Source organism: Gopherus flavomarginatus, chromosome 8 (genome assembly GCF_025201925.1).
Source record: "Gopherus flavomarginatus isolate rGopFla2 chromosome 8, rGopFla2.mat.asm, whole genome shotgun sequence".
Taxonomy (NCBI): domain Eukaryota; kingdom Metazoa; phylum Chordata; order Testudines; family Testudinidae; genus Gopherus; species Gopherus flavomarginatus.
In genome coordinates, this window is record NC_066624.1 from 111,563,407 (window position 1) to 111,634,512 (window position 71,106).

The 71,106-nt window shown below is 47.8% G+C and overlaps 1 protein-coding gene across 2 annotated transcripts; it reads left to right on the forward strand.

Annotated features, from left to right (window-relative positions):
• The first annotated feature begins 1,447 nt into the window (after window positions 1-1,447).
• On the forward strand, window positions 1,448-56,891 carry IL1RAP (interleukin 1 receptor accessory protein). 2 transcript variants are annotated; one of them, XM_050964813.1, is made up of 12 exons: window positions 1,448-1,524; window positions 3,271-3,571; window positions 21,186-21,253; window positions 32,447-32,732; window positions 33,508-33,700; window positions 37,038-37,203; window positions 38,275-38,346; window positions 40,632-40,761; window positions 44,091-44,239; window positions 48,080-48,229; window positions 48,889-49,032; window positions 55,077-56,891. In XM_050964813.1, the coding sequence occupies exons 2-12, from the start codon at window positions 3,453-3,455 to the stop codon at window positions 55,442-55,444; spliced, it is 1,845 nt and encodes a 614-aa protein (XP_050820770.1). In that variant the 5' UTR covers window positions 1,448-1,524; window positions 3,271-3,452; the 3' UTR covers window positions 55,445-56,891. The 2 variants fall into 2 exon arrangements, with proteins under 2 accessions (XP_050820770.1, XP_050820771.1); XM_050964814.1 differs by lacking the exons at window positions 48,080-48,229; window positions 48,889-49,032; window positions 55,077-56,891 and adding an exon at window positions 46,781-47,144.
• Window positions 56,892-71,106: the final 14,215 nt, after the last annotated feature.

Below are 71,106 nucleotides of genomic sequence, written 5' to 3' on the forward strand. Positions count from 1 at the left end.
GTGTAAAAGGCCAGATGTGCTCATATTGCTTAGATATTTGCATACTTGCCATTTATTAATCCATGGGCTGCTGTGAGTGAAGCTGAGGATGAGATGAAGAGGTTAGGGATGGCTCTGTTTTTATGGGACGGGTGGCACAGTGGTGGATGAAGCAGTGACCTCCACTGCCCACATGTCAATGCTTCTGTTCATCTGCTGCTGCCAGGGCTGCAGAGGGCAAGATGCACTCTAGAGCAATTATGTTGGGGAAGTTCTCTGGCCTGTGTTCTGCAGGAGGTCAGACTAGATGGTCCCTCCTGGCCTTGGAATCCATGAAATGGCAAAAGCAAGTAACTAACTTGCCTAGATCTTTATTATAATCCTGACCTTTTCTTCCTGATCTTTTCTTCAAGCGTCAGCTCTGGGAGAAGAGTCACCACAATCCTGGCTTCCCTTCTCCCTCCGGTTCTGTTGCTGCAGTGAGAGACTGAGTCCCTAGCATGGCTCTACAGCCTCCTAGCAAGCATGTCTGTCCATCCTTTGTCCCCTCAAGGTGCTCTTCTGCCTCCAGAAGGCTTGTCTGTCCCTCAACCCACCTGGCCCAGGGGCCCAGCTTGAGATGCCTGGCAGATCTGTGACGCCTTCCTTATTTGCATTCATTTTAAGGCAGTTTAAAAGAATTGCGAGGACAGATTTTTTGCAGGGTGTTTTCAACAAGATACTTACACCTAGTTCCAGCCCGACTTCTCCAGCTCTGTCACTCCAGGTGGTTGAAGGGGTGTGTATGAGACAAGCAGGGGGCTAGGGATGAAGGGCCAGAGAACACAGCAGTCCCTCCCCCTCGCCATCCCTGATGCCTCAGCGGTGTTCTTCCCAACCTCCAGCTGTGTGAATGCAAGACCATTGGGAGGGGCAGAATCCCCTCCCTGCTGCAGAACAGCTGGAGCATCTGGAAGAGAAAAAGTCTCCTGCTTTTATTTATTTAGATATATATATATTGGGACATCGGGAAAGAAAGAATCCCCTCGCCTCCCCCACGCTGGTCCACCTGTAAGGACAGAATCTCCCTTCTTCTGCTGCACATCTGCCACATCTGGAAGGGCAGAGCGACGCCTCTGGCGCTGCACATCTGGAAGGGAATGATCCTCCCCGACCCCTCTCCCCTTTGCACATCTGGCAAGGCAGAATTTCCCTTCTCGGGCTGTTCCATCTGGAAGGGAACATTCCCTGCACCCCTCCTCCCCTTTCCCGGCACATCTGGCAGGCAAGATCTCCGCCCCTGCCTCCCCGCGCACAGCTGGAGCGCTCCTGGCGCAAGCCAGTCTCCCGGCTGCCGGGAAAGCTCCGCCTCGCCGAGAGGAAGGAAACCCTCCTTCGTTTGCATAATAAGACGTCACTGGAGGGTCGGGCCAATCAGCCCCACGGTGGGCGGAGTCTGGGCGGGGCGCTGGGCGGCTGGGAAGGCGCCGTAAGGAAAAGGAAAGAAGCGGCGGCGCTCGTGGTGCGCTGGGTGCGGGACCCTCCGCCTGCGCGGCCCCGGGGCAGGTGAGTGAGCCGGGCCGGGGGCTGCGGGCGGGCTGGCGCTGGGGGGGTCCCTCAGCGCCAGCTGTATGGTCCAGATGTGGGAGCCCGCAGCACCAGATGGGGGTCCCATCTGAGGGGTCCCGCAGCGGCAGATGGGGGGTCCCAGATGGGGGGTGCTGCAGCGCCAGAGGGGGTCCTAGATGTGGGGCCCCGCAGCACCGGATGGGGGTCCCAGATGAGGGGTCCCGCAGCGCCAGATGGGAGGTCCCAGATGGGGGGTGCTGCAGCGCCAGATGGGGTCCCAGATGTGGGGCCCCGCAGCGCCAGATGTGGGGGTCCCAGATGGGGGGTGCTGCAGCGCCTGATGTGGGGGTCCCAGATGGGGGGCCCCGCAGCGCCAGATGGGAGGTCCCAGATGGGAGGCCCCGCAGCGCCAGGTGTGGAGGTCCCAGATGTGGGGTCCTGCAGCGCCTGATGTGGGGGTCCCAGATGGGGGGTGCTGCAGCGCCTGATGTGGGGGTCCCAGATGGAGGGCCCCGCAGCGCCAGATGGGAGGTCCCAGATGGGGGGCCCCGCAGCGCCAGGTGTGGAGGTCCCAGATGTGGGGTCCTGCAGCGCCTGATGTGGGGGTCCCAGATGTGGGGTCCCGCAGCACCAGATGGGAGGTCCCAGATGGGGGGTGCTGCAGTGCCAGATGGGGTCCTAGATGTGGGATCCCTCAGCGCCAGATGTGGAGGCGCACGCAGCAGCAGCAGTGGGTCCGGGGCTCCGGATCGATTCCTCCTTGCTCAGCTGGGCATCGTGGGCGGCTGCGGGGGCTCGTCTCCCCTCCCGATCCTCTCCGGGGCTGGAGTCGGGGAGCCCCCGCCCGTGGCACCCCGGCTGCGAGCCCCAGGGAAGGCGGGCTGGGTTACTTCTCGCCATGGGCTGGTCGCTGGCGTGTAAACGGCCCCTGAGCGCTGCTGGCTGCCCGGCCGTGGGCGGTCGCTCAGCTGCGCTGCGGGACTGCAGGCCTGTGTCCCACGCGATTTCGCCAACTTTCAGCCCTCTGCAGAAAACTTTGCAAACACGGAATGTGCGGGGGTTGGATTTTGTTGTTGTTAAATCTTAACAGTTTTTTATTTTAAAAAAATCCTACAGAGTCTCGTTTTCTTTGTGTTCTAGCTCTGCCAGAGATGTAGCCATAGGTAAATCACTTAATCCCCGCCCCTCCCGCCTGGTGCCTCAGTTTCCCCGTCCATAAAATGGGGAAATTAATTCGACCTGGTGAAAAAAGGGACAAAGTAAATCACAAACACGGACAAATTCACACACATACAAAGTCCCTTTATCTGAAAATTTTCAACTGACTCTAATATGTGAGCAGGAGGGAGCAGAAAGGTTAAAAAGGCTTAATTCATTTATGTTTATAATGTGTTTTGAGATCCTTAGATGAAAGGCATTGTAAGTCATCACTGTTATCATGAAATGGAGAGCCAGGTAAATAATGAGCTATTTAATTTAATTTACTTTTTTTAGCACAATAAATTTAAATACACCAGCTTTTCAGATCCCCAAGATCACTTAGAATAGTAGAAATTAGGTGGAAAGGAAAGATGCACTAAACCGCTCAAGATACATTTGATAGAGGATGCACCCAGTATTAAAATGTTCGTAGTGAAAAGAGCCACAAAAGCAAACCTCAGCTGCTTCAGCAGCAGCACCAGGGTTCTCTCTATATTATCAGAAATGCAAACTGGTTTACTTTAATTCTCTCCTTTGAACTAGGGTGTATGCAGGGAAGTTGGACATGTTGATTCCTTGCCATGCGTCCAGTGGCACGGAGTGTAACTTTAATTTTCATCTACATTTCAAGCAGAAGAGTCTTCAACAACTGCACTCTTCTGCTGTGCATGGGGAGAAGAAGAGGGTGAGGGTGGGTCATACTGAAGACACAACATGAAAATAGAATGCAAAGGACATATCCCAGCATGCAATGTTCCCTCCTGTTTGGCAATACAGAGAACGATCTGAAACTGATTAGACGCTGGCAGCAGCCGGACCCTTTTCGCCATGTGTGCTTGTGGAGGTCAGCCGCTTTTAAATACAAAGCATTCTATAGCAGTATTTACGGAGAAAATGATGAAGTCTGGCTTGTTTTGTTGGAGCAGGGAGAAAGACAAAGCATGGGGACTACATCTTGTAAGCCCTGCAGTTCTGTGACCTATGTGGGGTTCATTTTTATCTGTTCCACGTGGGTTGATTAATAAACACCCCCAGGGACTGTCTGTCACTATGTGTTTGTACAGTGTCTAGAAGAAAGGGTCTCTGATTTTGAGGTCTGTAGGTGCTAAAACAAAACAAACGCATACACACTTCTGTGGTCTTCCTGCTGGCCACTCTTTTGTGGTTCAGCCAGTAATGATGCACTGGCAAAATGTTTTAAACGTTCTTTCCTATTTTAAATAATTGGCTTTATTTTCATTTATTTTTGTCATTGCACCAACTGCTTCTTTTATTTCTGAGATCCCAGCACGCACCTGATCAGATGTAATTAGAGCCGTTAATTTTCCTGACAGTCTGTGTTTAACTCTACTGCCTTCTTTGTGGTCACCAGCTGGTCCCTGAGCAGAACTCCCTGAACTTAGATTTACACACACAGAAGGCTTGCAGCCTGAGGTCCAATATAATTTGTTAACTGTACTATAGACAGTACAAAGAGCCATTTATAACAGGCCGAAGCACCATTAATGGGATGTGGAGAACATGGTGTTGAGGCAGAAACAAGGGGCTAGGGGAACATGGGCAGGAGAAAGGAGAGACCTTGGACAAACTGAGGCGCAGCCTAGGGATGAGAGGGGTTTAGGGAACGTTGTGGTAAAGGTTTGAATTGGAGGAGCCTGCAGTGATGGGAGCTGGAAGGTGCATGAGGTGCAGAGGCAGGTAGGACTGGATGCATGAGGGGGAATGGAGAATGTAGAAGTGAGGGGAATCTGTGGACTTGCCTAAGGGTGAAGAGGGGAGACAAGGGGGTGATAGGCCACTAAGAGGCCTAGTGGGGGCCTGGGGATAAAGAGGAACCTAGGGGGCTGGAGAGACACTGAGGCCAAGGAGTGCCCAGGCGAGCTGTAGGACCAGGGGAGGCTCAGCAGGCCAGGGATTGTCTCTTTTTGAAGTGCACATCCTAGAAGGTGGAGAAGAGAGAGAGGAGATTTTTGTCTGAGCTGTACTCCTCAGGGCTGACTTTGCAAGGCACTGTGGGTTTCCGACTAGGAGCCATGCAGTCAGCTCCTGCTGAAATCCAAAGGAGGCCCCAGTGCTGGCTTCTATTCCTGCCCATCTCTTATCATCCCCTTGAATTTTATTTCAGTCTTTGATAAGCAGAGGACACTGCCGGCTGTCAAACAGTCTCTCCTTTTAACAGGATTCTGGGGTGGCACAGGCAGGATTTGCCCTGCAGAATGCTTACTACAGCTGGTGATGTGTGAGAAGGAAAGAACCCAGCTTGTCTCGTAGAGCCCAAGCTGAGTTTTCAGGGCTGATAGTTAGAAAAGCTGCAACCTGTGTGTGGATGTGTGTAAAATATGCCAGCCAACTGCTTCAGCCATGCTGGTCTTCCATTGACTCTTACAGTCAAGGTGAATTGAAATGCTTTAAAAAATAAAAATATATATGCCTAAAAATACAAATGGCTCCATGCTAACAGTGAGCTCAGACACTTGCAGCATTGAAGATCTGAGTTCACGACTTCCTTGAGGTATCTTTCTCCCAGCACAGCTGGTGGTTTTCACTGCCACGAAAGCAGAGCGGAGAACTGCATCCTTGGACAATACTGCTTATTTTGTTGACTTGGTCGCACCCTGTGGCTCACAGCCAGTGTTCCTTCCAGCAGTGCAGTCTCAGCAAGGTAGACCAGATGCGGGGGCAGAAGGAAAGAATAGAGAGTTGTCATGTTTGCCATGCATAAACTGACCTCTCTGTTCCTGCCAGTTCCAGGCCACCTTGGAATCTGGAAATTACTTGGAGGCAGAGCTCAGGCAAGTCCTTTTCCAACTGTGGAGCTGCCTGGCCTGTAACCCCAGGCCACTTCTCTACAAGCTGCCATCAGCTGAATGTAGCATCCTGAAATTAGGCTTCTGCTAGATTGACACCAAATATCCTCTTAATCTGGGCCTGAATGTAGGCTTTTTTTCCCAAAACATAAGGCTAATTTAATGTTTCTCTGGAAAAAGTCCATAACATTGCAGCATTCACAGCAGGGAAAAAATTGGAGCTGGAGAGACACGAAATTGAAGTGTCAGTTTTTGTTGTGTGACTGAGAAAGGCAGAAATACAGGAAAAATAATGAAAAAGCAAACTGGCTTTTTGAAGAGTCTTCAGTTTTAGTAATCTAAGGTGTTGTCAGGACTGCAAGGACACTTTGTTAAAAAAGAAATGTTTAATCTGTTCCCATCTCTTTAATTTAGATGCACAGTGTTTTCTTAAACTTTCTGGATCCTTGTATTAGACAAATCAAAAAGCAAGACAGATGATTTTTGTCATATTCCTTGATTCTGCCTGCATTTATGCATGTGAGTAACTCTATGCATGTGAATAGTTCAATGGGACCATTCTTGTATATAATTTACTCATGTGCATGAGTGATGGCAGGACACTGGCCTTCATGCGTAGAGCTAACTGAATGTCACATTATTAATTATTATTATTAGGACTGTCAAGCGATTAAAAAATTAATTGAGATTAATCATGTATTAATCGCACTCAATAATAGAATACCATTTATTTAAATATTTTTGGATGTGTTCTGTTTTTTAAATGTATTGATTTCAGTTACAACACAGAATACAAAGTGTACAGTGCTCACTTTATATTTATTTTTGATTACAAATATTTTCACAGTAAAAAACAAAAGAACTAGTATTTGTCAGTTTATCTAATACAAGTACTGTAGTGCAATCTCTTTACCATGAAAGTTGAACTTACAAATGTAGAATTATGTACAAAAAAACTGCATTCAAAAAATAAAACATTGTAAAACTTTAGAGCCTACAGGTCCACTCAGTCCTATTTCAGCCAGTCACTCAGACAACCAAGTTTGTTTACATTTGCAGGAGGTAATGCTGCCTGCGTCTTGTTTACAATGTCACCTGAAAGTGAGAACAGGTGTTTGCATGGCAGGCACTGTTGTAGCTGGCGTCACAAGATATTTATGTGCCAGATGCACTAAAGATTCATATGTTCCTTCATGCTTCAATCACCATTCCAGAGGACATGCATCCATGCTGATAGTGGGTTCTGCTTGATAACAGTCCAAAGCAGAGAGGACCAATGCACGTTCATGTTCATCATCTGAGTCAGATGCGACCAGCAGAAAGTTCATTTTCTGTTTTTTGGTGGTTCGGGTTCTGTAGTTTCCGCATCGGAGTGTTGCTCTTTTAAGACTTCTGAAAGCATGCACCACACCTCGTCCCTCTCAGAGTTTGGAAGGCACTTTAGATTCTTAAACCTGGGGTCGAGTGCTGTAGCTATCCTTAGAAATCTCACATTGGTACCTTCTTTGGGTTTTGTCAAATCTGCTGTGAAAGTGTTCGTAAAACAAACGTGCTGAGTCATCATCCGAGACTGGCAGAATGTGGGTAAAACAGAGCAGGAGACATACAATTCTCCTCCAAGGAGGTCAGTAACAAATTTAATTAACACACTATTTTTTTAACGAGCATCATTAGTATGGAAGCATCTCCTCTGGAATGGTGGCCGAATCATAAAGGGGCACACAAATGTTTAGTATATCTGACACGTAAATACTTTACAACATCGGCTACAAAAGTGCCGTGTGAACGCCTGCTCTCACTTTCAGGTGACATTGTAAATAAGAAGTGGGCAGCATTATCTCACATAAATGTAAACAAACTTGTTTGTCTTAGCGATTGGCTGAACAAGCAGTAGGACTGAGTGGGCTTGTAGGCCCTAAAGTTTTACATTCTTTGTTTTTGAGTGCAGTTATGTAACAAAAAAAATCTACATTTGTAAATTACACTTTCACAATAAAGCGATTGCGCTACAGTACTTGTATGAAGTGAATTGAAAAATATTTCTTTTATCATTTTTATCGTGCAAATATTTGTGATAAAAAATTATAATGTAAAGTGAGCACTGTACACCTTGTATTCTGTGGTATAATAGAAATCAATATATTTGAAAATGTAGAAAAACATCCAAAATATGTAATAAATTTCAATTGGTATCCTATTGTTTAACAGTGCCATTAATCACAATTAATTTTTTTGAGTTAATCATGTGAGTTAACCATGGCTAATCGACAGCCCTAATTATTATTATTATTATTGTTATTTATTTGTGCCCAGGGGCCTTAGACATGGCCCATTGTGCTAGGTGCTGTACAAACACAGAACAAAAAGACACTACTTGCCCCAAACGGCTTCCTGCCTAAGACAAGAGACAACAGCTGGATGTAGACGGATGCGAGAATACCAGGAAACAATGAGACAGTATTGATCAGCATGATGCACGTAACCTTATCTAGCTATATATTTATACCAGGGTTATTAAGAAGCACGCTACATTTTTCCTCAGAGGGATTTTATGTTTGTTTTGCCTTTTCCTTTTTGTTTACCCTTGTAGTTTTACCTTTGGTACTAGGTATAAACAATGACCTAATTGCTATTAATTCCACCAGAGGGGAATCAGATTTTTGAACAGGTAAAAATCATTCCCATCTGTTAGGTTAACACTAGTGGTTTAAGGTGTTACATTGTGATTTGGAACGAGGCCAAATGTTCTGTTGCTTGATTTAAGATGCTCATGGTGATATTTAATCTGGCTTTTTTAATCATTTAAGAAACAAAGAGGAATATAGTTAGATTTACAAAATGCATTTGGGCACATACTCAACATCCTTTTTAATAAACCTAGCAGCTCAATCTTGCTCATGCTGAAGTCAGTCATTATTTAGCTACTGACGTCTATGAGAACAGGAAAAAGCCCTTATTCCGGCAAAGGTTTTACTGAAAGACGTCTATTTTTTCCCAGCAATAAATTGCGTTTCTATTGCATCCATCTGCTGGGGCTTCCCATTTGCCCAGCAACCTGCCAGGGACAGTTTGTTCTAAGGAGAGTTGCTAAATAATTGTTGTTATTTAATCAGGATTTAAACCCATGTTTTCAGTGGTGGGTAACTGGTGCATTCATCTATAACCCCACCACTGCCTACAGAGCTAAGGGAATTAATCAAATATTTTGCACCTGCATGGTATTTAATAGCCTCACATCTCTAAGCACATTAAAAACATTGATTAAGATTCATGCTTCCCCTGTGAGGTAGGAAGGTATTATTGTACTCCTTAGCTAGGTGGGGAAAGTGTAGCATGGAAAGCTTATGGTCCAAATTCTCATAAGCATCCGCTAATTTAGGGCATCTCAGTTTTGGGGGCCCAGATCCTCAAAGGTATGTAGACACCTGACTCCCATTGCCCAGTCTGAGTCACCATGGTCCTGATTATCAGAAGGGTTGACTACCATAGGTGCTCTATACCTCTGAAAGTCAGGACTTAGGTGTCTCACGTTGGTCAAGCAAAACTGGAGGAACCCTAAGTTAGAAAGCTTTTCCTAAGAGACATAGTCAAGGGCAGAGCAAATCACGTGCAGAGCTGGGAGCAGAATCCTACCTCCTAGTCCCCTGCTTTAATTAGTACCACATTGCAAAAGGTAGGCACAGTGCAAAACCAAAGAAAACCCCAACCAAACGAAAAGAATCCTGCCGCAGCCCACTTAAATTTGTCAGTGATTGCAGATAAAAAGCCCTGAGCTGCGCAGAAATCTTTTACCCCTAAGTCTAGGGCTTTGGAAACAAATTTTAAATGCAGATAAATGATTTATTTTCCTCCTAAATATTTTGCATAACTCGGTCAGGCTGGCAAAGAGGTGGAGGTTGGTGCACGCTGAGTAAGCACACGCTCTTGCACAAAGTCTGTCTCTTGGCTCTTGAAACACTTAGCTTAGCCACCCTTGCTTGTAACAGTTCAGCTAGAGGCAGGCGCCGGCAGGCGGGGTGGAACAGTGGCGTGGGGAATACTTTGGGGGTCTGTCTGACACTCTGCCGCCTTCAGACAAATAACATCCTCCTGCCAGCTATAACACCAAGAAGAGGATGTTGGACAGGGACGTGCTCTGCGACTGTGGGGCCTATTTCTGCCCCTCCCTTCCACCACGCATACTCCTACCAGAATGATGGGCTGTGCTGAGCCCAGGACCTTTACTCAATGTCTGAAGGGGACATTGATGGTCTGAGCTGGTCCTGTTCTCCCCTGCTGGTTCCCAGAAAATGCCCACCTAGCCCTTCCCTGCCCACCGACCTGCATCGATTCCGGGCGGGTGTCTTCAGAGAGGTGTGCACCCTGCCAGCTGCAGCTTCCCTGCTGGAGTCCTCTACGCTGTGTCTGAGAAGCCGCAGAGCATGTCGGGCGGGGGTGAGCACCGCCTTAGTGAGAGAGGCCAGGGTGTGGGCAGCTAGTCCGGGTGGCTGGGAGGGGTAGCCAAGGTGTGGGGAGAACAGTGCCAATGGGCAGCCCTTCAAGATCATGGCTCAGTGTGAGTGGGGACCCCGAGGCCCGTTCTGGGGAGGGTAGGAGCTCAGCCCAGCCATATTCATCTTTCCCTGTCCTCCAGTGAGAACCTCTCCCCCTTCCTTGAGCTCTGTGTCAGAGGAGGAGCCTGGAGCTTCAGCTGGAGCCAGAGTCCCTATGGAATTCAGTAACCACATGCAGCCGACAGGGCCGGGCAGACCTGGGCTGGGAGCGCTGACTATGGGACTGTCGGCTGTTTGGGGCAGGGACTAGCTTTTTGTGGGGAGTGTGAAGCACCCAGGACAGAGGTGCCTTGATCCCTGCCTGGGGTGCCTAGGCATCCCGGCAGAGCAAATAGTCATCAGTAAGAGTATGGGATGGGAGACTGGATCCACACAGAGGGGCTGGGAATACCTAGCTCACCGAATCCAGCAACCCTGCCACTTGGCAAACACAGTGCGTCCATCCTTACTGGACTCCCTGTGTTACAGAGAGTCCAAGTGGTGGTTGCCAAAGGGGGTGAGCATGTTGCTCCAGGGCCGCTGTCCTCCTCCTCTCTCGCTTTGTACTGAGATTGCTACAGCTCAACGCTAGTGAATCATGCTGTGCAACTGGCCATGGTTTTTCAGGCTCACCGCTTAGCTCAGGGCCATAACAACATACAGCAGTGAAATTCAAAGGAGCCCTTTCCATATCCACTGGGTGCGCTGAACGGGTGTTTGCTGGGGCGAAAGGAGAAGTGCCAATCGTAATTTTTGGTGTGTGCATAGATCTTTCTAAAGGAATTCAGTGGCTGAGCAGTAAGGAAGCTGCAGGGCTTGGTTGTGTGTGATGCAGATTTTACAGTAATAAAGCACCCACTTCCTGGCAGCTGAGACTTGAAAACCCCAGGAATGAGACACTTGGAACTCGCAGACGGGGAGGGTGGGTTTAGCCTGAAGTTGGTTGTCTGCCTTGTCCCTGCGCCTTGCAGCCTCTGGAAATGTCAGCAATGCATACATTACCTTTTGTTTGTCCTTCAGCTCGGGGGATAAATCCATTGACCTCCTGAAATCAATCATTCTCCCTGACATACCACGAGAGACTGGTTCTGCTAGAAGGCTGCTCGCTAGATGCTTTCCATGGTATTTTAGAGTCACTTTGTTTCAAGGTACATTTAATACTGCTAGTGAAGGGTGCTGCATGGACAGCCCTGAGGGCTGGAGTTGTGTCCTCTGGGCAGGTAAGCACAGGCACGGCCAGGACAGGTTTCCCATGCTCAGTGGTGAGCTGGGGATACCTTGGGGCCATCTGGAATCCCCCTTGTTAAAATCCTCCCTATCAATTTAGGGAGCTCATCCCTGACCCCCTCCCGCCAGCGACCATCTGTCTTCAGGGCTCTTAAAAATTCTTCTCAAGAGCAGATTTGTTTTGCTGTCATAATCCATCCATTCAGCAGATTTACCTGGCCACCATCACCATGGTATCTGACAGCCTCACAATCTGTGTGGTATTTGAGCTCCCAACACCTATATAAGGTAGCACAGTTCTATTATCCCCATTCTGCAGATGAGGAACTGGCACACCGAGAGGCTAAGTGACTTATTGAAGGTCCCACAGGAAGTCTGTGCTGGAGAAAATAGAATGCAGATCCTAACCCTTCAGCCCTCCTTAGTGCATTAGATTGCACCACGTATCAGGTCTCTCCTTCACTCACCGCTTCCCATTAACACAGCTCAGTGCCCTTAGTGTGTTTTTTCAGGAATAAAGTATAAACCTAGTCAGCAAAAATCCCGCCCTCTGATGAGTTTGTTTCCCCATTGGTGTCTCCTCTTTCCCTTGTTACGATTATGAGCAGGTGGTTTTGTTTAAATGGGGGAGCGGGAGGGGAATGAAAAGATTGCACTGTCCCATGCTTGGGCCCCTCAGCAGTTTGCTTGGCCCTACCCCCTTGCATGGGCTTTGACAGAGGCTAACTGGGACACTGCTTTGCAGGGACCCCTTGTTAAAATACTAGCAGCATGTCACTGTCCCAGCTGCCTTACCAGTGCTCCTCGGCCCCTCACCTACGCTGCATTTGAATTGGCTGCCAAGAGGTTAATGGGTCTTTTTGAGCTATTTATTTTCACTCTCGCTGAATTGCAAGTGGCTATAGGGATTTTAAGAAAAATCAATATATAAATAACATCAAATCTGCCTTCTAGCAGAGACATAGGGCCCAATCCAAAACCCACCCAAGCCAATGGGAATCTTCAGATGGAAGTTGGGACAGACCCCAAGTGTGGAAAAGCTCAGTCCTAAAAGGAGGAATGTGTGAAACAAAGGATTATAACAGATGCAGCTTCAACAATAGCCATTGCTGTCTTGTGTCTGCTATAAGATAAGGAAATTGTAGACACACTCCGAAGAAAAATGGATACTTGGTTTACAAAAAAGTCAGCATTGCTTCTCAGCTAAGGTCTCAAACACTTGGGTTTTGTCTACACGGGAATTTTAGTCAGTGAGGCAGTTATGCTGCTGGTGCTGCAAATCCCTGGATGGTTTATACCAGTGCAGCTTTCATCAGGGTGCACTGAACTAGTGGAAATCATGCTGCATGAGTGTAAACTGTCTTTGCTAGGGACTGATACTGGTGTAGCTCCACTGTTGGCTCCCACCCCAGTGGAGAAGACGCCTGAGCTATTGAAAATGGTCTGTGTAGGCCTGGTTGCGGAGCTGGAGATGTAGCAACATGCGTGGGGTTTGGTGGTGATTGCACAGCAGAGGATGGGGAAAAAATGACACTTCATGGTTCTTGAAATGGGACATTGTGACACGGGAACTTTTCTTCACTGATGTCTGGACGAGTGACTTGCTGGGTCAAAGGGTGGGCAGAGAATTGGAGAGATTTGTGAGGTGTTAACATAGGGAGTAGACAGGTTTCTGTCCCACCAGAATGTATGAGATTTTAAAAAAGAATTCCTCCCCCAAATCAGGAAGAAAAAATTAATTATTGATTTTTATGCTATATTTTCATGAACTGACAAACTGAAAAAAAATTCAGTTCAGGTCAATCAAAATGTTTTGTTCTGATAATTTCAAAATGTTCCAATTCAATTTATAAGAACGGCCATATTGGGTCGGATCCAGTGGTCCATCTAGCCCAGTGTCCGGTGCCAGATGCTTCCAAAGGAGCGAACAGAACAGGGCAATTATCAAGTGATCCATCCCCTGTCATCCAGTTCCAGTATCTGGCAGTCAGAGGCTTAAGGACACCGAGAGCATGGTGTTCATCCCTGACCACCTTGGCTAAAGCCACTGATGGACCTATCCTCCATGCCCATGGATTTTGATCTTTTTTTTTCCCTATTTTTAATCTGTTTTTTAATATTAAGTGAAACTTTGCAACAAAAAGTCATTTTGAACCAGAAAACCAAAACTTTCATGTGGAAAAATATCAAAATGTCCTGTTTATGACAATTTTAAAACACTTTTTTTTCCAACTGTATTGAGTTGGCAAATTCCTCAGAATTAGCTCTTTCCTACAGACAGTTCTGGTTTTGACAAATCAGTATTTTTGGCTGGGAGAAAAAAGTTTTGTTGAAAAATTCTCAGCTGGCTGTAGTCAGCATGTGAGGGGATTGCTGCTGACAGACCCAGGTCATTGGGGCATGCTGGGAATGGAATATCGATTCTTGTAGTGCAGTCTGCAAAAGTCTGAAAGGTGCCAAGGCCAAGGAGGGAGATGCAGTGAGGCAGATAAGATGTAGCTAGGAATAAAGGGATGAAATTAAAAAAAACCTCTGAGGACACTTCCTGAGACTGTGATCTATAAGGAGTATGAAATAGTCTAGGAGAGGAAGTAATGGTGACACTCTCGGCTGGCAAAAGCCCCAGAAATGCAATAGCCAGGAGCATTTCTTCACTGGCAGCACCGATGAGCTAGATCTTTTCTAGTTTTCTAGAACTCCTCTGGTTCCCTGACAGTCAGATTGATGTACTGGATTCCACCAAAGCTAATGGGACCTCTGCTGGTGAGGGAGCAATCTCACTCCTGGGTCCTCAAATAGCCTCGGAGCTTCAAGCTGCATTGGTTGCAGTTGTCTTGTTTCCCCCACATCCTTTAGACGTAAATTTATTTTCCAGTATGGGCTAGATATCTGAGGGGTGTCAAAACCGCCGTTTGACCATCGCACTGCTGTTCCAAACAGAACAATCATGTCTCGTGTCGTGGAGGGTCTGAGCCACTGGCTCTCTGGTGCACCGCTGGAAGTTTTTCATTTCATTGCTTTTCAGATGTAAAGAACAGAATGCCATGGCTGGATGCCTGGACACTGAAATGCTCCCACAAATGGCTGCTTGATAGCTGATGTGTGCATGTAATTTCAAAACTTGCCCATGAAATGAAGTTCCCCCATGTTCAGTACAGTCAAAACGTTTCACTCTGATTTTGACATTTAAAATAAAATAGAATGGGAAATGAAAGAATTTTCAAGACAAAAATTCCTGGCCACTTCTAGTATTTATCCTCCCATCGGCTCTGTGTAGCAGTGCTATTATTCCCATTGTACAGAGGGAAACTGAAGCACGGATGTTAAGTGACTCACCTGGGGTCACACAGGAAGTCTGTGGCAAAGCAGGGAAATGAACCTGTCTTCCAAATCCTATGCTAGTTCTCTAAGCACTGTACCATCCTTTCAGTGGTGATAGGCAATTGTTTTGGGCCTTCATCAGGGCCTTTTATTCTTAACGTGTCGCTAGATCATCCTGTCTCGCTGCTTCTTCTGTGTCACTGGTGACATGGGGCCAGATTCTGGGCTTAATTCATGCCAGATGTAACTCCACTGGCTGTAGTATAGTCCCAGCAGGGGTGGATTTGACCTTCAGGTGAGATGCATGTGTTTTTCTAAGGGCTGAATTCGGCCAGCATGACTGCCTCTGAGATTAGGGTACTCTGTGTGTAGTGGACTGGCCGGTGTATTCAGTATTGGACTGTTGTGGTTATTCCCCCTATTGCCTTCTTAAAAGCTTCCTGCAAAGGGAGACTTTAATGAGCATACAGCTTCCCAGAGAGGGAACGCTGGGGTCTGAAAACCCACAGCGCCTGCTCTTGCTCATGCTCTCAGCACAGTCCAGTGTGACATTAGGCTGCTCTGAAGAGCTCTCGGTGGAAGGTGCAAACGCACCACACTAATGGTTTGCTTCCTGGGAGGTGTGTGCAGAAATTCTAACAAAAGGCAGTGTCATTCAATGCCAGAATCGCCTCTGGAAGAGTGATCTGGTCCGAAAGAAACCACAGTAAGTCCCAGCTAAATGGAGCCCAGATAGTTTATGCTGCAGTTATTCCCTTCATTGTTCGATTTACTCCTGCAGATATTGAAAAGCAAGAATATGTCCTTAAGGGCTGAAGGGCCTTTTCCCAGCTTCCGTTAGTGCATTTATCTTTTCCTTTGCAGCTGCCTTTGTTGGCTGTCTCTTTTCCCCCTCTCTGGTTTTCTTAGTTTCTTTGCTTTAACTATATTCTTTTTTTGTATCCCTTGAATGCCAGGATAAAAAAATCTTAACTAAGCATCCAGCCATAGAATTGTAGGACTGGAAGAGACCTCGAGAGGTCTCTAGTCCAGTCTCCTGCACTCATGGCAGGACTGAGTATTATCTAGACCATCCCTGACAGGTGTTTGTCCAAACTGCTCTTAAAAATCTTCTGTGATGGAGATTCCACAACCTCCCTAGGCAATTTATTCCAGGGCTTAAAATTTTTCCTAATGTCCAATCTAAGCCATCCTTGTTGTAATTTAAGCCCATTGCTTCTTGTCAGTCTTCAACCCTTGTCCAGTGCAAGGTGTGAGCCAGGTTCTCCAGAGGAGCTGAGCTCTGAGTGGGTGTGTTATCTGTAAATGATAAGAGAGACCTCCTCTGATGAGGTGAAAAAAGGAATCCTTTCCTCCTACCACACAGCACTGTGCAGAGGCTGTGCCGGCCACTGGAAGCCATCCATTGAGGAAGGAATCTATGGAGTGCTGGGTCTCTGGCCCTACTGCCCCTTCAGCCTACCCCATTGCCGGGAGCCCTGGCGAGAACATGGCATACACCCCTGGGTGCACCCCTCCAGAATTCTAGTTCCTCTGCAGCAAGTCAATTGCTACGGAGACCTGAGAACCCAAGGGAGAAAGGGTAGTTTTGTCCTACCGGCAAACGAATGGAGCACAAGGTGGAGCTGTGAGAGCGCCTAGCCTGAATCTATCACCTGTTTAGCTGAATCCTCTAGCCCAGTGCTTCCCTGGAGCCCTTCCAGGTACATCTAGGCAGTACAAGACAGAGCAAGCTGTGCTCCTTGTTGTCAGTCTCAGCAGGACGGCCAGAGACTGAACTAGCTTCTCACCCCAAGAGGTCAGCTCCTTTCTGGCCTGGCTTGAGGTGCACTGATGGGGGCGGATAGCCGATGGCGTGGGAGACCCAGGCTTAGTTCCCTGCTCCACCTCGCAGGGGTGCCAGGAGGATGAACGTATGAGGGTCTCAGATCCCATGGTGGCGAGGGCCCAGATAAGTACCATAGCGAGATATGTGCATCCCAGAAGCTTGTGCGGTGCTGCTCACTGTCTTCCTCCAGGGCTGCTTTCCCCAAGGACCGAATTCACAGGGGAGAAATGAAAGCCGATAAAGGGATGAAACCAATTTCTCACCAAACTTGGCACACCGGCTCAATCCACCTTGCTAGCTTTTCCCCGGCTGCAGCCCTTCTCTTGGGCTGAGAGTATTAACCTCCCATCAAAGGCAGTGGGAGCTGAGAGTGCTCAGAGCTACTCAGCGCCTTGCAGGATTGATCCTGGAGAGAATTGCAGGGAGAAAGCAACATGCACAGTGCACACCCTGCTCCTGCCATCTGGAGACTATTTACCCCCCTGAAGTGTCCCATTAACTTTAATGGCCCTCTCAGCCGGAGCACTTAGTGGGAAGTCTTTGAGGGGAGCGTTCGTTCCATGTGCAGTAACGTGGCTTCTCTGCGAAAAGTAAAAACCCGTCAGGTCTTTAGAGGGGCTCAAGGACAGAGGCAGCGTAGTGGAAAATACAGCATTGTTGTCCTTTAGAATGGGCGCAGGTTCTTTGGACAGAAAAGGCTGTAGTTACTTCTGACGGTATTTTTTGCCCTGGTGTTGGATACTTTGTAAAACAGTGAGCGATTCTGGGTGTTGCATGAGAACTCCAGGTAACAATGCGTGTACAGAGAGCGGAGTAGCATCCTCCTGAATTTGCAAAACTCCCATTACCTTTAGTGGGGCAAGTTCCGGCAGTAAGTGTTGGCTTAGACTGGGCATTAGGGGCCTGTGTCATTGTTCCTAGGGGTCTGGCTCTTAATTCTGAGTGTGTCCGGCAAAGAGAGGCTCCCCTCCGTCACCCGGTGCATTCCATTGTACTCGTTCAGTGGCAGAGCAGCAGATGAATCCCAGTCCAGGAATGGAGAAGTTGCTGTAATCTGACATGCTCTGTGTCTGTGTCCAGTGATAAGATCTCTGGAGAGCCTGCAATGAAGCAAAAATAAATCAAACTGTTACGCTGCTCCAGCTAACGCAACTGGGAGGAAGTTGCAGAAACACTGGATTTCTTTCAAAAAAAAAAAAATCATTGGGGCAAGTTTGTGGAGCCCTTAGGGAATCACCTTAATCTTGGGAGTCGAGACCCATTGGCTTTAATGGAATTGTTGGGGGGAGCAAGTCCTCATCTGAACAGCTAAAGGATGCAAAAAAGAGCCCATTGAGATGATGGCTGAATGTCATGTCACGGTGGGTGAGGGTATAGCAGCCCAGCTGATGGCAGTGGGCCAAACTCAGCCCTGGGGTAAGCAGGAGACACTCCCCTAAAGCCACTGATTGCGCCTGCTTCCACCAAGGCTGACTTTGTCCTGTTTTGTGTAAATGGGGAGTGAGTGGATTCCATGAAAAGCAGGGAAGAGGGCTCATTTGTGGATTTATTTTGGTGAGGGAACAGGGAAGACTTTGCTGCTCACAGAGTGGACTCTGCAGACGCAAGAGAACACACAAGATGCTGTGGTGTTTCTCATCGTCAGATCTGACAACAGCCGGGCAGTGCGAGAACTTTGCCCCCACTTCTGATTAAATGTATCACCCATCCCAGCTCCAGCCCTCTGTGCTGTCAGCTGTCTGTTCCCAGCTGAGCAGTCACGACCTCTCTCTTTCCTCCGTCTGACCAGCCTAAAAGAAGACAAATAAAGAGTTATTTTATTGTCCGTGAGGGAGGCTGGCAGGCAGCATGTTTCTTTTTTAGCTCTGGAACTGTTCTGAATGACTCAGGCAGGTATTTACCGGCCAGCAGTAATGCAGGATTAGGCTATCGGATGGCATTTCACTTTGGATGACAGAAATGCCACGAGAAGACCAGGTCTCTTCATTTTTATTGAGGCCTGGTAATTGGCTCCCAAAGGAAGAAAACAGCTCATGAAAAAGAAACACAAATGCCTAGATTGTCATGTTTCTACTGATCTCTAATACTCAGACTCTAGGGACAATCCTGGAACCTGCCAGCAAGAATTGGTTCCCTGCATGTTTACAGACAGCCAACGAGAGATGAGAGTAGGACCTCATTTGTCATGTCCTCACAATGCCTCCCAGGACTGGCTAGGGACTATCAGTGGGACCCTCGTGCTCTGTAACTCTAGAGCTAAGCACATTCAGTGCAAACCTGCCTTATAGTGAAAGGCAGAGAAGCTCAAAGGTGAAGAGGTGATTGATCTTAGTGCTACATGGGAAACCTTCTGAGAGTAGAAGGCTCTTCAGCGGATGAAGGCAGAACAAAATCCGATGGCTGGAAGTTGGAGCTAGTTAATTTCAGGCTTAAGATAAGGTGCATGTTTCTTTAACAGTGCGGGTAATTAGCTCTTGGGACAATCTACTTAGGGATGTGGTGGAGTCTCCATCACTTGGAGTCTTTAACTGAAGATTGAATGTTTTTTTCTAAAATAAACATGCTCTAGCTCAATCACAAGATATGAGCTAGATGCAGAAATTACTGGGTGAAATTCTCTGGCTTGTGTTCTACAGGAGGTCAGCTAGATGATCACAGTGGCCCTTTCTGGCCTTGCAATCTATGGATATTTGCAGTTTTTTCTTCCTTATCTCCTTCCTCATCCCTTCTGTGAGCAAAATGTGTCCGATCCTACCTTCCCAGCCTCACTTCCCGAGACCCAGAAGACCACCCCTCTCCCAGGGGGCAATAACTTTACACTCCTTGCCCCATCATCCTGCCTATTCCTTGCTAGCCTGCTTCCTGGTGTGACTGGCGCCCACCAACCTCCCTCCACTTAATCCAAAGTCGGGTGGGGTTTGGGGAGAAGCAGCAGGCTGGGAAAGCAGGGTGCTTTGGGGAAGCTTACTGGGAAGAAGGAGGGAGCATTCCTCGGGCAGATGAGGGCGCTTGATGGGAGAAGGGATGGGCGTGGAGTCATCCCTCCAAGAGCCCCGATCTTAACACACACGAAAGTGGCTGCATAAGGGCTCATTGTTTAGATGAGGGTCCCTGTAGGCTCCTGTGGTTGTTCGTTAAGCGCTGTATAGAAGGCAGCGAAAGGCTGTGCTATTGCATCGCTTTAGTCTCCGTCATTAGCCAGTGGAGCAGTGCCCTTTGCCACTACAATCATGGCTAGGCAGCTTTGCATTCGCAGCCCAGCAGCGGCCTGCTGCCCTTTGCTTGGGGCTGCAGAGAAGCGCAGGATTCTTCCCTGTTTCCCTCTGCTGCTAGGAGAGGCTGGCCCAGCTGGGGGAAGCATCATGACAAATAATCTCAAGTGCAGGTGCCGGAAGCTGGACCCTTAAACCCATGGCCTGGTTTGCAGAGTTGTTAAGTGCACACAGCTCCCACTGGTGGCTGAACTTTTGCTGCCTTAAGGGCTCTGCGTTCCTAGAGGTTGCTCCCACTGACACACACGGCTAAGTCCAGAGTCTTTGATCAGCTTTGCCTTAGCCACTTCAATTGTCTGCCTGCCTTCACGATCTCCTGGCGCCTGGGAATGTCAAATGAAGGTTTCAGTCCCACTAATTACAGCATCTAGTAAATGTCAGCTTTCACAACCTGCAGTTTCTGTTCGGCATGCTCAGAAGGCCTGGGGCTGCAGGGAACTTTGCTTTTCAGTGACCAAGAGGCTTTGTGAGAGCAGAATGCCAAATGTCAGACATATGTGTTGGCTCATATTCCTGTGCCCTGAATCTGTAATGAATTGGACCAGATAGAGCACAGACTGGGAATCAAGAAACCTGGGTTCTAGACCTAGTTGTGGAGATGAGCTGATTTAAATCATCTCCTGGAGTGACTGGACTGAGGGGTTCGGTACTGGGATCTGGAGCCTTGAACTATTTATAGGTCATCGGTTCAAATCTGGATTTGACTGAAAGCTATTGCAATCACAATATGACCTAAATCTCATTCCTAAGCGACCTGCCCACTAGATCTGGGTGAACTATTTGCATTCAGCGATTTGTTTGTCAAATTTAGCCTTTCCACCTTTGCAAATTATCGGCAAACAGACTTTGCAACGGTCAGATTGTAAAATGCCTTCATTACTCAGAATCATTAGATTAATGCCTTGTGCAATGCATCAGTGGTTAGACTGCAGGGTGCTTGCTGTGACAATTGCTTTGAATGCACCGAGTGATTGGTCACCTACTGGCAGTCCACAGGGGTCCAGCACTGTTTCTTTGGAGCCAAAACTAGGGTGACCAGATGTCCCGATTTTATAGGGACAGTCCTGATTTTGGGGTCTTTTTCTTAGCTAGGCTCCTATTACCCCCTACTCCCTGTCCCAATTTTTCACATTTGCTGTCTGGTCACCCTAGCCAAAGCTCAAGAGTTCTCTTGCTTCCCATGCTGTGTGCTTGCAGTTGGCAGATGCCCATGGTATCTGTGCTTAGACGCTGCCTCTGAATGTTACACTGAGCGAAATGGTTGAACTTGAAACCTGACTTCCACTTTCTAACTAGACTTTTGGGCTTAGGCGCCTCATGCTCCCATGGTGTCTCTATGCAAACTTTTTAAAAAGCCTTAAAATCAAATTCAGAGGTGCTGGAAGGTTCCAGAACAAGGACAAAACTTCCCATCTATGAGTCAAGAGTTTAGTAATAACTGGAACTTCTTTGTGTGTGTTTGTATTGACAGGATGAAGCTGTGCTGCCTCCTGCTGGTTACTTTATGGCTGTGCATGGCCACCCTCAGCAGCAGCTCAGGTAAGAGAGTTGTCAAATTTTGTTTTAGGAAATGGCTGGCAGTGTCTTAGGTTCCACTCTTCCAACTCAGGACAGGAAGCACAAACTCATCTCTGGGCCTTTGAACTCAGCAGGGATGGATTTATTGCTTAAAAATAGTTTTGTTTTGTTTTTATTCCTGGATGCAAACACTCTGGTCAGTAACGTTATCCCATTTTACAGCTGGTAAAACAGAGACTCAGTATGGGGGGGAATGACTTGCCTGAGTCAGGCGGGGCTGGAAACTAAACCCGAGAATCTTTCCTTCCTGTTTTCTCTGGAACATGAGATTCTGGCCCTTGAATTCTGACTCATGTTCTCAGTCATGGCTGCTGAGAGTGGAACTTCGTGAATGGGCCAAGCTCGCATGCCAGCCTCATTGAGTCACGTTCCTAGCAGGAAATATGCTGTAATCCTCATGGGCCGTCTGGCTCGCATTCAGCTGGGCTGCTCATGAAGAGGGGGATTGTATCTGTATCGGCCCTACGCTTCCTATCTGGGGTGAAGGAGAGGTGTTGGAAGGAAAACGGAAGGGGGGGGACAAGCTCTAGCTTTATTAGGGAAAACACATTAAAGAATGAACATTGCAGGCGGCCAGTGGAGGTTCGGTATGTCCCTTGTGGGCATCGGCCTCGTTGCACCATTTACCGAGCCTGCACTTGGATAACCCCCCGGAGTCCCTACATGGGGCCCCATCCCTTGCTCATTGGAGCTGTCCTGGCTCTGCCGGGTCCCGAGAGCTCCATGCCCCTGGTGGGTGGGAAAGCGGGTTGGATTCACCCTTCCGTGCATTTCTCCCGTGGAATCAAAACTGCCCTGTCTGCAGGGTAGACAATCTCCCCTTCCTTTTCGGGCAGGGTGCTGCTCTCTGGCAGCACGCCAGAAAGTGTTACCGGAGTATTTCACGCCGTTGCTCGCTGCAGTGATGGATCTGGGAAGCCCAAGCCAGTGAGCAAAACCAATTCCCCGCAGTGCCGTGATTTGTAGCTCCTGGCCTATTGCCTCTGCAGGTGTTGCTGGGTTCGTTCAGGCTTGTGCTAAAATGAGGACATGAGAAGCAGGTGCTACGAGGTGGAGTTGTATGATCTACTGATTAGACTAAGGTGCCAAAAGGACTCCTCATTCTTTTTGCGGATACAGACTAACATGTCTACCGCTCTGAAACCTGATTAGATTATGGGGCTGGGAGCCAGGACTGCTGGGTTCTGTGCCCAGCTCTGCCCTTGGCTTGCTTTGTACCCTTAGGCAGGACACAAAGAAGTGTCCACCGATTTTAGTGTTTTAGCTGTTGGGTGCCCTCCGTGGGACCCCAGGCCTACTATGAAAAGGGTTGAGAATCCATAGCTCCCCTGGGCTCTGCCTTAAAAGGGAGTTAACCGCTGTCAGGAAGGGACGCACTTTAGTATCCATGGGTGGCAGCACGATATACTGTGGGCCACATTCTGGTCTCAGTTCATTGGTGTCAATCCAGATTACCTTTTTTGAGGCCAGTGAAGCTACTCAGATTGACACTGGTTTAAGGGCCATCATAACCCATTCTGCACTGCAAAATACTGGCTGTTTTGTGTTTGAATACCACACTCCCTTATTTGCTCCTGATCATCGTTTTATAGATGACTCTGATTTTACTGCAAGTTCCATTTGTATCACTTACCTGACCAGGCTGCCTTCGTATTCTTCACGGTCTTTCAACTTTGGTGAAGGGTAGAGGATTGGGAGAAAATCATCGGCAGAATTACTGTTGTGGGGAACTGAAAAGGACTGGTTAAGAGCCTGTAATGCTGCCAGCAGAGATGGGAAAGCCTCGTCCTGAGCTCTGATTATTTAAAGGATCTGTCTAGAGTTGAGGAATAAATGCTGTCCAAAAAGTAACTCTTCACTGCCATTCAGCATCATGCATATATAGAAAATCATGTTCCTTTCCTTACCTATCCAAACAGGCCGGGTGATCGAGTGGAATGAGCAACAGCAGTGCAAGCCAGGGATGCTTGGGGCCAAGTTCTGTGCAGATTTACACCCCATGCCGTCCCTAAAGGGAGTTGTAAGTCAGTACGAAATCAGTGTAAATTGTTAGGCCTTTCTATGGATGAGGGAGGATTTGATAGTTGCTTTCAGCTACCTGAAAAGGGGTTCCAAAGACGATGGATCTAGACTGTTCTCAGTGGTACAAGGTGACAGAACAAGGAGCAATGGTCTCAAGTTGCAGTAGGGGAGGTTTAGGTTGCATATTAGGAAAAACTTTTTCACTAGGAGGGTGGCGAAGCACTGGAATGGGTTACCTAGGGAGGTGATGGAATCTCCCTCCTTTGAGGTTTTTAAGGTCAGTCTCAACAAAGCCCTGGCTGGGATGAGTCAGTTGGGAATTGGTCCTGCTTTGAGCAGGGAGTTGGACTAGATACCTCCTGAGGTCCCTTCCAGCCCTGATATTCTCCGATTCTATGTTTCTATTCCAGATTCTGCTTTCAGGGCCTGACCTGGCTCCCTCTGAAATTAGTTGCACAACTCCAGTTGACTTCAGTGGTGCGGAGTTGAGACTTTCAGCATACTGGTGTAAATCCACTGTAACTCATCTGCCCACAGTGGAACAGAGACCAGAAGCAGGCCCTCTGGGTCAAATCATCCCCGGTGTAATCTCCCACCAGGGATCAATTTAGCCTAATGGTGGGCAACCTTCGGCCCACGGGCTGCACACGGCCCATCAGGGTAATCCGCTGGCAGGCTGCCAGATGGTTTGTTTACATTTGCACGGCTGCCCGCAGCTCCCACTGGCCACGGTTTGCCGTTCCTGGCCAATGGGAGCTGTGGGAAGCGGTGCAGGCTGCAGGTTGCCCACCACTGATTTAGCCTGTCTCCCACTTGTTCCGATGGGTGTGTAGTTACTTATGGCCAGGGATAATTTGAGGATTAATAAATTACTGTCTGTGAAACACTTTGAAGAGGCAAAGCTTTGTATCCATTCTTGGGAAGTATTGCTACACAGCTGTTATTCGAATGATGGGATTCCAATGACTGTATTTCTCCTATGAGTGGTGACAGCCCCAGAACCCAGAGCTTGCGTATTTTAGGGTGTAAAGTAACAAGAAAAGTAGATGGAAATGTCTGTGTTTTTTTTTAAATGAACAACCGCCCCTCTCATGCCCTCTGCCCCCACCCCATCTTCTAATATTTCCTGCCTCACCCCCCCTCGTCCATTCCCCTGGCTGCTCAGGTATGTTTTTATGACCTGCTGCACCATTTTTAAGCACAGTCCTGGAGCTGCTTTCATCTCCAAGGTTTATTTTCAATGCTTTGAAGATAGGTTGTTCCCCACCCAACTTTTTAAGTGAAGTTATACTGGGGAAAGATGCCTGATCCACAGCTGTGGAGGGAACTGGGAGGTTTGGCTGCAAAGCAGGTAGAGCAGTTAGCCACCCCTATGTTGTACTTACCAATGTGCATTAACCCCTAGCTGCTGAGATTCCTTCTGCAGACAAGAGAGGAGTTCAGTCTCTATGTCCAAGCAGGCAGCAGCTCTCAGAAGGGAGGAGCCCATTTCACTTAGGTCACAGATATGAGGTCAGTTGGTCACTTTCAGTCTCTCCTCACATGAATCAGATTTGAACTGGTGGCTTCTTTGATCCAAGCTCCATATCATATTATCTGAGTCACCTAATCTCTTCCCCTCGGTTTAGTTTTGTGTAATAAGCCAAAATTCGAAGCCAGAGGGGCCGGGGTGATGCTTTGAGACCAGCCAGCAAAGTCCATGTCTCACATCTTGTTTGGGTGTTTCATTTCTGTTCGACTCAGCTGTTGATTGAAAACCTGTTAGACGCACTTTGAGGTCCCTTCGAGGTGTAACTGGATTTTGGCGGCCAGGGGCAGCAGTTGCAGTCGCCTTGTCAAAAGGTATAAGCTAAGCAGGGCTGCGCTTGCATGAGAGGTCCATGGAAACCCGAGCATGCTGCAAGGAGCAGCCAGTGCTGCTGCCTGGTGTCACGGGCACTGGGCTGTGTGAGACGGGAGCTTACAGAGAAGCTGTGGGAAAATGAGGGTCCTGAGATCAACAGATACCAGGTCAAGGGAAGGAGCCCCCTAGACTTTGGATCCACCCATTGCTCGTCCTGTGCAGGGAAAGGGTATCCTGGATTGTAGTCACGTTTGCTCTGCTCTTCCCCCTCCCCCGATGACTCTTCTGTTGTGTGAATAGATAGACCACGTGAGGGTGTGGTGTGGAGGTTTGCTGGGGAGCATCTCCCCTGTGCCATTTCCCAGTACGTAGTAGGCATGGCAGTGGAACGGTCTTGGGCTGGAACGTGTGTACAAAGTTAGAATCACAAGACAGAGTCGGTATGAAGGGAACAGGTAATTGCCCAGTTCCTGCTCTCTGCGTGAACGTACTCACATTTGGCTGCTGGCGCACACTTTTGTATTCAGTCTGCCTTCTTCTCTCCCTCTGGAATTGTGACACCAGCCACTGCAGTCTTGGCTTGGAGCGGAGGGTGGGGGATTTTCTGGTCATTACTATGTTCTACTTAGTTGCCTTTCATGACCAACTTTTCTTGTCTCGTTGACACTGATTCTTTGTCAAGCCGAATGTGAGCCTGGCTCTCTCCTCCTCGCTCAGGGCATTGCTGAGTCAAATCAGCTCTGCTGAAGATGGTAAGGCAGCGGCAGCTAAAGATGGCAGGAAGCTGCTAAGATGATAGTAGGCCAGTGGTTTTCAACCTCTTTTCATTTGCAGACCCCTGAAAAATTTCGAATGAAGGTGCAGACCCATTTTGGAAGTCTTAGCTGTAATCTGTGGACCCCTGGGAGTCCGCAGATCACGGGTTGAAAACCACTGTAATAGAGCATTGCTCGCTGTTGCTTCTGAGATGGGTGTGCTGGAGGAAAGCGCAGATAAAATTGGATGAAGCTCGCTCTGGTGTCTCCTAGGGCAAAGCATCAGGCGCTTAAATCATAGAATATCAGGGTTGGCAGGGACCTCAGGTGGTCATCTAGTCCCACCCCCTGCTCAAAGCAGGACCGATCTCCAACTAAATCGGTACACTTGTCTGCGTATCCACTAAGAAACAACCATTACTGGCTCGCAGCCTGCTGTTATCGCGCAATCAAACACTTTGCAGGGAGGGCAGCTTTCCAAGGATTCAAGACAATTAAAAAGGATGCTTCTATTTGGCAATGGCATAGTAGCAGATGCCAGCAGGGTAGATGGTTTGCTGCATAAGCAGCTCTTTGTAATGTTATCTCCAAGATTTTAACTAGTGATGGCCAAACTGGGGATGGGGTTGGTTTGGCAGAATTTCATTGGTCAGAAGTTTTGAAAAACAAAAAACTGAAAGGAACTGGCAAGGGCTTAGAAGTGGGTCCTAATTCTTTTGAACCATGAAAGTTTGAGGAAGGTGCGATAAAGAGTTCTGGATTTGGCATATCTGTAACTTAACCTGCTTTAAGTCCTTTCCTTTACAATAATTTACAAAAGAATGTACCCACTTAGTACATCTATTATAGCTCTGAGCACTTTATAAAAGAGGTCAGCATTATTATCCCCATTTTACAAATGGGGAAACTGAGGCACCGAGTGAGGCAATGATTTGCCCAGGGTCACCGAGCCGGCCAGTGCCAGAGCCATGGATAGAACCCAGGTTCCCAGAGTCTCAGTGCTGTGCCCTAGCTACTTACCGTGTATATCTGATGAAATTTGGGCACGTGTGCGTGCGCGGGTGCTTCTGTTGGTGTGTTGTGCGCGTGTGTGTGGAGGAGATGGTCTGTGTGTCCGCAGGGGGCGTTCCTAATGGGGGAGTGGGGAGCATTGTGAACAAACTGCAATGTTCCAGAATGTTTATTTTCTACTTTCTGGAGGTCGCGCAACACCGTTATTTTCCCTCCTTCCCAGCACTTTCCTTTGTGCAGAGAGGAAACCCCCGGCTTCGCTCAGCTTCTGAGCAAGGTCCCGGCTCCCTGCTAAGCCTCCTCACCCAGGATACAGCTAGGCTGAGCAAGGGGGCAGGTTTTTAAAGCAAGAAAACAAAGATGGTGATGATAAAAAAATCTGCCTGCGTGCGAGGTCGGTGCTGTAACACCCACAGCCCGGGCCATTCAGTGTTAACTCCTCGCCCCCGTATGAGCTGCTTTTCCCCGTGCATCAGAGAAGAACTGTAGAAGGAGGGACTCCTCCCTTCTCATCCTTCTCTCAAGGAACATTGAACTCATGCAGTGGCCTTAGAATGACCTTTGTCTCTGCTCTCCAGCCTCCTGGGTTGGAGATGGATCGTTGGCTCCTGACACACCGGCTGGAACAACTTTGCCCACCTCCTTGCACCTCACTTGCTCCCCGTCCCTTTCCCAGGCAGGGTTGTAAACCAGCCTCTTCCCTGTGGCCTGCAGCCTCTGAACAGCTAGTTCTGCACATTGGTGTTTACTGATGCTGGCTTTCCATGCCTTGTCCCATCCCACTTTTCCTTCCCCCTTCGGCACGCATTGTTCCTCTTGCTGACACATTGCAACAGTCGGTGGTTTAGGGCGTCGGACTGGGACTCAGGAGATCTGGTCTAATTCCAGTCTCTGTCATGAACGCGCTGCGTGACCTTTGGTAAGTCGCGCAGTCTCTCGGGACCTGGGTTCCGCCAGCTGTATAATGGGTATAACAACATGTATCTCATCAACCCTTTCTCAATTCAGATTTTAACTTTTCAGGTCCAGAACTGTGTTTTCCTGTGTGTTTGTACAGCACCAGGTGCAACAGGGCTTCAGTCTCGAGATGGCAGCAGTACAAATTAATGCTAATAATAGTGATACTTGCATGCATTATTTTAAAATTAAATTGTATTGGCATCTCCAGGGTGAGTATCCGTGGACTGTAATAGAATTTCATCAGCTCTCTCTGCTAGGCATCTTTAATGCTCCCTTTGCTACCATATCTGGGAGTCTGTCTACACAGCAAAGAAAGACCCGTGGCTGGCCAGTGCCAGCTGAGTTGGGCTTGGGTTGCAGGGCTGTTTCATTGCTGTGTAGACTCCCACCCTGCAGGGTCCTCCAGCCCAAGCCCAGAAGTCTACACAAGTCCCTCAAGCCACAGAGCGAATGCTGATTCCACCTTGCTTACCTCTGACAGGTCTAATTTGTGCAGGGGACATTTCAGAGACAGGAAACTGTCTGTGCCTGGATTGTGAAAGCCAGAGCCCAAGATGGTGTAAGCCCCGGCAGCTCCATTAACTTCAGTGGAGCTATGCCAGCTGAGGATTGCACCCTGACTTCTGGACGCTTCTCTTGCACCGAGCCCCGAAGCCCTCCTTGGTGTCATTGTTCTGCTTTGTAGTAAGGCTGGACCTGAGCTATCCCATCAGTATTTAGAATGAAATCCTTTGTGTTGTGGAAGAATATTTGCCGGACTTGAACTGTGCAGGGAAGAACGAAATGCCCTTGTCACCTGTTGAGCCTGACATCGCCAGCTGAAGTGTTATGGGCTTGCTGGCATCGGCAGCAAATACGTTTCTGAACTTCTAATGAAGCCTAACGAAGTGGGGATGGGGAGGGGTGCAGCAGGTTGCTGGCACACAAAACACTGCTGAATGCAAACACATCAAGATCAGTTTCCAGCCCAGATTAAATCTCCCACATCCTGGGCAAATGATACAACCAGCTCTCTCCACAGCAGGATCTGCGTTGTTCTGCGACAGCAGTGGGCTAGTCATAGCAGCAAAGGGCGTTATCAGCATTGGTAAAAGAGCCACTGAACAGCTGAAGAGGAAGAAATTTCTTCTGTGTGTGTGACAGATCACGTCACTCGTCCTCCTAGACAAACCCAATCTCTCAGGCACAAGGCACCCACTGTGGTAAATCTAAATGCGCATCAGCCTGTGGGTGATGGCCGCCTGGCTGCATCCTTTCACAGCAGCCTGAGCCAGGTAGGAAGGGGTAGAGGGGAGCCCGTCTCATGCCCTGAAAGGTTTATATGTCAGATGCAATGCTTGTTTCTGCTGTCCAAGTTGAGATTGACGGTCCTAGGCTTTCCTTCGTGTGCTCTTGGGGCTGGGGAGCAGTCAGCCTCTCCATGTTCCCATGTAATCTAAAGCCAGCCCCCTGCTTTGTGGTGTACGGTGTAGCCGTTCTTTATCAGCATGGCTGCCGGCTGCGTTTTGAGTTCACGCACTGCGGTTTGCAGCCCGCCACCTTCTCCAAGTTGGGATTCCTAAGCATGTCTTGACTCCTGAATCCGTGCAATGGACTCAGCAATTGCTGGCCATTCCTTTTGTGACAGCCTTACTAAACGGTCAGGAAAATTTACCCAGCCCAGGTAACACCTCTCCTTGCCCACTGGTTACCAGAGTGATTGACAATCACGGAAAACCACAATTCTCTTTTATGTGACCATCGACCAACACCCCCCCGCCCACCACACCGTGGGCAGTGCTGACTTGGGAGCTTTTCCAAAGTACAAAGGATTGTTCAGGATTGCAGAGTTCATTGGCCTTGAGCCCAGAACATCAGTGTTGCCATTTTTACGTAGGTTTCTCTTCCCCTCTGGCCCTGCCATTTGAAGAAATAAAGACAACTGACACTTACCCAGCCCAAGGGGACATAGTGAAGTCAGTGGCACATGGAGTGCAGGTGAGAACGAACCCCAGGGAGCCCTCATGTACGGTCCCCTGATCTAATCCCAAGACATCACTCCCTGTTCACAGAGGAAGGACAGCACTTCCTTCTCTTAATGCAGGGGTTCTCAGACTTCTGTACCGGTGACCTTTTCACATAGCAAGCCTCGGAGTGGACCCCCCTTATACATTAAAAATACCTTTTTATCAATTTAACACCATTATAAATGCTGGAGGCAAAGCTGGGTTTGGGGTGGAGGCTGACAGCTCTCGACCCCCCATGTAATAACCTTGCGACCCCCTGAGGGGTCCTGACCCCCATTTTGAGAACCCCTGCCTTAACGGGAAGCAGAGGAAGGGATGAGGCTGTAGGCTTTCTTTGTGAAAATAAATACCCCTAAAGCAAATAGCAGTAAAGTTTCATCAGGCCTGTAAGCAGGCAGTCGCTGACTGAGCGTTCTGCTTTGCTAACAACTCTGAAGTCCTGAACTTGTATAAATCAAGTAGCCTGGACCTCATGCTTAGCAATGTGTTGGTTACAGTTGGCCTTGTCCTTGATGTATGTGTCCCATTTGGCTTTGACCGTGATGCTGGTTAGCCAGTGTTTTGGACTTACAGGATGAGGGGTTCAGTAGCACTCAGCATTGGCCTGACTCTGTTTCCAGGGAAGGCCCATAGGAGTTTTACCGCTGGCTTCACTAGGAGCAGAGTTAGGCCAATGCTGTGTGCTTCTGAAAACACCAGCCAGAGAGTTTTAAGGGAAATAATTTTTACAAATCTAGTTTCACTTTTCACTCTTTATGCCGTTTGCTATCCGCTCAGCATGGCTTCCTGTTGACAGTCCATTTCACCAGGTTTCTCCTGCTGGTTTGGGTGTCTCATGTTCCAAGGGAATACACGTTCAGTTTTCATTGACATTTTTAGACTCACAGGAAAAACATTTCTATTCAGATTTGGTCAGATTCTTTAATTCTTACATTTAAGTAGCACTTAGTTATGCAAGCTCGTGTTGCCCAGCGCAAGGGTAGTGAAGTCTTTCCCATTAGGTTTTGTTGGCCCCACTCTTCACCTTCTTTGTTTTTCAATGTCAATTTTGGGCCAAAATACTTTCCACTGTCCCTTTGAGGAGGAGGATGTGCCAGAAGGGCCTGATCCTTGGAAGGCAATGGGAGACAGCAAGATTGGCCCAAAGGAAATAGGTCTGAGGACTCTGTTTTCTGTCTAGAAATGCTCCTCCAATCTCTGCACATGTGAGAGGCTCTGTGGTAAATCCCCTCCCATGTGCACTGTCATGGTATGACGGCACTGCTGCATCTGACTCGGTTTTCTGTGTGATTCACTCTGGTTTTCTGGCATGAGAAGGAGGCTTGCCACTACCTGACACCTCCCACGAGCCACAGCCTCGTTTCCCGTGTGTGTGCAGGGCCTGCCGCTGAGGTAGGATGTGTTGTCACACCACTAGCCTCTCTCGGCTCACAGAGGAGAATTAGGAAACACAGCGGTTAGCCAGCACAGTGGCTTTGGGATTCACTTGCATTCCGTGTCCATTTTATTAAGGAGCTTCCATGCTGAGGCAAAGGCGGGGAAAAGAGATGTCTGTTAAAGAACAGCAAAGAATCCTGTGGCACCTTATAGACTAACAGACGTTTTGGAGCATGAGCTTTCGTGGGCGAATACCCACTTTGTCAGATGCATCTGAGGAAGTGGGTATTCACCCACAAAAGCTCATGCTCCAAAACGTCTGTTAGTCTATAAGGTGCCACAGGATTCTTTGCTGCCTTTACAGATCCAGACTAACACGGCTACCCCTCTGATACTTGTTAAAGAACAATTGACCTTTTGCTTGTTCTTTGTCTTTATTCCTTTGTTATTGCTGAAGATGAATGTGGGTTTGCTCTGCAGCTTTCTTCCTCCCAGCCCAGCTTCTGCCTCTGTCAGACCCTGCAGTGAGCCCTTCTTGATTCTGCTGTATGACGCGTGTGGCCATGGGAATGCATCTCAGCGCTCTGTGCCTTTTCCCATGCTGCTTCCTAGGTCTGGAGCACCCTCCCCAAAGAAGTACACTACGCCTCCTTCCATGCCAGGTCTTCCCGCTGTACCACCAGCAACCTTGCCTGGCCCCCATGTTTCCTTGCCTACGCTATAATAGAAACAAGTCCCTGTGTAGTTGGTGGCACAGTGCCATTGAATTCTCCAGCAACAGCCCTTAAGTCCTGTGGCACCGTTAACTGATTCTACCACCAGGAAATACCCTCTGTTCCCAACCCCTGCTGCCCCACACAAACGCACACACAGCTGTGGCATAAAGTTCATCAAGGAGGCATTTTCAGGTAAGGTTTCTCTCCAGGCTGTCCGGGAAGCCTGGCTCTACCCACTCATGTCCTGTGAGGTTGCCCTGGCAGGGACGCAGATCTTGGGGAACTGTAGGAAGAACAGCAAGAAGAAGCCAGGTTTCCAGGTGCCTAGTATTCTGAAGGCAACATCCCCAGCTCCGTCGCCCATGACACCACTAGACGTGTTGATTTCAGTGGGAATAGGAGCACGCACAGCAGTTCTTTTCTGCCCACAGGAAAGCTAAGGCATCTCTTCCTTCTGGCCCTAGAGCGCTGTGATGACTGGGGAGTGGATACCATGAAACAAACCCAGGTCTATGACGGGGAACCAGCTAGGATCAAATGCCCGCTCTTCGAGGCCTTCTTAAAATACAACTACAGTACAGCTCATTCGGCCGGCTTAACCCTGATCTGGTACTGGATTGGACAGGACTGGGACCTGGAGGAGCCAATCAACTTCCGTCTCCCGGACAATCGGATCAGTAAGGAAAAAGACACCCTTTGGTTCCGGCCTGCCCTTCTTAATGACACTGGGAATTATACCTGCATGCTCAGGTAAGCAGCACAGTAGGGCGGTGGGCGTCAGACTTTAGGGCATGCAAATGCCTTTTATATAACAGAAACATTGTGTTGCCAGCTTAATATCTTACTGTCGGATGACAGCCACTTACAGAAGAATTAATGGTGAAAGAATGTGACAGTTACAAGAATTCTCAGTGCCAAGCCAATTTATATTATAATAATGCTTAGCACCTTGCAGACATTAATGCACATACCTCTCCGTGCTAACTGTGAGTGTCCGTGGAGAGAATACTGGCAAAATCCAGAAGCCTTCTCCAGTAAGGCACAATCTCTGTATAGAAGTGGAGATAGCTTCAGAGGCAGGATAATATGTCGACTGGATGCTGATTTGCCAAAGTTTCCTGACACCTCAAAAAAGTTCCAGGGAATTAAAAACAGCTCCGGGTGCAGGAGAAAATGAGTGTAGCATCCCCAAAGCAACAAAGAAGAGATCTCAGTCTGTCTTCCTCTTTCATGTCTTAGCCCCGTTGTTTTCATGACGTTGGTAAAGGATGGTGCAGTACATGAGTTGTATTTGCATGGAGAAAACAGTCTTCAGGCTTTCCTAATGCACTGTGCTGCTGCTGTGTCTGTCTCAGTGTGTCTGTCTGGAGTTTTCCTACGTGCAAATACGACAATTCAGGCTGGATCTATCTCATCAGAGTCGTCATTTCTATGACCCAAACTGTCACTTTTATTTTTATTTCATTCATAATGCCACGTGAATAAACTAGACCAAGCTAATCGCGTTTCCCTCCTCTGTGCTTAGAAACACAACCTATTGCAGCAAGGTCGCGTTTCCCCTGGAGGTTGTTCAGAAAGACCAAACTTCTTGCGTCAGCCAATCAATAAATCCCACCGAAGAGCTGTTCTATTTGGAGCATACTAACGAGAAGATCATTTGTCCAGATATTGATGGCTTTTATCCTCCCAGCGTAACACCAACTGTCAACTGGTACAGGGTAAGAAAGGGAGTAGTGGGGCTGTAGCCTGGGCCAGGCAGTGGGGTGCAGTGCTTCTCACCTGAAAGAGCCAACTGTGCAGCCCTTGCCATATAAGAACCAGGAGGCCAAATTCTACCCCCAAACTCCCTGATGCAGCTCCACTGACATTACTGGAGCTACTGCCACAATCTCGCTTCCTTTGAAGTCAGCAATAAAATGTCCCTTGCTAGCACTGACGCAGGATTGGGGCCTAGATTAATCAGACTGGGACTTTTCAGCTCGGAAAAGAGATGACTAAGGGGGGATATGATAGAGGTCTATAAAATCATGACTGGTGTGGAGAAAGTAAATAAGGAAGTGTTATTTACTCCTTCTCATAACACAAGAACTAGGGGTCACCAAATGAAATTAATAGGCAGCAGGTTTAAAACAAACAAAAGGAGGTATTTCTTCACACAACGGACAGTCAACCTGTGGAACTCCTTGCCAGGGGATGTTGTGAAAGCCAAGACTATTACACAGTTCAAGAAAAAACTAGATAAATTCATAGAGGGTAGGTCCATCAATAGCTATTAGCCAGAATGGGCAGGGATGATGATCCTAGCCTCTGTTTGCGAGGAGCTGGGAAAGAGTGACGGGATGGATTACTTGGTGATCACCTGTTCTGTTCACTCCCTCTGGGGCACCTGGCATTGGCCACTGTCAGCAAACAGGATACTGGGCTGGATGGACTTTTGGTCTGACCCAGTCTGGCCATTCTTGTGTTCTAACAAGGAAGAGTTTAGCCACAGGGTGGCCTTCTGGAGGGGGCAGGAGACTGGAACTCAGGAAATCTTGGTTCAGTTCCTGAGCTGTTGAATGACCTTGGGCAGGTCACATGCCCATTCTGTGCCTCAAGGTTTCCCCGTCTATAAAACAGGGCTAGCCATACTGACCTCCTTTGTAAAGCACCTGGACATCAATGGCCAAATTATTACTATTAGGTGAAGAGGTTGGAAAGTGATGAGTGATTTTTGGGGGCCCGACTGGAGGCACCACCTGAAAATTAGGCCTTATCTGGTGTCTGCAGTTGGGTGCTCCTCGCTTTTGAAAATCTTGATATCTCCTTTGAGGTTTTCGAGATTCCGCGTGCCGTGGCTAGCGACAGGCACAGCAGTGTCCAGCTCTGCCTGGCAGGGCTAGATGACACAGTGGTAAGAATGTTAGGGGCTGGGCTACACTTTTCTGCATGCTAAGCCAGGGGGGAGAGAATCCCTTGGGTAGTCTCAGTGGACATGCAGCCACACAGGGCTGGGAGGCTAAATGTTTTGTACAGTGATTTGAGATTCTTAGATGGAAGGTGCTGCAGGTGTGCAGCTAGCTGCTCACTAACGACATTTGGGAATTAGTGTATCTGGTCTAACTAAAACCCTTCCTTCTGGGCCAAGAGGAATAGCTTCATTTTGGTGGTTTAAATGACTAATTTGTATCATCTATTGATGTTCAAATATTGACAATCAATTAGCAGAATGAAACAAAGAGCCCCACTTAAATCATTTTGCAGACAGCAAGCTGTAAAAGCCATTTTGCCTAGTAAAAGCCATTAACAATGGTATATTACCTCCGTCTTCAACTGTCACATTAAGGTAAATCTGAGTTGGAAACGCACCATTTAGAAATAATCACTTGGAAAATGTACAAATCTTTGGCTTTTATGACAGTTAAGTTATCATCAGCATATTTAGAGGATATAAACCTTTCTGAAAATGGGCTTGTAACTTGGCACATGGGACAGGTTTCCTGCTTTTTCTGACAAAGAGGAAGGCTCATTAAGGTTCCTATACTGTGGATTTCTTTTGGTGAGTTGCTCATTTTGAGTCAAATCCTCAGTTGACATCAATCAGTGTAGTCCCATTGAGAGCAAAAGTGCTATGGCAGCTGCAGATGTGTCCTTGCAGCTTGGTGTCAGTTTGTGAATAGAGTTAAGTTTAGTTCTTGTCCTTTTTTTCACTTCCATATCTTTCTTTCTTCTGGGACCCTCACGCTTCCAGCATCTCAGCATCGCTCAGAGCTCTGTCTCTTATAGAACCTGATAAGTCAGAGATGGAATAAACCTACTAGGATCATCTACGCCATCGTCTATTCAAGATTATTCCTTGCAGTACCTGCTCTCACTGTCATAGAGAGAAAGAGAAAAAATCCAACACACGAAGGGGAGCAGTGGAGACAAAATTTTATTGAGGCAGTTTTGTTGGTATCCAGATACTCCTGCAATTAAAAGCATTGGAAGTGCAAAGGTGGTTCCGGTTTTACTTGTCAGCGTGTTCCATCACTTCTCTTGTAAACCTTTCCACAGCCCCATCACTCTTGTTCTGGGACTTTTCCCCTAATCTCGAGCCAGAGGTTTTCCTTTTTAATTTCATCCCATTATACTCTTTGGTACTGAGCTAAACAATTCTTCTCCTTTCTTGGTGTTTGTACCCTCTAAATAACCTGTAGGTAGTTACGTCTCCCCTTAACTGTGTGCATTTATGGGCTGGTTTCCAGAGCTGCTGAGCACCCACAGATCCAGCTGGCTTTTGTGGATGCTCATCACCTTTGAAAATCACAGCCTAAAAGAGCCTAATGGCTCAAGGAGTTTAAGGGCTGTTATGGCAGGAGACACAAGCAGGTGCTGTTACAATCTCACCTATTCGCTTTCTTACAGTGTGAGCAGCGTACTGTCCAAAGACGTGCAGTATGGTTAGTTTTGTGATGTGGAATCTCTGGGGGAGCTGTTATAAACAGTAAGGGAGTTTGCTGTCTGTCTTAATCTCTCTAATTCTTGAGACAGAGCTGCTCCCTGGGAACCAGGCATTGGCTGATATTTCTGAAGGAGAGGATTTGCCTGCAGGCTGTTTGTAGCATCCTGTGTTCCAGCACAGGTGCCTATAGTGTGAAAAAAGAAGTTAAACAAAGGCAGTACCCATACTCCACATTAGTGATCTCTCCATGAATGGGAAACTGACCTGAAAAGCCCCAACAACTCATGCCACTTGGAAGAGAAGCAAAGAGGAATTAGACATACAGTTCAGTGGGAGCTGGGTGCCTGATTCCTTCCAGTTCCTTTGACTGTCCCAGCCTTAATCTTTCCTGAAAAGTAACTTGCTCCATCTGGGGAAACCAAGGCAAAGGGTGGACAAGTATCCCCCTCACCTTATTGGACTCATGAGATTTTGATGCTGTAGAACTTAGACCTTAGCCTGCATTGAATCAAAATCCAAATAGTGCCTGCTAGGCTTATTCCAAGCAGAGCTTTAGATTTTTATAGAGGGATTGAAAACAAATTTCTGAATTTTTGGTCCAAAAATGTAAGTGTTTTGCTGTCTGCTTCTAGAACTGTGTGTTGGTGAAAGGCTTCCACGACCGATATCCCGAAGGCCCAACTCTCATCATTGGCATTGTCCGCAGTGTGTACGAAGGCAATTACACCTGCATTGTGAGCTACAAGGAGAACGGAAGGACCTACAACCTCACCAGAACCATAAGGATGAAGGTAGTAGGTAAGGAGGATAAAAAAAACCTTGCAGAATTATAGCCACAGAGATGAAAAGATCTGGAGAAGGCTCTTGCAGGCTTGAACAGTGACTGACTATTGGTCCCACCTCCGACTCCTTGGTGTAAATGAATTAATTAATCTGCCACCACCAGGTGTGTATTTCGGTTTGCTGGGGTCAGCCTCCCCTGGCATGTGAATGCCCAGGACGCATCTCCGGCTGGGTGAGTAGCGCGAGTGAAGATGAGATGATCTGGGTTGGCCTCTGCTGGCATCACCCCTGTCACTGTCTGTCTATGGTGATCTCAATTCACTGTTAGAAATAGTGTCTCGTTTTTCCAGTGGCTGCTGTGTTTCCTACCGTCTCTCAGGCTGTATTTTAAAACTAGCAGGCTCATCTGTTCAGACTGTAGGATCTTCAGGGCAGAGATTGTCTCTTCAGAGCTGCCTACAGTGTGCCTAGCACACACATGTGGTGCTATGCAAGTAACAAAAAATACTCAGTCTAAGTGGTAGCAAACGCTATGCAGAGTGTAAAAACCTCGTAGACACTAGAACGTGCTTGTGTCACGTGGTAACAGCTGTTCACTGAATGCATGTAGGAGGAGAGAATACTGCTGGCAGGAAAAAACAAGTTTTGTTGTTTCTTTTAAAGAGCAGCAGTAGAAAAATCTGTGAGCTAGGCTGAACTGTAAGTAAAGTCCTAAGTGCCTAGATGGAGGTGTGATTCCTCCAGACTGCAGCTGGGCCCAGATCATCTATCCAGACAGCACTATACTTGGGGGTTTTCAAAATCTGGATTGGGCACCTTTGTGACTGGGACCACTCTCTGCTTAGATCAGCTTCTGACCTTTGGGACATACGCACAGCTCTTAGCAACTGCAGCGGGAGATGGGTACACACATCTGGGGGTGCAGGGAAGCAGGGGGTGAGTGACCTAGTGCACGGTCATAGATGGTAGAGTATATGCAAGTGGCTAGTTACTATAAAATAGTCTGAAATCATTCAAAATCCTAATGAGACTGAGTATGTTTTCAACTGGGACCCCGGGGGTGGGATTCTGTTTTCTGTTCTGCAGGGTCTCCAGACAAGGCAATGCCACCGCAATTTCTCTCTCCAAATGAGAAAATAATCTACGAACTCGAAGCAGGTAAATCACAGCGGTAGCTGCCCACAGGAAGCCTGCATGCAGTGACGGGGAAGATTATCTTAAGCCATGTAATTAACAAGCACAGGGGTTCATCTCGGTTGCCTGCTTTCCCACGGCTCTCTTTCGTGTCTTTACTTGAAGCATATGGGGGGCCAGGATTGCTTTGCAAGCAGCATGGGATTCTCTCTCTTTTCTGTAGCTTCCAAATTTCCAAAGCCCAATTATGGGACATGAGAACACAGATTAAGGCAGCTCTTTGAGCACACAGACTTACTGAAATAATAAGCATGGAAATCAGGCTTCAGCTGGTAGGAGCAGCTTCAGAAGCAGAGAAAGCACTGGAGAGAAGGGGGTAAAATGGGGCGCAGCTGGGGTCATCCCTTCTTCAGAAGCAGCCATGGCAGGGATCTGCAGACAGTCAGAGAACTTACCACAGGTTTAACTGGACTTTCTCTGCCCTGTGTTGATTGTGCTAACCCTCCGCTCCCACAGTCCCCTTAGCTCTTCTTCATTCTGCACCTGTTTGTCTTCTCTCCTGCCCTCTCCCCCACCCCTTTCTTTCCATTTAGCCGATCTCCTCCTAAAATCGTGCCCATCCTCACATCGTTGACTCTGCTGGTGTGTTTTCCTGCTTCCCCAGCCCTCTGCCTGTCTGGTCTTTTTAAATTGGTAGCTCTTCGGGGTAGGGACTGTCTGGTACTCTGGGTTTGCACAGCTCCTGGCACATTCTTCGTTGGTCGTTAGGCACAGACAGCTTCCAGGAGCTGCAGTATTACAAATAATTATAAACAATAAACATGATTCATAACAAGGAGGAAGATCTTGTCCTGATGGCACTGGATTTGGGCTCAGAAGATCTGAGTTCAATCCCTGCTCTACCACAGACTTCCTTCCTGGGACCTTGGGCAAGTCATTTATCTCTCTCTGCCTCAGTTCCCCATCTGTAAAATGGAGACAGTAGCCCCATCTGGCCTCCCAGGGGTGTTGAGAATAAACCAATTATTGTTGGGGGGAACTGTCACGGGGTTCACAGCTAGGGGTGCCTCCTCCTGGCCGCTCTGGGGACCAGCACTGTCCAGGGCCAGGGCCCCCTTCTGCTGCTTGCTGTACGTCCTACTGCTGCACTCTCTTGGTCTCTGCGACTGGGTGCTCCTTCTTCGTGCCACTTGGCCCTCCAGCCAGGTCACTATGTGCACTTCCCCCTTATGAGGCATCACAGTCTCTTCAAAGCAATGGTCTCAGGCCATCTTCCCATTCACTACCCAACTGGTGCCACTTCCCCAGTGGCAGGTAGGGGAACCCGGGCCCACCCTCTTCTCTGGGTTCTGGCTCAGGGACCCTCCAGTCAGCAACCACGGTCTGTTCCACCCTGGACCTCGCTGCCTTTTCCCTGAGCCCTTCCTTACCTTCCATTCTCCCCACTTCTCTGGGTTTGCCAGCCCCACAGCTCCCTGCTCCCAGGGAGTAACCATAGGCTACTTGTCTCTGTAACCCCAAACACACCTCCCTTCTCCCTGGCAGGAACTTCCCTGCAGCCCCCTCTGTTATCAGCTTCCTGCCTTTATAAACCCAGCCCATTCCTCCTCTGGGCTTCCTCAGTCAGTCAGGGGATTGTGTAAATGTCCTACTGCGCTCATCTGTGGCTTGGCTGGTTGATTGGCCCCCTTCTTAGCCTACATTGACCCCTTCAGGGCAAGTGTGGGGTGAACACCCCACCACAGGGGCTCACAATGTGGTGGGAGGAACCACTTACATACCTGGTTAGGGGGAGGGTTGTTTGTTTGTTTCTTTACTGTTTATTTGTAAAACAAAAGTGAAATATTCCCGCTACTGCACAGTTATCAGACATTTGAAAATGTATTTTGGCCACATTCCTGGTAGTTTTTGTATCTTTTGCTAGTTGCTCTTCAGAATTTTTTTTTGACTAGCCTGATTATACTTTTACACTTGACTTGCCAGAGTTTATGCTCCTTTCTATTTCCCTCAGTAGGATTTGCCTTCCAGTTTTTAAAGGATATCTTATTGCTACCCGCCTCTTTCACTCTGTTGTTTAGCCCTGGTCGAATTTTTTTGTTCCTCTTCCTGTATTTTTTATTTGCTGTATACATTTAGTTTAAGCCTCTGTTATGGTGTTTTAAAAAAGCTTCCATGCAGCTTGCAGGCATTTCACTCTTGTGACTGTTCCTTTTCATTTCTATGTACCCTCGGGCTATGAAAGGCTCTGGAAAGCAGAAGCAATGCAAGGCTGCTGCTGCCTCCACTTCACCCTAATCCTCTGCTCCTAGGTGCCGAGCTTGTTCTGCCGTGCGAAGTTTACTTCACCTTTCTGAAAGATTCCCGAACGGAGGTTTGGTGGACAGTTGATGGAAAAAATACAGACGATATCACAGACCTGAAAATAAAAGTCTCTGAAAGGTAACATTTCATAACATTCATTGCATAGCTCTTCCAGCCTTCTCCACTAGCCTCACATGGGATCCCACAGAGAGGCCTGGGGTATTCAACAGCACTGCCCCTTTGGCAACACCTGGAGCTCCCAATGGAAAAAGCCTGTTCAGGTTATTGGCAAGTCCCAAACTTTAGGAGCCAAGGGTCACTCATTTCTTAATGTTAGTCAGATCAAATCCCTCCAGGGTGCAGTATGGCACCCATGCGTAGTTATGATACTTAACCACAATCTGCTCATTGTTTGTCACCAAGTTTTCTTTCAAAAGAGACATTGTTAAGAGACTCCATAAGCTAAAGAGGGCTCCTCATTGGTAATAGCATCTCAAACTGGCTAATGTGTGCCACTGCCCTCTAATGAACATAAAAACGGCCATACTGGGTCAGACCAAAGGTCCATCTAGCCCAGTATCCTGTCTGCTGACAGCAGCCAATGCCAGGTGCCCAGAGAGAGTGAACCTAACAGGCAATGATCAAGTGATCTCTCTCCTACCATCCATCTCCACCTCTGACAAACAGAGGCTAGAGACACCATTCCTTACCCATCCTGGTTAATCGCCATTAATGGACTTAACCTCCATGAATTTATCCAGTTCTCTTTTAACCCCTGTTGTAGTCCTAGCCTTCACAACCTCCTCAGGAAGGAGTTCCACAGGTTGACTGTGCGCTGCGTGAAGGAGAACTTCCTTTTATTTGTTTTAAACCTGCTGCCCATTAATTTCATTTGGTGGCCCCTAGTTCTTATATTATGGGAACAATAAATAACTTTTCCTTATTCACTTTCTCGATGCCACCCGTGATTTTATAGACCTCTATCATATCCCCCCTTAGTCTCCTCTTTTCCAAGCTGAAATGGAGAATAAGGGAACTGCATCGCTGTGTGTCAAAGACTCTGTACTGTTAACAACCAAGGGAGGCTCTCTCTTTACCTCAGGCAGTTGGTTTTGGATCAGGAGGATGTGAGTTCTTTCCCCACCATCGTCATAATGACCTGAACCTGTTGAGAGCAATAGATTTATTACAGCATCTTCCATTTCCTGTTATGTTTTCATCCTGGACGACCCCAAAGTGCTTTATGACACATGTACAGAGATCACGCTGTAATAAACCATGACTCATGCCCACACACACCCCAGTCACAAGTGCAGATTGAACCACCCCCCCGCCCCCCCACAACATTAGTACCAAGTACACAAGTCATTACTTCTTGAAATGAAGAACTCCCATAGCTGAGAGATAGCAGCATCCTGGGACCATCCACTACAGGGAGACATGGTCACATTCTGTTATTACAGCTTCACCCGCCACTATAAAGAAGCCGCCTGGGAGTAGAATATAGCACAACATTTTGGGGCTGGAAGAGAAGAGCACAACCCACTGGAAACTGCAGGGGCACTGAGGATAGGCCGAAAGTAACGACCCAAATCAGAACTTTCAAGGAGACTGAGGTGCTCATAAAAAGTGCTATGAACTGTCTGGAAAACTCTGTCCTGAAGCAGAGCGCCCCGTAGCACCAGGCTAGGCCCTTCATTCCATGCTGACTCAGAGGCCAGAATACCATCTTCAGAATCACCCAACAACACCCTGCAGCAGCTGGGATTTTCTTGAAGTTGTGTCGTCATAACGTTTAGGTTTAGCATTGCTTGTGTGGGGTCAGGTTACAGCCTACCAGTGGTTTATAAAGAACTGGGTGACCAGTCATGGGATTTTGTTTGTTTGTTTGTTTTCCAAACTGTTAGAGGAATTAAAAACCAACTATTAATTTTCCGTGCTTTCAAATCCACCTTTCGGTTCTAAAATTTGGATAGTCATCGTTTTGTTTATAAGAATGTTAATAAATATGATGGTTAGTAGAACCAAGCCATAATTAGCTTGGAGATGAAACAGAATTCATTTGAAGATGAGCATTATCATCATTAGAATGCCATGTACATAAGAATGCAGGCCATGCTCTCAGGATCGGGGACTCTGTCCTGGGAAGCAGAGACTCTGAAAAAGATTTGGGGGTCATGGTGGACAATCAGCTGAACTTGAGCTCCCAGGGTGATGCTGTGGCCAAAAGAGCTAATGTGATCCTGGGATTCAGGGCAGAGGGATATAAAGTAGCAGAGAGGTTATTTTACATCTGTTTGTGGCACTGGTGTGCAACCGCTGGTGGAGTAGAGTGTCCAGTTCTGATGCCCACAATTCAAGAAGGATGTTGATAAATTGGAGAGGGTTCAGAGAAGAGCCATGAGAATGATTAAAGGGTTAGAAAACCTGCCTTACAGCGATAGACTCAAAGAGCTCCAGCTGTTGAGTTTAACAAAGAGAAGATTAAGGGGTAACGTGATCACAGTCTATAAGTACCTACATGGGAGACAAATATTCAACAATGGGCTCTTCAGTCTAGCAGAAAAAGGTAGAACACGATCCAATGGCTGGAAGTTGAAGCTGGACAAATTCAGACTGGAAATAAGGCGTAATGTTTTAACAGCGAGAGTAATTAACCATTGGACCAGGGCTGTGGTGGATTCGCCATCAATGACAATTTTAAAATCAAAGATAGGTTGTTAATCTAGAAGATCTGCTCTGTAAATGCTTTGGGGCAGGTTGTCTGGCCTGAACTATACAAGAGGTCAGACTCTCTGACCACAGCTCTCTGTCCTGGCTTTGGAATTTGTGAACCTATGACTAGGTGTTAAAGTAGCACGTAGAAGTTCCAACCAAGATTGGGGGTCCAGTGTGCTGGTTGTTGTACAGACACATGTTAAAGGACAGTGTCTGTTTCAAAAAAAGTTTACAGACTAGACAGACAAAACAAAGTGGAGAAGAAAGGAAATCTTATCTCCATTTTAGAGATGGCTAATTGAGGCACAGAGAGACTAAATGACTTGCCCAGGGTCCCACAGACAGTTTGTGATGAAGGTGGATACTGAACCCAGATCTCGAGTCTTTGTCCAGTGCCTTATGGCAAGCGCACCCTTCCCCTCTAAAAGGCCCCAGGGCACCAGTTGATCAGTCATATTCCACACACTGGCAATAAGCAAAAGTAATGCCAAGAAAATTAAACAAAACCTGTTCACAGAGCAAACAAAAGGTCAAACCGTTCTGCTGTAAAAGTTTCTGTGAAAAATGAAGCAATTCCTAAGAATGGGTGTGATTTTGCCAAAAAGGAAAGGCTGAATTGTGTGTGTGTGTGTGTGTGCGTGTGTGTGTGTGTGTGTGCGCACGCATGTTTATATGTGTATATATGTATAAAAATCACAAACAGTGCAGCCAGCGTTAGCATGTGCAACACTTGAACTTTTCTGTTCCAGCGTATTTACTGCCGACCTTGGACATAAGCATATCACAAGGACTCTGACCATTTCCAAGGTCACACCCAAGGACTTGAAGCGTAACTACACTTGTCATGCCAGAAACACCAGAGGGGAGGTTCACCAGGCGGCCGTGGTGAGAATGAAAGGTAATGGAATTGCACAGCAGCGGCTTAACGGATGCAGCAAGGCAAAAATCTTAGACGCATGGTCGAATGTGGAAGAAATTTCTTGGGGCAAGATGGGCCTTGGCTGAATGTGGTCATACAAGGAATAGGGGGAGTAAATATTTCCTGCTCCCTCTGCTCCTGTGTAGCCTTCTTATTGCTACTCAGATTGCACTTCCAGCTATAGGGAAGAGGGTGGAGGCTGCATGCCTGATATTCCCCACTGTGCTCAAGTGGGGGTGGAGAAAGATGGGGTGTGAAACCATGGTTCTGTTCCCTCTAGGCACTAAGTGGAGCAGGGCCAAAGAGGCTAATAAGTTGCACCCTGAAAGGAAGGAAGGGACAAACTTTCCCTCAAAGCAAGGGAGAATTCTGTCTGAGTCACGGTTCCTTGTTGGTGCTGCTTCTGGGGTGGCGCAGTGACGTGTCGCCCTTCCACGGGCTGAGCCTAAAGGCTTGATCTGGCCCTCGGGGAGCAGGGGCTCATAGTGTTCTGCCCTGTTCAGGGGCTGGCACTGGGTTGTTACACTATGTCAGCTGCCAGACCCCTCTCGGAAGTGCCATCCAGTTGTTCTTTAGACATCTTTTATCTCCGTGGTGCATGGACACGGTTCCCATTTATCTCTGTACTGCGGGAGGAGAAGATACATCCTGCAGCAGCCGGATGTGATGGCTTTTCTACGTTCATTTCTGCTGACCAAGCTGGGTTATGTGGGAAGCTGCAGTCTTTTTTGTACTCTGATTCTTATAAAGCTCAATATCCCAGTCACAGAACTACATAAACCGTTCTGCCCTAAATGATGGAAGAATATTTTCCTCCAACCCCGTGCTAAGCGGTACATGCAGTGGGTGCTATCAGCGCAGGATGAGGGAGCATTTGCTGAGGCGTGGCATTTCTGGACTGTGCACCAGGAAATCGAAAAAACCACAGGCTGATTAGACTTGCTAGTAGAGCTATGCGCTGACCTTGCCTTTGGAGTCTAGCAACGGTCACTGTCCCAGGCACTGCTCAGGGTCTTTTCCCCTGCTTTAAACATGCCACCACTTTGCAGGAGGGCCAGTGGAAACTCACCATGGGATGAGCACACAGGTTCTTCCAACCGACGCTATTCACCCGTTAAACACAGTATTTTTTGTGTGGGGTGCCCACGCCCTGTGCATCAGTAGAACAGGCCCATGAGTCTCTATTTCACTTAAAGAAACAACTTTAGCCAATGTCAAATAACTGCCCCTCACTGGGAAACGCTAATCTGAGCATCCTCTCTGATCCTGGGGCCTCTTTGAAGACAAAGGACATTTGCGGTCTCTCATTATATGTTTCCTGGCAGAGTGTCCCTGGGGCAGGTCACCACCTTACTGCTTCCCCACCAGTGTGACCGGGCAGACAGGAAATGCCTTTTGGAAGTTGCTAGTGCTTGAAACCCTTCAAGGTCACGTCCCTTTGAGGTGCCCAGACGGAGACTAGACAGAATTCAGAGCATGAAACACTCCGCACCGTGCTCTGGTTTTGGTTCCTGCCTTGCTCACTGTGGGAGGGTGATCTGGGACTGCCAGGACGGTGGGCAAATTCTGGATAAAAAGTGTAATTCAAAGACATTGACCTCGCAAGCCGACTTTTTCTAGAGCTGTTTCTCTCTTAACATGAGAAGTATTTTTCCTGTTTCACATACCCATCTCCCAACAGCCAAAACCCTTTCTTCAGGCATGTCTGTACCAGATTTCCTTAGCCAGGCAGACATTTCTGTTACCTCACTAACCACAGTGAGTGACAGCACTGTACATAGAAGGCCCAAGAGACTGCCCACCTGTACATCAGGAAAGATTGCTGTTTCCAAGAAGCTCCACCAGAGAGGAGTCTGCCCTGGTTTAACTTATTTCAAATGCAAGATGCCAAAAAATAGCCTTTTTCTGACTTAAGTTGAACAACTTTGTGGCTCCTGCTCTGCTCTGCTCTCCATCTGTCAACATGAGCAGTCGTCCTCTGGATTTCAAAGATCTTCATTAGGACTACACTTGGCTCCTTGTGTTCTGCTCTGCTGCCGCCAGGGTTGCTGGGAGTTTAGCCATGATTGACCCGATTACCTCACTAACGACCGCTTCACATCTATTCTCACCCCCTTTTCTTTATAGAATTATCCACTTGCGACAATTTGTTTGTGTCCCTTCAGAAAGGAGCCCCAGACAGAGCATGCAATTAATCAAGGCCAGAGTTTGGTTAGAGCCATCTATCTATCTGCCTACCTTAGGCTTTTCTCTAGCAGTCATCACTGTAGTGTCTGTGCACTTCTTGTCTCTGGATAGGAAAATTGAGCTGCCTGGCATGCTGACCCTTTGATTAGAAAACACAGCCATCCAGGACCTCGCAGAACACTGTTTCTTGGCTGACTGATGCTTGACTGTCTGCAGCTGTCTCTCTTTCCCTCCTGTCCACTTTGCCAGACCCCAGGATAGCTGACTGGAAGCTGTTCTTTCTGTAGACAAGTTACTTATGTTCTCTTTTTTTCTTTCTGCTCCATTCCACAGCAGAGTGCAAGAACCAGCCTGGACCACTGCAGGCTAAAGTCAACTAGCTGCAGACCGTCACGTCATGTCACTCGTGGCTCAACCTGGCCAGGACCTAACCTCTCAGTACCATCTGCCTTATTAATGTTAGCAAGTGGGCTTGTATTTCTTTTATGTTGGCTATGAAAAAATTTCCCCATCTCCCTGCCACTGGTTTATATTCATTTCTGGCTCCTGATTTTAATCTTCTTGGGATTGTCTCTTTCATGGTTCCCTGTATCTCTTGTGCTGTTCGCTACTCACGGAGACTTGCTGGATTCTTTCAGTTTCTGTTTTCTCTTTCTGGTGGTTTGGTTTGTTCGCTAATAAAGCTCAGTTACATCCACGAGTTTTGTGATGCTTCCACTTACTGCTGATGGCTCTCTATTCAAACTGCCGCTGCACACGTCATTGAGTTCGGCGGTGCCCATTAAAAGATCAGTATTTGCCTAGTGATGCCACACAGTTACCACATTAATTCCTATTCTAAGTATGAGGAAAAACAGGGGCATCTCAGATACTACTGTTAGCAAATGCTGGCTTCATGAGAGAGTCTGTCTTGTTTAGGACAGATCATCTTACCTCTTTGCAAATATTTCAGTCTTTCCAGTGTTTTCTCAGAGCCTCCCTTCTGTCTCATGACTAGAAATAGTCGGAGGATGCTACTGACATATGTATTATCTCTTTGGGACAAGGCATGAGAGGAGCATAAGATGGTGGCCATGGAGTTAGTCCGCTCCAGGCTAGGGCTGTTGGTTTTGGCCTGGCTTTCCCCATGTCCATGCGCCGATCACACCCACTGCACTTGGTACATGCTGTTTCCAAGGTTATGATTGTTCCTGAAAAGGCAGCTTTCACAATCGGTACCCTCTGGGGCCAGCTTGAGCCTTTGGGCCCAGCCCAGAGTGAGGGCTATCCTGCGGCAGAAGGGAATTGTGACTCGGAGATTCCTCCCTGGCATCTGTCTTGCTCCGGGAAGATGTGGGGAGTGACCCATCTTCAGGGTCTGTCTGGGGAGCAGAGCTGGGCCTTCAGTCATTTTGTCACCCTTTCAATTGCCTCCTTCATGTTGCAACCACCCAGCCCCCTAAAACTGCTCACAAAGCGTGTGTGTGTGTGTGTTTATTTAGGCATTAGCCTTTGATGTCCTACAGGAACCTCCATTTACAGATGGGCTCACATTGTATTCTGCCCTTCGGCTGCCTGTGTTCCAGTCATGTGCCCATTAAAATGGAAGACCACGTATTCCATGAAAAAAGACCTGTCTGTTTTTAACCCCAGTTCTAGCTCCAAGGTACACCGTGGAACTGGCCTGCGGACTAGGAGCCACCGTCTTGCTGGTGGTGATCCTGATTGTCGTCTACCACGTTTATTGGCTCGAAATGGTTCTCTTCTATCGGGCTCACTTTGGAACGGACGAAGCCATCCTAGGTAAGGGTTTCATGGAGTTGCAGGGCCTGCTTCTTGCTGCCAGTCCCTTTGGTTCTGGAGATAACTTTGTGTCAGGCCATTTCTCCCTCCTCCAGAAGCAGGGTAACACTGACCTTAAATGTCCTTAACTGTTTTCACTTTTCGGGGTGAACTGAGTGCTTGCGAGAAGAGCCAGGGGCAGGGTCTATGAGGGTATCTTTGGAGTAGATGCGACATGGCCATGATAGTGTAAGCTCTCCACACATTGCTTCATGGGACCGTCTCGAGGGACAGGACTATGTTGTCTGGTCTCTGATATTTCGGCTATGGGTGTGGAAAGAATGGTCTTCTGTCTCGAGCACAGAATCAGGCTTCTTATGTCACTCTGAGCTCATCCTCCAGGCATGCCACCCCGCTATTTCTTCCTACGGAGAACTGGGATGATAGTAGGTCCCTGGCTGGAATGGCGAGTTTGCTGCTGATCCCATGAATGTGTGCCAGGTGCTTTGAGTCCCGCCGAGGCTGGAGAAGTGCAGAGCCTTGTCTGGCGAGATGGCTCGTAGGTACAGGGCCACGGCATCTGTAAGACTTGAGAGGCAGCAGGGGAAGCAGGGGCTGAACAACGGGAAGGCATGGGACGTAGCCAGTAACAGAAATATCTCTCTGCTCCCGACTCTCAGATGGGAAGGAGTATGACATTTACGTGTCCTATGCCCGGAATGCCGAGGAGGAGGAGTTTGTGCTGCTGACCCTGCGCGGAGTCCTGGAGAATGAGTTTGGATACAAGCTGTGTATCTTCGACAGAGACAGCCTCCCCGGGGGAAGTGAGTATGTCCGGGGGATGCCCTTCCCCTTCGTTATGTTGGAGGCAGTGGTGATTGAGAGGAGGGTGATAACGACCTGGCCTTTCAAGTTGCATTTTATTTCAAACACCATTAAACATCCCTCGGAGCAGATTCTGGCGTCTGGCTTCACAGGATGTTGCAAACACTTGGAGCCAGTGTGCGGGGTGCTGCCGTGATCAAATGACGGTGGGTATTTTTCAGTACTCTTTCCAGGACTGCTGCATAGTGCTCTAAAAGCACCACAAGGCAACCAGCCACCTATCCTTAAATAAAATTTCTGAACTGGCCTGAGGAAGGGAGGATAAAGTTGTGGGGGTGGACTGAGGAATAGGGGAATTACTGTACTAGCCCAGATCTGTAATCCAGCCAGTGCATTACCACGTCACTGACCCTGGCTAGCACCTGCTGCGTCAGAGGAAGGTGCAGTAAACCCTGTTGTAGCAGTGATGAGATGACCAGTCCCCAGGGAAAGTTTCCTACTAATCCCCATTAATTAGAGATCAGCTCATACCCTGAAGCACGTCTGTCCTTAGTAAATATCAGCATATTAATAACCCTGAATAGCAAATACTACATTTGTATTTATTGGGGGCCCATCCATAAACGATGGACAGGGCCAAAGGGCTCCACACCCGGGAGTGTCCAAATCCAGGACCCTCCTTGGATCAGTTGTACAAACCTGGGGTTGCGGAAGCAAAGATGCAAGAACAGCCCTTGCTCCAAATGCCCATCTCCTGGGGAACCCCACATGGCTACAGGACACAGAGGTGCCAGACCCTCAGTAGATAAGGGCCACCGCCACTGAAGTCAATGGAAAGACTGCTCTTGACTTCAGTGGGCTTTGGGTGAGGGCCCGGTTGTGTCAGAACGTGTGCTGGTAAAAATCACTAGCTAGGTTGTTCCAAAGTAGAGGCTTGTGCACTCAGTTACCCCAAACCAGGAATGACTCCCCTGCAGTCAGACACCAGTCTGAGCTAGCTGCAAGAGATCAGAATCAGACCCCGGGTCTTTTTGCTCTCCTGGTCCCATGCAGACTCCGTTGACAAGGTGCTTGGGCGCCATGCCTTTGACAAATAGATAAGCAAAGATGAATCACCAAGTGAATGACCAGCTAAAACCACTGGGTGGTTGGTCAATGCAAAGGATGCACAAAGAATCGAGCCGTACACCGGCTTGTTTGTTTTCACCAATGGTCAGGCTCAGGCAGATGCTCGGAAGGAGCAGGCTCCTGCAGCCAGCCCTGGATAGTTCAGTCCAGCAGCTGTTCACTGTATGATGTTCCCGTCTGCCTAGCTAAGGCCAGTGGTCAGTAGATGGAGGCCTTGCCTTCCACAGGATGTGAATGCTGAGAGAAAGGGGAAGGACTGTGGCTCCTCCTTCCTTCCACCCACTGACAATCCTTGGTGGGAAGAGGCTCAGGAGAACCATTTTTATGTCACCAAACCATGGAGCCAAGTTTAGTAGGGACCACAGAGCAGTTCCCACCAGGTGTTTGCATGGGTGTCACTTGACAGCATCATCTGGCTCTTTACGAAAACTTACAGTTTTACAGCAGGCTCCAGTCCTGACTGGGGCTTTGTGCACTGACTCAAAGTGAAAACAGCAGGTTAGTTCAGCCCCTGCAAAGCACGAGACAGCTGAGGGAGGGTTTGGTGAACAGTGATGATTTAAGTTGTTTTGTTTTTTTCTAGGCTAAATCTTCAGGGTTTATTCTACTTCTTAACACAATTTTGAGGCAGCCGTGGACTAAAAAGTGCAGTTCTGTGTTGAGAAGAGACTCTGTAAACTTGACATCTCCTTCCGCAGCAGATCTGCTCCCGGTGCCTGTTAGCAGTCAGATCAGCAAGCTGATATTTTTATTGTTTTCTGCTCCAGTTCACCTTGCAGCGCTGATGCTGCTCTAGGAGAGAGAGTTTCTGTCCCTTCTTGTGTATCAACAGGATTGATTCATTAAGTTCTAGTCATGTGTTGGAAGGCAGTGTCAGCCTACTGTGTCTTTATTGCTGGAGGTGATGTACAAGAAGGAAAGAATCCAGCTTGCCTCTCAGATCCCAGGTAGGGTTTGCAGGGCTGGCAGTTAGACATAAAACATATTTGTGAGCAGGTAAGTTTGAGTCCCTGAGAGGCGATACACTTGAAACCCCACAATGTCATTTTTGCAGTAAGCTCCAGGTCGAGCAGTTCATTAAGGGTGAGATGTGGCACAAAGCCAGAACCAAGGTCCCATGGCCCCAGTGTAGGAACAATGATGGCAGGAACAAGGCAGGCCCACGTTGTCGGAACGTGAATGAGAGGCTCCTCACTCAATGAGGAGGGAAAGACAGTAACAGAAAATGAAAGTACTACACTTAGGAAGGAATAATCAACTGCACAAATACAAAATGGGAAATGACTGCCTAGGAAGGAGTATTGCAGGAAAGGATCTGGGGGTCATAGAGGATCACTGACTAAATATGAGTTAACAATGTAATACTGTTGCCAAAAAGGTGAACATCATTCTGGGAAGTATTGGCAGGAGTGTTGCAAGCAAAACACAAGAAGTAATTCTCCTGTTCTATTCGGCACTGATAAGACCTCAGATGGAGTATTGTGTCCAGTTCTGGGCACCACATTTCAAGAATGGTGGGGACAAATTGGAGAATGTCCAGAGGAGAGCAACAAAAATGATTAAAGGTCTAGAAAACCTGATCTATGAGGGAAGACTGAAAAAATTGGGATTGTTTAGCCTGGAGAAGAAAAGACTGAGGGGGGATATGAGAACAAACTTCAACAAGTACATAAAAGATTGTTATAAAGAGGAGGGTGATAAATTGTTCTCCTTAACCTCTTGGGATCGGACAAGAAGCAATGGACTTAAATTGCAGCAAGGGAGGTTTAGGTTAGAAATTAGGAAAAAACTTCCTGTCACAGTGGTTAAGCACTGGAATAAATTGCCCGGGGAAGTTGTGGAATCTCTGTCATTGAAGATTCTTAAGACTAGAGAAACACTTGTCAGGGATGGTCTAGATAATACTTAGTCCTGCCTCAGTGCAGAGCTGAGCTAGACGACCTCTCGAAGTCCTGTCCAGTCCTATGTTACTGTAACGAAGCCAAGCCCGCATGGGGCCAAATGTTTCAAGAGCCGATTGGCTGATTGCTTTAGGAAGTGCTTAACTCTTTCCTTTCCTTCTGGTGTTAATCCCAGATGCCCATTAACAGACTACTCTCTTCCCTGCCTTGTATGGGTCACGTCTCTGCTCGTTATGTTCCACAGCTATTTTGTATCAGCAGGAAGGACAGCTTTGCGTCTGACCTACAGCTCCACTGTTCTGTTCTGTTCTGGCCTTGCTCTCAAAGGGTGCTGGCTGCTGTGATTCTCTCATAACCCAGCAAATGCACACTCTCCTTGGGAACTAACGATAGATCGTCCTCTGCCTTTCACTCTGGTGTTCTCACCCCCCTTTCTCTCCATGTGCAATATCACCCACTTTGCCTCCTCAGGGACTGGTCCAGTTCAAAACAACAGAGCATCTTTCCTCTCAAAGGGTCCCAAAGCACTTTCCAAACAGCATGCACAGGGATTGCTTCATCCACCTTGTGTGTGGAATCCAGGGGCTGTTTAGCACAGGACGTGAGGAATAGTTTATCCATATGAGTTGCCTACAGTCAAAAGTACCGTGGGAATTTCAATGGCCACTGGTGATGAGCATGTGAAGGTGGCATTTCCAGCAGCCTGGTGCCCTCGCACCATACCAGAACTTCAGTAGGGTGTGACTCAGTGGGACAGTCATCTGTAGAGCTGGCCAAAGTTATTCACAAGTTTCAGTCCATGATTCAAATTATTTGGTGAATGTTTTTTACCATTATTCAGCCCATTCTAAGCAGCATCTGCTGACTGGCCAGCACCGCTCCCTGCAGCCCCTAGCCAATTCGTGGCACTCTTCCAGCGAAGAGTTGTTTCAACCTTCCTCTCTTTGCCTTGTAAGATCTGGCCAGATTGTATCTGAAGGCGGCAGGTCTGCAGGCAGACAGCGGTATCCTGCCCTCAGGGCAAGCCTGAGCCTCCTCCTAAATTCTCCACAGAGAGAGAGAAGTGGCAGGACCCTGATTAAAAAATAAAGTAAAGAGCTAAAAGAAAGAAATCAGCCAAGTCCAGCACTACCACTCAGCCATGCCCTGTGCTAAGAACTCCTAGGGGCAGAGCTTTCAGTCAAGCTCAGCTATAATGCAGGTAAATGGCAGAGTAGCCGTCGCTTTGTGTCTGATCTGCTGGGCTCTTCTGCTGCGTGTCCTTGCACAAAAAGAAAAGCTCCTTGTTTAAATTCCCCGTGGGGCATGGTGACGTCTGCCCCTGCGCATCTGGTGACACCCATCACCAGGCAACTCTGGCCACTCCTCTGCCCTGTCGGAAGAAACGAATCTGGTGCCCGGGTCAAACAAGCGTGGCCCCAAGCTGCCTGTGATTGCTTCCAGCACCAGCCTCTACGGTGTGGCTCCAACCTCCTGACCCTGAGAATGCCACAGGGACATGTGGAACAAGGAGTGCAGAAAAGGGCTCTCCCCACCCTCATGCTCCCTTGCAAAAGTGTTTAAAATGCACCGCCACCTCCTGTGCCAAAACAAGAGAATGTGCCCGAGAGGTAGTGACGCTCAATGCATGAGCTCTAGTGCCCACCACTCATCTGCCTCTCACTGCCTCTGGCATGGACAGTGGAGTGGCTGGCGTCAGCGCAGCCCATCTCTTGGGGTGACCAGGGAGCCAGATTTGCTAAACCCGGCTTTCTAGAATGAGAATCCGCTACTCCTGACAGGCCCCAGCGAATTCCTAACGAAAGTGGGTCACAGGAATCTGCCTGCCACGCTGTGCCTGCAAGCTTCCCTCTTTCTCTTGCTCTGCACGCTCACGTCGCTGCTTCTCTCCTGCCTGCCCATATCCCTTTGCTGTCTCTCCCTTCCAACCTGATCTAGGGACCCCTCGCCTTCAAGCCCAACCAGGGGTGCTTCCATACCCATCTGTGTGACGCAGGCTCACAGCAATGGTCAGCAGTTGCCACCTTCTGGTTAGGTCCCCCAAGTGCCCGTCCCTGCCCACCTGGACAGCGGCGAGGTCATGTTCAGTTGCCGTGTCACATACGGCCTGGCTGCTGTTCCCCCATCACACGCTGCAGGGCTTCACCTCATCTACCTCTTAGGGAAACGTGACAGGCTCTGAGGTAGCTTTGGGCAGCTGGTACCCTGCCCCAGAGCATGCACCTGTGTGATAGGGGGAGGATTATGCTGTCCTTGATGACAAAGCAGAGGGAGATGGATTATCCCTCCAGTTCTGCTGGCAGGAGCGAATCAGACACCCTTGAGGGCTCAGTGCCGATACATTCCAGTGTTACTTTCTTTTCCATTATATTTTCTGCCCGTGAACTATGGAAGCAGCCGCTGGGAGATGCGCTCTCAGAAGGACTTTGCATTAATTTTGTGAAGATGGCTAAGGCAAACCTGCTTGCAGCTGCTGGAAATCAAAGGTATCCTCTATTGTGTCACTGACTCTCATGGTGTCACTTTAGAGACCCCACATGAAAAAGCCTGGTGCGCCTGGGGTCACTACATCTGGGAACATTGTGGAGGTGCCCTCGTTGCGGTGACGTGGGAGCCAGGAGCAGTAGCTTAATAATAGGTCCAGGAGAGTAGTTGGAAATCCAGGATTCAAAATTAAATTAGCCCTCAGAACACACCTGTGGGTGGATAATTACTATCCCCATCTCACAGAGGGGGAAATTGAGGCTCTGAGCGACCCCAGCCACGCTCTGCCCGTGGCTTGGAGAGAAGGGGTTGGGAGTGAGGTAGTGGTTCCTTTGTGGATCAGAGAAGGCCCAGCTGGTGGGCAGGAGGAGGGTGCTGGCTGATGGAGAGGAGGCCTGCCTGAAGTGGTTGGGATATCCCCATGCAGTCTCACAGAGGGGCTCGGTCTCCCAGGAGGGTCTGCTTTGCCGCAGACACTCAGCGGCGCGCTCTACGCTGTCACTAACCAGCTCAGTGTCTTTCTCTCCCAGTTGTCACAGACGAAACTCTGAGCTTCATCCAGAAAAGCCGCCGCCTGCTCGTTGTGCTGAGCCCCAACTACGTCCTTCAGGGCACGCAAGCCCTCTTGGAGCTCAAAGCGGGGCTGGAGAACATGGCCTCTCAGGGCAGCATCAGAGTCATCCTGGTCCAGTACAAAGCCATCAAGAAGAGCAAGGTGAAGGAGCTGAAGCAGGCCAAGACTGCGCTCACTGTCATTAAGTGGAAAGGCGAGAAGTCCAAGTATCCACGGGGCAGGTTCTGGAAGCAGCTGCAGGTGGAGATGCCACTGAAGAAGAAGACGAGGCGCACTACCATCAGTGAGCAGGAGCTTTCTGATTCCTGCCTGCGAGATGTTTGATAGAGGAGGGGATAGCGAGGCTGGGGAGGGGACAAGAATGTGTCCTCTGAGGGTTTACAGTGAAGGATTCCATCTCGAGCATTTCAGAATGGCACCTCAAACTGCTCTGGTCAGAGAAGAGCTCACTGGCCACTGTTTCAAATGTGCCCCCTTTTATTTAGCTGGACAGGACCTGGTCAGCATTACATCCACTCTCAGGGGCTAAATATTTGCCATCCAGGAGGGGTGCAAGCATCCTTTGGGGGAAGGGAGGTGTTTGCATGGGTCAGCGTTCTCACTCTTGGGATATGACCTGAGCCCTGCCCCTCTATTCTGGGACCTCTATCCTGCTTTCTCTCCTTAAGACTTTTCATCCCTTCTGATTATGGCTCGTGGCAGTAGCGACCGCTCATAGAAGCACCGGGCCAGTTTGAACAAAGTCACCAGACTGGCTGTTATGTGTTCAGTAAGAATCCTTGGAGACGGGAGTGGCCACGTTGCTCATTCAGACACTCCTGATTTCTGCTTCAGGATGGGACGTACACTACAGCACATGTTCACACCTAACACTCAACTGGCCTATACCGTTCCCGGACGTGTTCCCATGGGAACGACTCTCTTCAGGGACTTTACAAATGTGAAGCGATTGTCACGGAAACGTACTTATGTTTTGTTGTGAAGTTACTCCTTGGTGGTATTTGTTTTACAGCCCTTCTGGCAAAAGCTGGCCCAGCCCAGAAACTCATGGCAGTCTTCTGCGTTTCCAAGCCCCTGTGGTGCCCAATCCTCAGAATCGAGGAGAGTTTCTCCATTCATACAGTGCCACAGAGCCTGCCTTCACATGCATGTGTGACCCTTATTCGTAGAACAAGCTCAGGGACTTCACAAGGGTTGCAGACAGCTCCGTTTTACTGCAGGGAAGAGTAATGTCCCTGTTCAACCTATGCTGCTGGGCATGGGAAAACACTGGAAGGAGTCCAAGGAGACATTTTGTTTCAAAACCAAAACACAAACCACCTCTCTCCAAGTTCTGCCCACATCTACATGCACTTGGTACGGGAGTCAACCAGCACATCTGTTGCTGCCAGACATGCTGGGGTGGCACTTCGGAGAGCTCACATTCCACTGGGATATCTGCACTTACTGCTCTCCTGGCTCAGAAGTGCAGCAGTGACAACATTGCTTGTATTTCACAGGATATAACAGGCAGACCTCAGCAGCTCTTGTTGAGACACCTAGGACTGAGTCTGCACTAGGGTGACCAGATGTCCCGATTTTATAGGGACAGTCCTGATATTTGTGGGGGGTTTCTTATATGGAAGACTATTACCCTCCACCCTCATCCCAATTATTCACACTTGCTGCCTGATCACTCTAGTCTGCACATACTTCCCAGATTTTCGGGGAAGGCTGAATGCCCCCTGCACAGATTTTTAAGGAGTATGAAGCAATAAAGCATTTTTATTTATTCTCTTACTTGTCCTGATGTTTGGTTTTGTAGATCCACATTTTTTAAAACAACGGTTATGGAAGTGTATTTGCCAACCTGTGTTTTGTTTCCAAATTGCCATTCTCTGAAGTGAGAAGCACCAAGGACACTAGCAGGGCTGGATGTGCAAGAAGCAGTGCGACGCACGAGGGGAGTGGTTCTGGGCCACTGGCACATATCTGACTGGTCCTGACAAATGCCTTTCCTGGTCTTAACAGTGCCTGTCAGTGCTGGGCCCCAGTGCACCAGTCCTGCCTGCCTTCCAGCTGTTCCTTCACACTCTCCCTCTGTTCCCCCCGATGGCGTCAGTGGTAAAGCCCCCCTGTCATCAGCGGCAGCAGGGTTAGGCCAGGAGCTTTTGAAAAGTCCGCTCTGGGCTGCTTTACCCTGGATTAGACAGGAGGCAGCAACACTGGCCGGAAGAATCAAGGGCTTGGCTTGCAGGCCTTTCCCATTGTCAGCTCGCTGGGGCAAGCATCGGACTCATTACAGAGCCCAGCATAATGGGGCTGGTTCTGGCTGGCGCTTTGAGACTCTGCTGTGATAGAAATGTTTACTAATGATAAATATTAGAGGACAATCGGTTCTCAGGGCAGGTCAGCTCTGCCCTGCTTTCCTAGGGAAGGAGGATTGGGTTTTCCATGTGTCTAGACTTGTTAATCATTTACTATTGTCCTAAAATTCTTTGCCTCCCTTGAGGCACCTAGATGTTTTGGTACATGGGGACGTTTTTGCTTTATTCTGGAACTGAGCGTTACTCCTGGTAAATGCGCGTACGTTGTTTGTGGCTAAGATTGTAACTCTTGGTTGACCTGTAACTCACCCTGTCACCCGAGCAGCGTCAGGCTATCCGGAGCTGCTCACAAGCGCGAGTACCAGCCTCAGGGCAGATTGTGAAGAAATGGCACAAAGCCCAAACTGAGTGTGAGTCCGATACCTAGATTTCACTAGCCAAGTATCTAGTGTGAACTCAAGCACCGTGACAGCCTTAACATGGAGTCACAGACTGTCCCCTTGGGCAATCTAATCTATCTTGCCACCTAGGTAAGCTTGTCCTTGTGATAGATGGTCCCTTACCCCCCAAAATCACAACAATATTCAGGTTACTCCTAGTCCCGAATGTCCAGTCATTCCCCAGGTCAGTGGCACCCTAGACATCTCACCAAAGCCAACAGTTGTAGCCAATCCTATAATAAATCTTGTTTTTTTATTAAGTAAGACAAGAAATTAAAGCTCTTTCCAAGGTTACAGTAGGTAACATATGCACACAAATGGGTTACCGTCTGAGATTACAAAGGGGTAATAGAAGTTGCTGTAATATGCAAGTTCTATGTCCTTTAGGACTAACCTTTTGGACTAACCCTGGGGTCTCTTGATTAGGCTTAGAAATCTTTGCCCCCAAGCGTTCAAGCAGCACAGAGCTTGAGGTTCTTCTTGCTGGGGATTTTTATTCCCATCCTCCCCGAGCTCTAACTGATGGGATGAGTTTACATGCAGGTCTCCTCTTCTGGGAGGGCGGGGAAAGGGGGCGAATGCAATTAATAATGTCTTTTTTCTTTGACATTTCGCAGTGGCTCATTTGGTTTCAATGGGCTTTCTTGCAGAGCAGGGCAGGGCCTGACCCTTTCTGCAGGAAGCCAGCATTTTACGTGAGTTAATGCTCCTTTCCTGTGTGATGAGTTACACACCTACAGAGGTTTACAATGCAAATGCTTAATGTTACCTTATAATAAGGGCTACAGATGTTAAGCGAGATTAATACATGCAGCATTCTACAAGTATTTCATAAAGTGTTAACACATTTTTATACGTTGAATACCTATTTTAATGATCCAACCCCAGAGCTGAGCCAGACAGTGTTCAGTTGGGACCTAGGGACCTTGGCATGAGCTGGCACCTGGTCTGCCAGCATCACAGTCCCTGTGATGCTCGTTGGTGAGACTGGGACGCACATTGTGGAGCCATTGTTAAAAAGAAACAACAGCTGGAATCTGTGAACTGTCCATCCAACTGGACAGGAATCGTTGTGCTGTGCTGGAGATACAGCCAAGGTCCCATTCTGGCAAAGCCTTTACGCACATACTTAGTTGTAAGCAAATGAATAGTCCTGGTGACTCCAAGTTCCAAGTGGCTTCCTGGAAATCAGCAGAACTGCGCATTTGCTTAGGATAAAGCAAGTATTTTGCTGTGCTGGGGTCATCATCCACCGCTGGCTCTGTGGGAGGCAGTGTGGTTTCCTGCCGCCGTAAACTCAGTCTCCATGTTTTCACTTGTGATATAATCAGCACCTCACAGTTTATAAAACTTGGTAAAGCCAGGATTAACCTCTAACGTGCATCGTTTTGTCCCGTTTCTTCCTGCTGGGGCTATGGAGTCTCTTCACGGTAAGCATCTCCTTGCTATAAACGTAGGCAGTTACCTTCAAGCAGCTGTGACATCTGCATGCAGGATGAAAGGCCCCACATCACACTCCGAACACTTTTTGTTATATTCTAAGTTGATTTAAAAAAACAGCCTGCATGCATGAAATCTGAGTGTCCCCACATCTCCCAGACATTATCATCTTGCGTCTCACCGCTGGCTTAGGTACCAAGAGATCCTTTGTTAATAGGGTGGTAGAGATTTATCTTGGGAAAGATCCTCTCCTAGTGTAAGTCAGCGTAACTCCATCAATATCAATGATTCAAGATGCTTGTGCCCACTCCCCGACAGAATTACCAAGAGGCAGGCAATCTCCATCAATTCAGTGAAGAATAAAAGCAGGCAAGTTACCATTGACTGCAATGTTAGGCCAGTGTTTGGCTTTTTGAATGTCCCATGTCTAGGGAAGATGCTGGGGCCTGTCCCAAATAAGCCTGTCCACTTATTTATGAATGGCATTTGGTTCCCAGTGCAGGATTTTAGCACAGCTTGTACCTTTAATTTGGTGCGTTCATCTGACTCTGTGTTGTAACATTACATTAGTCAATAAATAGCTAAACGTAAAGTCCTTCATTTTATCTCACTGCGGAGGAGGACCAGCTTTGCACAAATTGGAATGGACTTTGCTTTCCATTTCATATGCTGTTTTAAGGCCTTTTTCCATTCTACATTTTCCCACTTTTGTGATAAATCAGTGTTGTTGGGTTTTTAAAAATATATATATATATATATATATATATATTTATTTACTTTTAAATAAAATGTTTATTTTCACTTTTATATTTCAGTCTTTGCACGGTTCTCCTGAGTTTCATTTTACTCCATTTCTTCCTCAGCAAATATGTGTAGCCAAGGCGAAATGTTCTGTCCCGGTGGCAACATCTACTGTAAATAGAACCCTAGCGGGTGGAAGTCACCCCTGTGCAGAGACCCAGCGTCATGAGGCCTAGGTATCACCTCAGTCACATGTATGCCATCCAAATAGTGGTACCTATTAATGTTATAAATAGCACCCAAAGGCCCCAATCAGAGGCCCCCTTGTTGTAGGGGCTGCACGCATGCGCGCACACACACACACTTCCTGCCCTGAAGAGCTTTCAGTCTAAAAAGACAAAAGGGGGATGGCACGGCTATTACCCCCATTTTACAGATGGGGAAACTGAGGCACAGAGTAAGTGACTTGTCAAAGGTCACACAGGGAGTCTATGTCAGAGCTAGGAATTCATCCTTAATCAAAGTCAACCTCTCCCTTAAGCACTTATTCTCACATTATCCATTTATCTGGGAAGGCTTCTCATTCGGCTCAGGCTTGCCTCTTTCCTAGCTACATACTAGCAGGTTGTAGATGCACAAACCAGCCTTTCCAGACTGCTAGCCAAATGAACGCTTAGGGCACTAGACATACTCTAACTTTACAGCCTTTAAAGGGCTAATAGAAATGTGTCGCTTTTAGGTTCCTTTTGCACATAACTTTGGGGTGCTCTGCGGTGCACACAGATGCTACCTAAATGTGCAGGCACCAGACCAGAGACCTTCACAACGAAATCACGAGCGAGTAACATTTCCTGCCAGAAAAGTCAATCTCTGTCCTCCCCCCAGTCTGGTTCTGCATTGCACAGTTGAGACCAGACAAACTTGTTAAAACTGCTGAATGGTGCAGCAAGGTAACCTTCCCATGTGGCAGCTCCTAGACGTCAGAGATCTGAACAAGGGCGATGGACGTTGCTGAGTTTGCTCTCCTGTGCAAATGAAGCTTTTTATAGGGGATTTTTCTTCTTGTGTTTATTAAAGTTTTCCCTCCAGCACACTCTGCCCCAGTCAGACACTACCAAGTCCCAGCTACCCTGTGCCAGATGCCATCACTCACAATGCGTGGCCATCCCTCCTGTGTTTATTACCATGAAAACCCATTGATGTCAATTAGAGTGAGTTAATTTGCTAAGTGGCACAACCCTATTAATCCCCATTCTGTTCACTGTGAAGCCATTAGTCACAACTCTTGCATTTATCAGCCGCTAATACACTGTATAACCTGCCTCATCTAAGCTAGAGCCAGAAAGTCTAAGGCTGTTCCTTAGTTCAGTTCCATTTCAGTACTATTAATAATAGTAAATACATGGGGCTTGTCTTGCACCTTTCCATCTAAGGCGCTCGCCTTACTGTACAAACTTTAATGAAGCCCTCTGCAAGGCAGTACTTTTATTGTCCCCATTTTAGAGAACGGTGAACTGAGACATAGAGGAGTCAAGGGCCAACATTTTCAAAGGTCTCTAATTTGGGATGCTTCAATTTTTGGATATCCAATGTGAGACAAGAAGAGGTGGCTTTCTGGTGTTGGCCAGAAGCCCCCAGTGATGTCCATTACAGGTATAGCCTTCTGAAAAACAGGCTCTCGGAGCCAGATGAACTATTTGTTTTCATAGATTCCAAGGCCAGAAGACCACTGTTGATCATCAGAGAAACAGGCCAGAGACCTGCCCCACACTAATCCCGAGATTATTTCTTCTAAAACACATTTGCATTGCTCTAGTGATGCAAAACAGCTGTAAACCCTATAGGCAGGTAATTCCCTACCTATCCCTTGGGGAGACTCTTGTTCCTTCCTGTGAAATAGGTGCTCCTGGCAGTGCTGGGGACAGAATACTGGACCAAGTTGCACACTGGTCTGACCTGGTATGGGTCGCTCCTAAATTCACTAGTAGCCTGGTAAAGAAAACTTACCAGAGAGACACAGACCCTGCTTGTCAACCCTCACCATGATGGGGATGCTGACTGAAAAATCAGCTATTATATTTATTGTGTGCCAGGACCATGGGCGAGTAAAAGTTTGCTGGGCTGCACTAACCAATTTCTCTCTTCTCCAGCTGGGAAGAGCAATGCATGTGTCCAGTGAAATAGCCTCATTTGGCTTTGTTCTCCTCTCCTGCCCTTGCCTCCCTAGATACCACTGAGGCAGTTTTCAACTTCATTCAGCGAAGCCGGAGGATGATCGTGGTGCTGAGCCCCGATTACCTGATGGAGAAGAGCATCAGCTTGTTGGAGCTGAACCTGGGCATCGTGTGCCAGAACGCCATCTCCACCAAGCTCATTGTGGTGGAGTACAGGCCGCTGCAGGTCACCCATCCCGGCATTCTCCAGCTGAAGGAGTCTGTCTCCTTTGTGACCTGGGATGGGGATAAATCCAAGCCATCTGGCTCCAAGTTCTGGAAAGCCTTACGCCTCGCCTTGCCTCTGAGGAGCCTGAGCTCTGGCTCGGGTTGGAACGAGAGTTGCTCCTCGCAGTCAGACATCAGCCTGGATCCCATCCAGAGGAGGAGGAGCAGGTTGAAAGGACAGAGGGAACCACAGAGCTCCAGAACAGGTGCTGCTGCTCAGAGCGGGGTGGCCCCAGAACCCAGGCCAAAGACCAAGCACCAAGCCAAGCGGTTCATACCATGTTAGTGTTGCATGATGTACTGTGACCATGGCGATAAACTCAGGCAGAAGAGCCGAGCCATGCCCAAGTCCAAATGGGAGACTCACCTCTGCAAACCGGTCTCGGGCAGAAACAGACCGGAGCCCCTGGCTGCACAGCTCTGCCAGTACACTGATATGTCCAACAACAACGACGTCTGCGTTCTGTAGCCGAGTTTCTAGACCACAGCAGAGCTGCTGGGGATGCAGAGTGAATGGAGCAATGACGAGGGTTTTCAGGATTTCCCGGACTGGCTCCACTTCCTTCCACATGTCCGCATTCTTTTCCAGCCAAACAATTGCCATGCAGGAGGGCCAGAGTGATGTTACCAAAAGTGCCACTCATTGCCATTTGAGATAGGAAAGATCATCTAGTCCCAAACTGATCTAGGGACCTCTGGGGCCTCACAGGGCATTTGCAGTTGGGTTGCTAAATAGATATAAAAAGACATTCAGTATTTCCCTTATGTTGCTTTCCCCCATGAGGTGTTGCTGTAGTCGGCCCAGGGAGATAAGCGAAGGAAGAGTCCCTGTGAGGTGAATCAGAGGGGAGATGTTAACTAAACAGTCTCCCTTTGAAGAGGTACAAAAGTATGACGTGACCTCAGGCTTGACCCTCCACCTTTGAGTCAATTAAAACTTCATTAATTATTTCATTGTGGGCAAGATCCAGTCCCAACTCCTGCCGAGGCCGGATTAGTCCCGTTCAGTGTTTTCCGTGGTGCTTTGTCATATCCTGGTTTAAAGGGACATGGTCACAGCTTTAAAAAATAACCCCCGACTCTCTAGGCCTTTTAGCGTGTCACTGGTCGAAGTGACTGTTAAGGTCATTGAAGCTGAAAGAGTGAAAAATAGTGTTCTCCAGACAACGCTCTGGGGGCAGATTTTCAGGCACGGGGGGCGGGGGGGTGAGGTGACTACTGCTCATTGCGCTTTCAAGAGTCTTCCCCTTTGTGCACAGGCCGTTTCAGTGGTGGCCCTGTCGGGCCAGTTCCCCTGTTGGTTGGGATGGGCCTTTCACACAGCCACTAACGTTTAGAGACATGGGGTGGCCAGCCCCAGAAGAGGCAAGATAAGGCCTGAAACACACTTAAAAACCCCACTGTTGAAACGCCCTAGATTTCAAATGGACCATGTCTCATTAAGTGATTCACAAAAAGGGCCCTTGATCACCTCCCTCGGGTCCAGCAGACCTCGCCGCCAGCGTTTCCTGCTGTGCATCCTGAATTCCATTTTCATCTCAACACCCATTCCCCTCCACCCAGGGGTTTTCAAATACTACCACCTTCAGCCCCTCAGCTGTCATTTGGTGTCACATGTTGAGTGCTGGAGACCTTTCCCTGGGAATTAATCCCTCCCCCAGCTCTTTAATTGGTCTGACTGCTTGTCTCTAAGTTAAGTGTGGCTGTTATTAATTTTTCTTGTGTGTGGGAGGGATGCGTCAGGAATCCACTGTAGGAAGCGTGTGGCTACCAGCCCAGAGGCTCGGTTGGGGTCAGTGGACGCAGCTGCATTGACATAATTGAGTCAGTGCTGAGGGTCTGGCCTACATCTGCCTGAGATTAATACTGTCGGAGCACAGCAACCCTCCCGTCACTCTCTGAAAGTCGTACAGGTGGCATTCATTCCACCGCCTCTCCCCTGTGCCAAATCTTATATCCTTTTCTCTGCCATCAGGACATTGAACGTAACCCCTGGGGCTTTCCCATTATGATTCACGAGGAACTAAAAAATGTAGCGCACAGCTGAGGCAAACGTTAGGAGGAAATGGAGGTTGTGGAGGAATTCCAAATGAAACTTGAGTCTGAAATGAGCAGCCCTGTCTAGTGTGAAAATTAGAATATCCTCAAGGTCTCGCCCATCATTCCACCCACAGCAGAACTGTTTCTGTCAGTCTTTCTCCAGGACTGCATGATGCCAAACTGTACATGACTCAAGCCAGGTTCATATAAAGTCACATCAACCTTGAGTGATTAAGTAGAGGAGGAGGAGTGAGGTTGCGTGTGGCAGGAGACCTAGGAAACTGCAGAGAGCTTTGTAAAAAGGAAGGAGTTGGAGAGGCGGGTAAAATTGTGGAGGGCTGTAAAAATGGCAAGTTCAGCCCTTGCTGGGACAAACTCCTGGCCCTCCAGGCAGGGAGGAGGTAAAATGCCAAGGGCCAAAACCTCAGATGATGGACGTCTGTGTGTAGCTCCACTGATTTCAGCAGAGGTGCGCCAGTTTATTCCAGCCGAAGAGCTGGCCTAATCTTTGATTATTTGGTATTGTAATGACTGGGAGGAGAAGCCGAGCTTTGATACATCACAAGAATGTGGACATTCATTTGCTGAAAATTGGTAAAGCTTTGTGGCAGCTCATGCTAATATGACTGGGATGGTTTCCTCTATTCAGCATAGGTCAGCTGCCTGCAGAGCTCCAGTGACTAAACCTTAGAATACAGTTAGGTTCATTCCCGATTGTGTGTCCCTCATCTTAATCCTTTTGGGCAGAAATCACTTCAGCACAGAAGGATCCCAGCTCCTGGAGTCCTGTGATTTCTGTGGGACTCTCGGCTTTCATTTTAAAGAAAATTAGGTCTCTAGCCTTCATGCTTGTGTAGAAAAATGTAAAAATGTAATGCCCAACAGCTCCAAAAGCAGAAGGCAGCCAAATGAGCCCCACACTTCCTTGTTAAAATCAATTAATTTTAAGGATCTGCACCAGGACTATGAATTCCATAAGGACTTGGGTGGGCCCTTTGCACAGGGGTGGATTCTACCCAATGAGAATAACAATTAAACCATTTCACACTCAATCTGCTATTGGCAGGTGCAGCCCTCACAATACAGTCATTGCTCTCCTCTTGGTAAAGATGCAGAGATATATGTAGACCTTTAGCGTGGTAATGGAGGTAGAAAAGGCACTTTCAGATCCATCCTTTTTTTTACACATTTCTGGTATTAACATTAAAACTAACATTTTATAGAAACGCTTCAGTCTCGGCACAATGTTCTTGTCACCTTGGGCCTACTGTAGTATGTGATATCTCATGTCTGCGCGCACGCACACACAGACACACACACACCCCAGCAGAGCTGTCCCTCCTCAACTTGGGATCTGTGAACAGGATCTCCTGGTACAGTAAAACATTCAGACTCTATGGAGTTTTGCCCTGTACTGAGATTGCTGGATTGAAATGCTGATAAGTGTTTGCTCTACTGGAATAGATTGTTAGTTTCATACAGACCAGTATCTCTTGCCTCTGGCAGGGAGCAGCTGCTCATGCTCCAGAGGAAAATGTAAAGTCATAATGCACAAAGCCTTTAGTACAATATTTATACAGAGAGCTGCAGCCCCAGCTGCTGGCCAGGTGATGTATTGAAGCATGAGGATTCCAAACAGAGCACGTTTCTTGGTGGGTCAATGAAGGTGGAGGCTAGCCCACCCCTGCTTTTTTTATTCTCTTCCTCCCTAGAGATCTACTGAACCACTGAAGCTCTGTGAAGCTCTGCTGTCTCCTTTCAGTTTCACTCTGCTACTCCAACTGCAGATGGAGAAGAGACTTCTCATGTACGGCAGGATGCAGAGACCATTGGCAGGCCAAGGCAGAGATTTTGGGGTCCTTGCTCCCATCTGGAACACATGCTGGGTGTTGTCAGCGCCTAAGCTATACTTCAGGCATTTTAATCCTCGAGTTCCCAAATCTCACAATTATGTCTTATAGTGAAAGCCTCAAAGAGGATACTCCATTTAGGTTTTCAAAGAGGAGATTAAGGGTGTCACTGGATTACAGGCTATACATTTGATAATATTTGATAATAGAGAGTTCTTCAATCTAGCAGACAAAGTTATAGTAAGAGCTAATGGCTGGAAGCTGAAGTGAGACAAATACACACTAGAAGTGTTGTAAGCAAGACATGAGAAGTAATTCTTCTGCTCTGATACAGCCTCAACTGGAGTACTGTGTCCAGTTCTGGGTGCCACATTTCAGGAAAGATGTGGACAAACTGGAGAAAGTCCAGAAAAGAGCAACAGAAATGGTTTAGAAAACATGACCTATGAGGGAAAATTGAAAAAATTGGGGTTGTTTAATCTGGAAAAGAGAAGACTGAGAGGGGACATAAGAACAGTTTTCAAGTACATAAAAGGTTGTTAAAGGGAGGAGGGAGAAAAATTGTTCTTCTTAACTTCTGAGGATAGGACAAGAAGCAATGGGCTTAAATTTCACATTTCATCAGTTAATAAATGGACTGGCTTTGGAATGTCCATCAGAGAAAGTCCCTGTTATTTTCATGTCTCTGTGTAGCCACGTTTCTGGAGTAAAAAGAACAGGTGGACTTGTGGCACCTTAGAGACTAACCCATTTATTTGAGCATAAGCTTTCGTGGGCTACAGCCCACTTCATCGGATGCACAGAATGGAACATATAGTGAGGAGATACATATGCATACAGAGAACATGAAAAGGTGGGAGTTGCCCAACCAACTCTAAGAGGCTAATTCATTAAGATGAACTATTGTCAGCAGGAGAAAAAAACTTTTTGTAGTGGTAATCAAGACAGCCCAGCACAGACAGTTTGACAAGATACTTAACATGGGGAAATAGATTCAATGTGTGTAATGCCTCAGCTGGGAGGCAAACAGCCCTGGTCCATTCTGGGATGGAGACGTGACTTTCTGTGCTAGGCTTCAACTCTAATGAGGTACAGGGTCCAGTTTGGTCCCAGCTGCTCCCATTTCCTGGAAGCTGTGGGTTTGAAGGAACACCGCCTCCCTCGTGATCCTCCCAGCAGCCTCTCGCTACTGCCCCTTTCCTGAATTATTGATCCAGGTCTTGTTGGCTGTAAACTCTTTGGGGCCAACCCCTTGTATAGTGCTTGGACATTTATGGTATTTTCGTAACAGCATTTGCCCCTTCTGTAGCACTTTCTATGTGAGGATCTCCGAACGTTCTGCAGGGGTTAATGCCTTCAGCCTCACAACACCCTGGTGGGGTAGGAAAGCACCGATAGCTCCATTTTACACAAGGCACAGAGAATGGCAGTGAATTGTCCAAGGTCACAGCAGAGACAGGACTAGATCCCATGCCTCCCGACTGCCATTCCTGAGCTTCAACCACAAGGCCATCCTTCCCGTCAGCTTATGGCTGGCCTGGACAATAAATCACCCTTGGCACCTCCATACGCTTTGTCATCTGCAGATCCCTACATACTTTACAAAGGAAGGGAAATATCATCATCCTCGTTTCATGGATGGGGAAACTGAGGCACAAAGAGTAGCAGTGACTCACCCAAGGACACATGGCAGGTCAGGGGCAGAGCTGAGACTAGCACCTGGAATTTCTGTTTCCTAGAGTAGTTGCTGTAGCTACTCAAATATACTGCTAATGCAGCCTGCCTTGGTGTCTCAGGGTTACAACTGCCTCTGTATCTAACCTTGCTGGTAATAACTAGTCATTGATCCCTTTCAGTTCTCCTCCTCTCTGGCTGGTGTTTGGGCTTCCTCTTTAAACAGAGACTCTGACAACACACTGGTAACAAAGCAGCATCTGGGGTTTTAGCTCATCAAATGTTCCAGAATTTGACCGATATCCAAGGGATGTTTGGAGAGGAAAGAGCCTGGTGTGCTGTCTTCAACACACGGGGCAAGGAGGAGACCTTTGTGCAGGGAACGTACTCAAATAACAACAACGTGGGGGCTGCCCCGTCCTGACACCACTAAACCCCGGATGTGTGAACTAGCTGCAGCAGGGCTGGTGAGCAATCATCACTGCTATGAGAGCAATTCAACGGATGTGATGGCCGAGGTTTTAAAGGCCTTGTGGCAATGCATTGCCAAGTCCTGCAGCACAAGAATGTGACACTGGGATACTCCTTTCAAACCAATCCCATTGATTGCCCCAGCTTGGGGGTAGATTTCATACTGCAGCAGCTATGAGAAGATCACTCCTGCTGTAGATGAAAACCTGGGAGCCGTAGAGCAGTGGTTCTCATTTCTCAACCAGGGGTGCATTGAATCATCTAGACATTTTCCTAGTTTTACAACAGGATACAGAAAAAGCATTAGCAAAGTCAGTAGAAACTAAAGTTCCATACAATGACTTGTTTGTAAGACTCTATATACACTGAAATGTAAGTACAGTACTGATATTCCAATTGATTTATTTTATAATTTATGGTAAAAATGAGAAAGTCAGCAATTTGTCAGTAATAGTGTGCTGGGACCCTTTTGTATTTTTCAGTCTGATTTTGTAAGCAAGCAGTTTTTAAGTGAGGCAAAACTTGGGGGCACACAAGACAAACCAGACTCCTGAAAGGGGTACAGTTCTCTGGAAAGGCTGAGAGTCACTGCTGTAGAAACAGCAAGGATGCACCTTTGAGTAGAAGCAATTTTGTGGAGGAAATAAAGAACAATCCAAACCAATACCACAGATTGTAATACCCCTAAACTCAAACAGTGTGTGAGTGTTGGAATCTAAAACAGGATCTGGCTTTGGGAGTGGCCCCATTTACAGTGGGTCTAGAAAATTCCCAGATCAGAGACCTCTGAACATTGAGGGATGAGGCTTTTCAAAGAGTGGATCAGCATTTTGAAGCTCTTAATAGCTAACTTTAAAACTAGCATTGGCAGGAATCAGTATTTCCAAATGAAGTTAAATGAACATTTTTCTTCCTTTCCAGAGATAAACAGTGTCAGAGAAAAAGGATTATGCTCCATTATGAGCTATTAGTAAATCAGGCCTCCCCCAGGCAGTTCTCCTTTCCCCTGGTCTATCATAGTCCTCCCTATATTGTCCTTTCTCAGTTACCCCTGCTTTAGGCCCCAGCCCTGTAATTAGGCCCATCCCCAGAGAGCCCCACTGACTTCACAGTGGGCTATGAGTACATGAGACAAGCCCATGAAGTGGCATTACTTCTAAAGTGAAAAGCCGCTATCTTGAGAACCCAGCATAACCCCCTCCCCACTTCTGACCTCACAGCCTCAGGTGAGTCTCTTTATACTCTACCCAATTAGTTAGCTCATCAGTCAATTTACACTAATCAAATCAGCTGCAACCCTCCAGTGCAGCCCATCTGAAAAATAACCAAACACCCTCAAGCCAAACAAGCTCACAAATGATTTAGGGGATTAGGTTCCCACCTACCACAACCCAGGCCTAATGCGCTGGTTACAATACAAAATGCATTCTGCCCTTGGGAAGTGGAAGGAGAAAATAAAGATAATTGAAGATGGTTTTCCCCTGGGAAGTGGATCAAATTGTAACCAGAGAACAGGTCCAGAGATAACATCACAGCACATGCGAAGTAATATGTGTTTTTACAAGGATATGCAGCAGTTACCCTGCTGGTGGACTCTTTAGTTCACATCACTGTAGTATCTGAGGCCCTCACAATCTTAAGTGTATGTACCCTCCCAATACCCCTGTGAGGAAAGGCAGTGCTGGTCTCTCCATTTTACAGATGGCAAAATGAGGCCTGGGGAGATACTAAGGGCCACATTGGTAACGGTATTTAGGCATGTAATTCCCACTGGGAGTTAGGTGCCTAAATAACTTTAAAAATTTGGCCCTAAGTGACATGCTGAAGGTTACCCAGGAAGTCTGTAGCAAAGCAGGGAACTGACTCCTGATCTCCCACCACCCAAACTGGCACCCTAATCACAGGACCATCCCTCCCATAAGCATGGCTTTACTGTGCATAAGAAAGTTTGCAAAGATCTGGCATCAAGTGTCTTATTAGAGCTGCACAAGATTATTCAGTGAATCTGTATTGTTTGATAAATACCAGTGAAATTTGTCATATAATATTGTCCATTAATGCCTTTTTCCTGCTATTCTATTGGCTGTACCCATTATGTGCTGGCATGGATGTTTATAGAATATCAGGGTTGAAAGGGATCTCAGGAGGTCATCTAGTCCAACCCCCTGCTCAAAGCAGGACCAATCCCCAGACAGATTTTTGCCCCAGTTCCCTAAATGGCCCCCTCAAGGATTGAACTCACAACCCTGGGTTTAAACAGGCCAATGCTAAAACTACTGAGCTATCCCTTCCCCAGAGGAGAATGCTTTCCATTCATGCTTTTCATTCCTTTCAGCTGATTGAACAGTTCTTCCCATCTGTACAAAGAGCTGGATGTTTCTGGTATGTACATTCCTTGATTTATCCGGAGATGGGGCTGATTCACAGAGTTCACCTCCACAAATCAGCTCTGCAGCAACACTTCTGCAAAGCACAGAGTGGCTCAGGCTGGGTTTTTCTAGGTTAGCCTATTTACAGAGAGAGGCCAGAGCTGGGGAGTTCACAGCCAGATCTGAACTTCAATGATGGGCAAGAGATCCAGGA

Excerpts from the sequence above, each read along its gene's own strand:
- IL1RAP (XM_050964813.1), top strand. The coding sequence starts at position 3,453 with ATGCAAAGGACATATCCCAGCATGCAATGTTCCCTCCTGTTTGGCAAT. Across the intron at positions 38,347-40,631 it reads AATCTACGAACTCGAAGCAG|GTGCCGAGCTTGTTCTGCCG; the intron begins GTAAATCACAGC and ends CTCTGCTCCTAG. Across the intron at positions 48,230-48,888 it reads AACGGACGAAGCCATCCTAG|ATGGGAAGGAGTATGACATT; the intron begins GTAAGGGTTTCA and ends CCCGACTCTCAG.